A 62,498-nucleotide genomic window follows, 5' to 3' on the forward strand; every position below is an offset into this window, starting at 1 on the left:
CAATCTTAGATGTCTGTTAGTGTTCGGCTATATCCCATCATTTACAGAATAAATAAGGAAATATGGGAAAGTGTGGATGCATCTTTAACGAAATGTCTTAGTGTAGTTTGATCATTCAATGAACTTGATTTTTTAGAGATAGATTGTGTCACAGATTTTTGTTTCACTCTACCAGAGTGTGCATCTCCATTCCAATGATTACCATTTGAACGAGTAAAATATTCAAGTATACCTTTTTAAAATGCTAAAAAAGGTAGGTAATAAATCACACAGTAAAAATGTTTAATTCAAGTAGTTTTTGGTGTAAATAACATTATTAATAATAGGAGACCAATTGAACATTTGACAAGGGTGGAAGTTGGGATTGCCCCTTTACTGACCTTTGTTCATGCTAGATGCAGCAATGCCATGACCACATAAATTGTGCTACTTCCACTTGCTCTTTTGAGTTTCCAGATGCAAAGAGAAGAGGGCTATGTCTCTAGGAAATGGTACGTTTCCTGGGTTCAATCTCTTTAAATCTCTACCCATGTTGATGTGACCCGGAGAGCCATTCTGCCCCTCCGTCCTCTCCCCCAGTGCAGGCTGGGAGAAGGACCAAAAATGGTCATTTTACACCAATGTGATAGTCACTTCCTGCCAAGATACATAGGGACAGAGTTCAAAGTATTCGGTACACAAATATATTTTAGGCCTCCATTTTCAGAGCCCATTTAATGTCTCTGTAGCCAGGAGGATCACTGAGCTGGAGTTGAGTCTCAACTATAGCTTCTAAACATGCTGGACTGATATGACACAGCATTCTAAGAAACTTGCTAACTGGATGTAGATCGAAAAATTGTTTCCAAGGAGTTATAAAAATGTAACTCAAGTTCTGTCCTCCCTTTTGGTCTCATGGAATTGAAATTGAATCAAGCCAATTGTATTCCTCATTGTACAGTCGTGGCCAAACGTTTTGAGAATTACACAAATATCAATTTTCACATAGTCTGCTGCCTCAGTTTGTATGATGGCAATTTGCATATATTCCAGAATGTTATGAAGAGTGATCAGATGAATTTCAATTAATTGCAAAGTCCCTCTTTGCCTTGCTAATAAACAGAATCCCCCAAAAATATTTTCACTGCATTTCAGCCCTGCCACAAAAGGACCAGCTGACATCATGTCAGTGATTCTCTCGTTGTGAGTGTTGTGAGTGTTGACGAGGATAAGGCTGGAGATCACTCTGTCATGCTGATTGAGTTTGAATAACAGACTGGAAGCTTCAAAAGGAGGGTGGTGCTTGGAATCATTGTTCTTCCTCTGTCAACCATGGTTACCTGCCTAGAAGGCCAGCATCCCGGAGTTGCCTCTTCACTGTTGACGTTGAGACTGTTGTTTTGCTTGTACTTTTAATGAAGCTGCCAGTTGAAGACTTGTGAGGCGTCTGTTTCTCAAACTAGAAGCTCTAATGTACTTGTCCTCTTGCTCAGTTGTGCACCGGGGCCTCCCACTCCTCTTTCTATTCTGGTTAGAGCCCGTTTGTACTGTTCTATGAAGGAAGTAGTACACAGCATTGCTCCAGATACGCAACTAGTCTGTACGAGATCTTCAATTTCTTGCCAATTTATCGCATGGAATAGCCTTCATTTCTCAGAACAAGAATAGACTGATGAGTTTCAGAACACAATTATTTGTTTCTGGCCATTTCGAGCCTGTAATGGAACCCACAAATGCTGATGCTCCAGATACTCAACTAGTCTAAAGAAAGTAAGTTTTATTTCTTCTTTAATCAGGACAACAGTTTTCAGCTGTGCTAACATAATTGCAAAAGGGTTTTCTTTTTTTCTTTTTTAACTCTGTTTATTAAGTTTTACACACACACACACACACACACACACACACACACACACACACACACACACACACACACACACACACACACACACACACACACAGAGACAAGACAAAGCAATATAAATAATATACTCAACTAGAAAAAAAATACAAATAAAAATACAAAAAAAATAGCCTTAAAGATACCATACTTTAGACAAGTTAAACACAGCAGGCAGAAGGCTACAGAGGTTAAAGGGCAATCTATAGTACAGGGACAGAGCAAACACCTCACCATTGTTCCTGTAAACAGTCAAGGGATAAGGGTGGAGAAATGCAACCACTCACAGACAGTCATGGCCACAGACCGAACAATCCACTGGACCAAAAATAAAGTTTACAATGCTTTAAAATAAAAAAATAGAATGATTATTCATATAGGCGTGAACAAAATGTAAAAATAACTGGGAAAAACAAGCTCACACTTCAGTCTCGGCCCGCGGATCACAATCAATAAGCACATGGACCTTAATGCCCCCCCCCAGCAAAAACACAGAGAGAAGCTCCTCCAACCCCTATGTCACAGGGGGGTCAAATACAGACTTATTTTAGTTTTAATTGGAATGCCATCAGAGGATGGACTGTTTAAAGTAAGACCGGAATGGAGCCCAAGCCTCATTAAACAGTTTGAGGTTCCCACGTGAATTGAATTGAATTATTTCTAGTTTCAGAGAGCACAACACATCTCTCACCCAATATTTATATGATGGGGGAGCTGCCATCTTCCAGTTCTGTAGTATTAGCCGACTAGCTAAAAGAGTTGTATAAAGCAACAGTGTCCGACTGGATTCTTGATAGGGGGGTACCTATGGGCAGTACTCCAAAAAGGGCTGGAAGGGGAGACGGATCTATAACAGTGTCATATATATCAGAGAAACATTTAAATATTAATTCCCAGAAACCTGACAGTTTATGACAGCCCCAAAACATATGCAACAGTGTGACTGGTTCCACTTTACATCTGACACAGGTAGGATCAAAATCAGAGAATATTCTTCCAAGTTTGGCCCCCGACCAGTGGATACGGTGAACGACCTTGAATTGAATGAGGCTGTGTCTAGTGCTAAAAGAGGACGAGTGCCCCCTGTGCAGCACAGATTCCCAGGCGTCTTCCCCAAGTTCCTCCCCCAAATCCTTTTCCCATCGAGACTTTAAAGGCACCAAAGAAGGGTTCTGTAAGTCATGAATGATTGCATATACATCTGAAATTGCGCCCCTAGGAAGCTTGTTCAACCCCAAGATGCTCTCTATAGCTGTATTCGCAGGCCTATTGGGAAATCCAGGTGTGTTAGCTCTGACAAAGTTTCTAGTCTGGAGATAGCGGAAAAAGTGGGATTGGGGAGATTGAACTTTTCCTGCAGCTGAGAAAAAGAGGCAAATGTATCATCAAAGAATAATTGGGCGAGGGAGGAGAGGCCTAGTGAGTGCCAAATGCCAAAAGCCCCATCATTCAAAGATGGAGGAAATAAAATGTTCTGTTTGATTGGGCCTGATAGAGAAAAGCCTCGGAGGCTAAAGGCTAAACGGAACTGATTCCAAATTTTAAGAGACTGCTTTACAATTGGGTTGACACACCTTTTGCCTAGGGACACTGGGAGAGATGAGCACAACACAGAGGAAAGTGCTGCAGGTTTACACGATTCAGACTCCATCTGGACCCAGAGTGGTCTAGGGTCAGTAGGATCCGTCTGCAGCCAGTACAGAACGGCTCTGAAATTTGCAGCCCAGTAGTATGTCTGAAAATTTGGTAGAGCTAAACCCCCCAATGACCTAGGCTTCTGTAAATGTTTTCTACCAATCCATGGTACCTTGCCATCCCAAATCAAATGCATGAATGTTTGATCCAGTGAAATAAAAAAAGATTTTGGAATAAAAATGGGTAAACATTGAAATAAATCTAAAAATTTGGGCAACACATTAATTTTAATGACATTAATCCTTCCAATAAGAGAAAGGGGTAGCGAATTCCAAAAAGTAAAAGGCAAAAGGGTTTTCTGATGATCAATTAGCCTTTTAAAATGATAAACTTGGGTTAGCCAACACAACGTGCCATTGGAACACAGGAGTGATGGTTGCTGATAATGGGCCTCTGTACGTCTATGTACTGTAGATATTCCATAAAAATCTGCCATTTCCAGCTACAATAGTCATTTACAACATTAACAATGTCTACACTGTATGCGGACATCCCATCATATTGGTGTCTGACAGGTGTATAACATCGAGTACACAGCCACACAATCACCATAAACAAACATTGGCAGTAGAATGGCCTTACTGAAGAGCTCCCTGACTTTCAACGTGGCACCGTCAGAGGATGCCACCTTTCCAACAAGTCAGTTTGTCAAATTTATGTCCTGCTGGAGCTGCCCGGTCAACTGTTAAGTGCTGTTATTGTGAAGTAAAAACATCTAGAAGCAACAACGGCTCAGCCACAAAGTGTTAGGCCACACAAGTTCATAGAACAGGACCATTGAAAGCTGAAGCGCATAGTGCGTAAAAATTGTCTGTCCTTGGTTGCAACACTCACTACCGAGTTCCAAACTGCCTCTGAAAGCAACATCAGCCGAATAACTTTTCTTTGGGAGCTTCATGAAATGGTGTTCCATTGTCTAGCAGCCACACACAAGCCGAAGTTCATCATATGCAATGCGTCGGCTGGAGTAGTGGAAATGGGTTCTCTCTGGAGTGATGAATCACGCTTCACCATCTGGCAGTCCGACGGACAAATCTGTGTCTGGCAGATGCCAGGATAACGCTAACTGCCGCAGTGCATAGTGCCAACTGTAAAGTTTGGTGGAGGAGGAATAATGGTCTTGGGCTGTTTGTCGTGGTTCGGGCTTGGCCCCTTAGTTCCAGTGAAGGGAAATCTTAACGCCACAGCATATAATGACATTCTAGATGATTTTGTGCTTCCAATTTTGTGGCAACAGTTTGGGGAAGGCCATTTCCTGTTTAAGCATGACAATGCCCCCGTGCATGAAGAAATGTTTTGTTGAGATCAGTGTGGAAGAACTTGACTGGCCTGCACAGAGCCCTGACCTAAGCCCCATCGAACACCTCTGGGATGAATTGGAACGCCGACTGCGAGCCAGGCCTTTGCCCAACATCAATGCCCGGCCTCACTAATGCTCTTGTGGCTGAATGGAAGCAAGTCCCCGCAGCAATGTTCCAACATCTAGTGAAAAGCCTTCCAAGAAGAGTGGAGGCTGTTATAGCAGCAAAGTTGGGACCAACTCCATATTAATGCCCATGATTTTGGAATGAGATGTTCAACAAGCAGGTTTCCACATACTTTTGGTCATATAGTGTATCTGCATTACCAGTCATGTGAAATCCATAGATTAGGGCCTAATGAATTTATTTCAGTTGACTGATTTCCTTATATGAACTGTAACTAAGTAAAATCTGTTGCATGTTGCATTTATATTTTTGTTAAGTGTATGTTCAATGTTGTTGATCCATCCTCAGTTTACTTCTATCATAGCCATTAAGCTCTGTAACTGGCTTCCTGGTGAAATCGCTGAGTAGTTTCCTTTCCTCTCCAGCAACAGAGTTAGGAAGGACGCCTGTATCTTTGTAGTGACTGGGTGTATTAATACACCATCCAAAGTGTAATTAATAACTTCAACTTGCTCAAAGGGACATTCAATGTCTGATTTTTTTTTACTCATCTGACAACAGATGCACTTCTTTGCGAGGCATTGGAAAATCTCCAAGGTCTTTGAGGCTGAATTTGTGTTTGAAATTCACTTCTCGACTGAGGAACCTTACTGATAATTGTATGTGTGGGGTACAGAGATCAGGTAGTCATTCAAAAATCATGTTAAACACTATTATTGCACACAGAGTGAGTCTATGCAACTTATTATGTGACTTGTTAAGCACATTTTTACTCCTGAACTTATGTAGGCTTGCCGTAACAAAGGGGTTGAACACTTATTGACTCAAGACATTTCAGCTTTTCATTTAATTAATTATTTAAAAAAAATCTAAAAACATAATTCCACTTTGACATTATCGCGTGTTGTGTGTAGGCCAGTGACAAAACATATCAATTTACTAAGGGGTGTGAATACTTTCTAAAGGCATTGCATTTGAGTAAAAAGTATCTTTGGGAATGTAGTGGAGTAAAAGTAAAAGTTGTCAAAAATTTGTAATAGTAAAGTCAAGTACAGATACCCTTAAAAATACTTAAGTAGTACTTCAAAGTATTTTACTTTGTTACTTTACACCCCTGCATCCATGAAGTTTTACAAAATATTTATTCAAGAGGGAGACTCTCGCAGAGACTCTCCTAAACTTGCTTGGAACGCAGACTATTATTTTAAGATTTCTTCTTCATCCCAGCCTACTAATACAAAAACGAAGTACTTACATAAGCTGGGTAACTCTTCTGGAGAAAAAATATATAATTTGTGGCATTTTAATGCGTTTGAGCCAATCATTTGTGTTGTGGCAAGGAAGGGGTGGTATACAGAAGATATCCCTATTTGGTAAAAGACAAAGTCCATATTATGGCAATAACAGCTCAAATAACCAAAGACAAACGAAGTCCATCATTACTTTAAGACATGAAGGTCAGTCAATCCAGAAAATTTCAAGAACTTTTCAAGTTTCTTCAAATGCAGTCGCAAGAACCATCAAGTGCTATGATGAAACTGGCTCTCGTGAGGACCGCCACAGGAAAGGAAGACCCAGAGTTACCTCTGCTGCAGAGGATACATTCATTAGAGTTAACAGCACCTCAGATTACAGCCCAAATGAATGCTTCACAGAGTTCAAATAACAGACACATCTCAACATCAACTGTTCAGAGGAGACTGTGTGAATCAAGCCTTCGTGGTCGAATTTCTGCAAAGAAACCACTACTAAAGGACACCAATAATAATAAGAGACTTGCTTGGGCCAAGAAACACGAGCAATGGAGATTAGACCGGTGGAAATCTGTCCAAATTTGAGATTTTTGTTTCCAACTGCCGTGTCTTTGTGAGATGCCTAGTAGGTGAATGGATGATCTCCGAATGTGTGGTTCTCACTGTGAAGCATGGAGGAGGAGGTGTGGGAGTGTGGGGGTGCTTTGCTGGTGACACTGTCAGTGATTTATTTAGAATTCAAGGCACACTTAAAACCAGCATGGCTACCACAGCATTGTGCAGCAAATGAGCCATCACATCTGGTTTGCACTTAATGGGACTGTCATTTGTTTTTCAACAGGACAATGACCCAAAACGCATCTCCAGGCTGTGTAAGGGCTATTTGACAAAGGAGAGTGATGGAGTGCTGCTTCAGATGACCTGGCCTCCACAATCTCCTGACCTCAACCCAATTGAGATGGTTAGGGATGAGTTGGACTGCAGAGTGAAGGAAAAGCAGCCAACAAGTGCTCAGCATATGTGGGAACTCCTTCAAGACTGTTGGAAAAGCATTCCTCATGAAGCTGGTTGAGAGAATTCCAAGAGTGTGCAAAGCTGTCATCAAGGCAAAGGCTGGCTTTTTTGAAGAATCTAAAATCTACAATATATTTAGATTTGTTTAACACTTGTTTGATTACTGCATGATTCCATATCTATTATTTCATAGTTTTGATGTCTTCACTATTATTCTACAATGTAGAAAATAGTAAAAATAAAGAAAAAACCTTGAATGACTAGGTGCGTCCAAACTTTTGACTAGTACTGTATATTTATTTTTTAAAATCCCACCACTTGAATATTGATTAACAGCTATTAAAACTGAAGAGATTACCATACAAATCATGTATTAAACTAGTACATTAGACTAGTGTTTGTGAGTAATTGCGTTGACCTTTAAGATGTGAAGGTAGAATTTTAGGTGCATGATGATGTCAAGTTTTGAAAACGAGTTACAAAAAAAAGAACTAACGCCAGCTAGTTTTTCCTGCTTTGTTAAAAATAAATTACCATTGCTACCTACAGGTTATTCATAAGAAATAGAAAATCTATGTCATCTGCTGTCACTAGCACAAACCATGTATCATTTGTGTAATGTCTTAAAATGTATAAAGTTTTTACATACTGCGTGAATATGTTTTTAGGGTTGTTTTTACCACTTATGCTGTGCGTTGTATGTTGCTTTAAACCTTTTTTTTTTGACACACTTTTGTATCATTCCCACCATTGAAAATCAATCTGTGGGGTCCAAATTAGAAAAGGAAAACATTTCAGTGAAATGACTGAAAAGCTTCATTTTCAAGACAGTCAAATCTAGTCCAATAAGTGACTGTGAGAAAGTGAAAAGAGCGGTGCATATGATTATGGGCAAGGGCAGGACTGGGCAGGCTGCAGACGGACAGAGAAAATAACATTTACCTTGAACTCCGGCTGCTCTGTCTCTTGGGCGGGGTCAACAATTGTGCAAGGGTCTGACAGGGTCAGGGGGAGGGAGGAACCAGGGACCGAGGCTGCCCTGGGGTCGTGGGGGCTACCCGGGGGGTGTGGGGGGAGGGAGGGGATGGGGGGTATTGGCAGATTTAGGAGGCAGATGCTCAATATGCAGATGTCTAATCGAATTGTGGGATGTTAAATTGGTACCACGGATTTGCATCAATACAATAGGCCTCCCATCCCGCCTTGGGTTTAGGGGTCAACCGAGTTCCCTTGCATGGAATAAGCAGCATCTGAAAAGGTGTGAACTTCATAAAGCAAGCAGACTGCTGCTTGGTGGGAAGACATAGAATTAAATATATATGGGATATACTTCCTTTAAATGCAATATCTGTCGCTCTTATTTTAAATGTATCTCTATTCCTATAAACTTGTATGATATCAGATTAAGGGATATTGTATTCAGTGGTTAAAGGCCCAGAGCAGTCAAAAACTAGATTCTTCCATGTTTTATATATATATTTCCACACTATGAGGTTGGAATAATACTGTGTAATTGTGAAAATTATGATAAAGGCCTTTTAGTGTCAGTGCTGTTTGAAAAGACTACCTGAAATGTCAACCTGTTTTGGCGAGATAGAGTTTTGGCCTGTCTCGTGACATCACCAGGCAGTAAATTAGTAAATTAGACCAATAAGAAAGAGTTCCAAACCTCTCTGTCAATAATTGTATGTTTTCTCCACCCCACTCAGACCACTCCCAGACCACTCCTATCTAAATTCTTTCTTGAGAAATTGCTCTTTTGCTAAGAAGCTATTTTTGTTTCTTTTTGGCCATTTTAATTGAAAACAATCACAGTAAGGTACTCAGAAATAATTTGATATTGAGAGTTTTTCAAATCTGTCTGCATTGGACTTTTAAATTGAACTGGGGCTGGGCCATTCCACCAATTCGATGCCTTTTGAGAAGTGTAACTTCATGAAAAAAACACTGGATTTCACACATTTTTGTAATTCTGTCATAAAGAGCACGTGTTCAACTGATAAAAAAAAGTAATAGTAAGTGCCTATTAAGTGCCAAATATAGTAACAGGTTGACTGTAACATGGTTGACGATTTCATCTTAAATCAGCTACAAATCCCCTTTTGATTGGGGGAATGGAAGCTTGTTGTGTGCAACTGGGAGTAGCAATTGAACGCAAGCTTCACATTTATTTTTATTTTTTATTGTTAGAATATTTCTAGTCTGTCTATCTATGGGTAACAGGGTTGACATGTCATGCTCAGCCAGCTCAGTTTTCCACCACAAAACAGCAAACACAGTAGAACCAGATCACCTGCTTTTACACTATGATTTGACTATTAGATGTTCAATGTTTCTTTTGAATAATATATTAAAAGGAACAGTTTCACCTAAAAAGAGAGTTCAGTTCACTTAATAACAGGATTGACCTTAAAATGAGGGACAGATGTAAATGAATCACTAATTACACTAAATGACTTTGTCAAAGCAACAAAATAACTAGAGCTTTGCAATTAGGGTGAAAACTTGGACAAATGTGTGGTTTAAGTGACAGAGGGTGCACGGAGGGACATATCAAAATGCTGGATTTTGGCACTTTAGTGTGTCTTTATTCATATAGAAAATGTGATTTATTTAATTCCCCATGTGGTCTATATTAAAGGGCACTTAATGTAACATAACAGGCTTTTAAAATGCAATATTGGGGCACAATTTCTACTTGAAATATCAAAGGGATGCAAAAGGCACTATTGTCAATGGGAGAGCCAGGCAGAGCTGAGCTCTCGAAACTTGGAAAAGTAGGATAAAAGTATGCCAAACTAAGATTAGGGTTAGGGTTGAACATAAGGCTGGGCTAAGGTTAGGGTTATTGCTAGGGTTCGGGTTGAGCCAGGGTGTGGACCACAGGAGATTGGTTTAGCAGCTTAATTGGAGAGAACGGGCTCGTGGTAATGGCTGGAGTGGCATTAGTGGAATGGTATCAAATACATCCAACACATGGTTTCCATTCCATATGCGCCGTTCTGTTATTATGAGCTGTTCTCCCCTCATCAGCCACCTGTGGTGTGAACATGAAGCCATGGTTAGGGTTATGGCTGGGGTCAGGGTTGAGCCAAGGTATGGACATGGGACAAGAGGAAAGTGTGCAGAGACATGGCAGATGAATGTAAACATGGCTCAACTGTAATCTTAATCATTTTTTTTATATCCATTCCATCTCAATACAAGTTTTGTTAATTGGAATTCCATTGCTTTTCATAGGGAAACTTCAACATCAAATGCGGTATTCCTGTCCTGATATTGTGAAATATTCCCATTTCTAATAGTACAAGTGTAGAAGGGTAGCCTAAAATGCTTCATTTAATTAAGCCTACATTTTTTTCCAGTCTTCATGTGGAATCTCAGAGAGAAATACATGTAAACTGTAATACAACACTCTCGGTTGAAAGTAAACCTCCCCTAAATAAGATCATTCCATTATTGGTCGTTGTCTTTTCCAAAATTAACTTTACAATCATTTCCCTGGAAATAGTAGTCAGAGAGATACAGAAGAGGTTCATACACAGTCAACTAAGCAAAACAGAACCGACTGCTTAATGCACTGGTGCCTATGGGAGAACTACTCCCTTGAGCAGACCAGTACTGTGACAAAAAAAAATCACTGGTAAACGGATTGAGTCGCCTTCATTCATCCACCATATTTGAGTCCGCATCCTGCTTCTATGCAGGATGAGATAACAAAAATATAAGGCTCGCGATATTATGACACGTACTCTTTAGTTACACCAGCGAATGAAATCACGCGAGGTTTCTATTAATTTGACTAAATGCCACGTCTGAGAACGAATAGACACTTTTGAGATCTTCTGTTGGGAATATTTTATCTGATAAACCGTTATCACTGACCCGCAACATTGCAGACTGCCTATCCGTGCATAATTACAGCAGACAGGTGAGTTTAGGGCAATTCGTTTATACTGCAACATTGTCATTACCGCTAACAACTCCAATTACCTAAGTTATTTAGGTAACGTTTACCCATTGTTTGCTATTGTACAATGCTAGTTAAGTATCCCGCCAACTGATTTTGCATGCAAATCTAAACTGCGACATCTGCATTCGGTTAATCGCATTCATAGGCAGCTATTGTTGATGTGTCTAATTTAGCTGTTAGCCAAACAGTTAGTGGCTAACTTGCTAGGCGTTAGGTACAACAACAATTAACATACAGTATGTTTCAAGCCATCACTTTAATAACACGGCCTAGCTAAGTTAGTTACTCAGCTATGCTACTAACCCCATTTGGGACCCTACCCCTCTTCCTTAGTGTGACTCCTCATACGCCCCTTGTACGCCTATTGCCTTAGCAGAGGGCCATTATGCTGTTAGGTATAGCAGATGGGATGTTGATAATGTTAATTGTTGTCTAACTAGCTAGTTAGCCTAATATTTGTTCCATAACTAGCTAGCTAAAGCCATCCACTGTAACTACCCACAATCTAAAAACAATAAGATGTTGCTGTATGAAGCTAGTATTGCTGTTCTATAGCAGCCTGTTGTAACCATAGATCTTCCCTTTGGGTGTCTGTCCCAGGTGAGATGATGGCCCATGGACGTCTGCTAGCACTGTTCACAGGAGCGGTGCTATTGCTAGCCGCCCAGCTAACTGTTGCTCACAGTCACTCTCATGACCATGGGCATGCACATTCGCATGGGGGTGGTGGTTGCCATGGTCATTCCCATGGTGGTCAGAAGCTGCACCAGGGGGCGAGCAAGTGGAGTGCTGAGGCCAACCTGCCCCCAGCAGAGGAGTCGCACCACGGTCACGCGCATGACCATGACCATGGTCATGCTCACGGACATGACCACGCCCATGACCATGGTCATGACCACGCCCATGACCATGGTCATGCCCACGCCCATGACCATGGTCATGCTCACGGACATGACCACGCCCATGACCATGGTCATGCTCATGAGCACAAGGAGGAGAGTGGACACGGGCACACCCAAGGAGGGGAGAGGGTGAAGAGGCAGGTGGAGGGAGAGAAGAGGGACATAGTGGAGCTCTGGATGCAGGTATTGTCAGTGGAGACCTTGGAGCCATACATGAATGGACATGGAATGTGTTGTTCTGGATATTTGATACATTGTTTTTGTCCAGAACCTGTGCTACATTTAGATGTCCGTTAGTGGTCATAGCCTACCTTCAATCAAATCATATGCAAAATGTCATATCTTTGTCTGTCGCTATCCCTCCTGTTCGTTCCAACAACCTCATGACTTTCCCTGTGCAAACATAGGCTACCTATCTCTCCAGATTCAACGGATCACTGCTGTAGGTACAAAAGCAAACAAAATTACTGCTTTCACTTTTCATCAGACATTTCCCTTTTGCCAGGGAGTCTGTTACTAAGTTTGATGTTGAGTTCTATTGACTAGTTTGGCTTTAACAACTGGACTAGACAACCTCCGCAGTGTACTGCCATTAACTTTCTGTTGGTTTTTGACTGCAGAGCGAGATGTCTCTGTTATGAAGTTTACATTTTTATTTGCTATGTTCAACAGGATTAGGTTTCTTAGACACCGTTTTAACATTATTTATATGTGCTGGTCAGCACAACTCAGGAGGTCAACTATTTAGGTACTGTCAATTCAATTGGACTGAAACTGGAATGTATATATTCGGCATTCAATTATTGAAAGGCTTGGAATCCAAGCGCTTTTGTAGACAGGAAATAGCTTTTCCTTATTTGATGAAGTTCATTAGATTGGTTTGAGACCCTTGGAAACTCGGCACAGCCATCCTTATCAAGTGTGAGATTATTTTACCACACACAAACACCCTGTTAAAGTGGTCCTTTATGACCTGCTGTTTATGTTTCTCTCTTATTGTTAGGCCATCGGTGCCACTCTGCTGATCAGTGCTGCTCCCTTCCTCATCCTTTTCCTGATCCCGGTCCAGTCCAATACAGACCAGCACCAGAACCTCTTGAAGGTGCTGCTGAGCTTCGCCTCTGGTGGCCTGCTGGGAGACGCCTTTCTGCACCTCATCCCTCACGCCCTGGGTTAGTGAACCTTTCGCAAGTATCGCCACGGTACATTTCTTAATTAAGTGAAAATAATTGATTGCCTATCTATTCTATTGAATATGTGAATATATGATTCTGGGATTTCATCTTTACGCAATAATCAGTGAAGCAAATTTAAGCTCTAAGATGAGCAACATTTTTTTGATTTATTGGTTTGTAGTTAAAAGGATGTAGTCATGCCAGTCTGTTTCTTTGTCTGTTTTTTTCTTTCTCTCATTTTTATTCTCTCTTGCTTGTTTTCACAGAGCCTCACTCTAACCATGGAGACGAGGGACAAGGCCACTCTGACAGTGAAGAATCAGAGTATCATGGCCACTCACATGGTATAGCTCCATCGTGATCTCTACATTTACCATCACCATACTATCCAGCATATCCATTACATACCAGTGTTTAGCATGCTTCAGAATAACACTGACTCACTCTCTTCTACTCTTTATTATTTATTTATTTTATTGAGTCTGGACCCATTTTGGCAAACAGCATGTCCCTGACGGTGTTCCTTATCACACCTGTAGGTGCTGCCCATGGTCACATGATGTCAGTAGGGCTGTGGGTTCTCGGTGGAATCGTGGCCTTCCTGGTGGTGGAGAAATTTGTTCGCCTGCTGAAGGGTGGACACGGACACTCCCACTCTCAGGGTAGGTAATACATTTTGATTTGAGTTTGTAGCACGGGCAAAAACAGAACAACAATTTGAAATGATGCATGTGCCCCTGCTATTTCAAGGCTACATCCATTCAATAAGAGCTTTCTTTACCATAACTCACATGCCTTGAAATGATCCCTCTGTTATGCAATGCATTTTTTTGCCTATTGCCCACTTCTGCCTTTGTCTATATATATCTATGTAATGCATGTCAATTGTTATGGAATATTTACATTTGCGTCCTTTAGCAGATGCTCTTATCCAGAGTGACTTACAGGAGCAATAAGGGTTAAGTGCCTTAAGGGCATATTTACATAATTTTTCACCTCGTCGGCTCGGGGATTTGAACCAGCGACCTTTTTGTTACTGGTCCAACGCTCTTAACCAACGCTCCTAGATTAGGTTTTAGGAGCATAATTACACTACCACACTCCACCCCCGGGGGCAGCAGCTGGTTGGTTAACCTCTCTAGGGTATGTGGGATGCTTGCGTCCCACCTGGCCAACATTCAGTGAGATTGCGGAGTGCCAGATACAGAAATAATCATTATAAAAAATTCAGAAAAGATACAACTGTTTTACATTGGTTTAAAGATTAACTTCTTGTGAATCCAACGCGCATGAAACACAGCAGGGTCCACTCATTCCGACTGCACTTACTCCCTCATTTTTCAAAATACAAGCATAAAACTATTTCTAAAGACTGTTGACATCTAGTGGAAGGCATAGGAACAGCAATTTAAGTCCTAAGTCAATGGATACTGTAATGGCATTGAATAGAAAACTACAACAAACAAAAAAAATCCTACTTCCTGAATGGATTTTTCTCAGGTTTTCGCCTGCCAAATCAGTTATGTTATACTCAGACATTATTTTAACAGTTTTGGAAACTTTAGTGTTTTCTATCCAAATCTACTAATCATGCATATCCTTACTAATTAGAAGAATGCTAGATACCAGAAGACCGCCACGTTTCCCTCTTTTTCTGAGTCGTTTTTTTGGGTCGCTGCATGCGATCCATTCCGTTGTCCTGTTTGTAAGGCAGAACACAGGATCCGCGTCGCGAAAAACATATTCTTGGTCGTACTGATGGTGAGTTGACGCTGATCTTATATACAGTAGTTCTTCTCGACTGTATGTAATGAAACCTAAGATGACCTGGGGTACTAATGTAAGAAATAACACGTAAAAAAAAACAAAAAACTGCATAGTTTCCTAGGAACGCGAAGCGAGGCGGCCATCTCTGTCGGCGCCGGAAGTTCACATCACAAGCATTTCGCTACACTCGCATTAACATCTGCTAACCATGTGTATGTGACAAATAAAATTTGATTTGATTTTTAATTATGCATATCCTATCTTCTGGGCCTGAGTAGAAAGCTGTTTAATTTGGGCATGCTTGTAATTCCAAATGCTGCCCCCTACCATAGAGAAGTTAAGTGCTCTGTCAAGAAAATAAGTCTTGTGAAGCCTTGATAAGAAGGATCTGCAATCAGTGATTTTTTTTGTTGTTGTTATCTTTAGTTTTGGTTCAGGCCTTTTTGTACTGTTTTTGTATATATTTATTTTATCACCATGAACAAATGATAATCCACTTGGGCTGGCCGACTCCTGTGTCAGGACGGAGCTGGCCCTGAAAACAGGTAAAGTGTCTGTCTCCTGGGCACATGCATATAACATGGTCCTCTCACATAAATGTGCACATTAAATCAGGTTGCAGACCATTGAGCTAGGCCTAGGACACCTAGACCTAGTGAATGCAGCCAAATCATTAGGCTAGCGAGTTGGTTTCGTGACCCGACCTCTGGGTCCATTTTGAAATCTGGCCATTGATGAGATTTTCCTCTAGCCGAGAGCTGCTGTATGGTTGGGTGATTTGATGCTACTCTTCTACTTTTGGAATAAGGCAGGGTCAGTAAACCAAAGAGTTATGTGCAACATTTTTTATTTTCTTTCCTATTTTCTCGTCTCCTATTTTCAGCTGCTCCTAAGGCAAAGGAGAGTGACGGGGAGAAAAAGAAGAATGAGGGTGTGAAAGATTTAAAAGAAAACAAAGATGAGAAGACTCCAAAAGAAGTGGAGGAGAAAACTACAGGTAAGATAGTTGAATAATTGTCACTTAAGTTGTTAGTGGGCAGTTTGCCTTCACTGAAATGGCTATTTTCAAATCTCAAAACCACTTTTACTCCATGAGAATATTTACTTTATGACAATTCAGTTACCAGTGTCCCATCAAGCCAGTTTCTCTGTATGTAACTATTGCAATGTTGTGATCATTGTCCACTCTCCCTTCTCAATATTAAGCAGGGCAAACTCTTTTTGGTGATTTCTGGTACATCAAATTAAATCGATCACAGCATGTTTTTGGACTCATTCAGAAGTTTTTAACCTCATTTAAGTGCAATACCTTTGCAAATGTATGTAGAAAGGTCAATTTATATTCCTAAAACTTCAATTTAAAATGATGCTGTCGTGGCTTCCTGTTGACAAGACATTTTGATAAATATCCCAATGTCAAAACGGTTCACGTGTCCAAATCGATAAGTAATGATTCAACAGTTCCTGATATATTGAAAACATAAACAGTTTAAATAAAACATACTAAAAAAGAACATGTGCAAGAATAGTAATAAGATTACTTGTATTTTTTTTTAAACAAGCACCTTATAAACTACACACATCTGAGAATAATTTTTACATCACTGGTTAGAAGAGAATTTGTTGAGTCATCTAAATTCTAGAATGCCGGCTCAATTCTGGGAGTCTGCTGGAACGGGGCAGAAACAAATAATTTGCTTTCACTTCAACGAATCACAACCTTGCATAGGATATCAATAGTGCTGAGCAATTAACCAAAATGGCAATTATTTTGTTTCATTATTTTATTTTTTACTCCCTTTTTCTCCACAATTTTCGATCTTGTCTCATTGCTGCAACTCCCCAACGGCCTCGAGAGAGAGAATCATGCGTCCTCTGAAACATGACCCGCCAAACCGCGCTTCTTAACACCTGCCGGCTTAACCCAGAAGCCAGCCACACCAATGAGTCGGAGGAAACACTGGCGACCGGGGTCAGCCTTGCAGGCACCCGGCCCATCAAAAGGAGACGCTAGAGCGCGATGACCCTCGTTATTCTTTTTTTGGCCCCACCGGCCAAACTCTCCTCTAACCCAGACGACGCTGGGCCAATTGTGCGCTGGCCTAAGGGACTCCCGGCCACGGCTGGTTGTGGCACAGCCCGGGAATTAACCCGGATCTGTAGTGTTCTATATAATTATCATGTTTTCCGAGCTAAACTAACTACAATGACCACAATCCACTGCACGGCTAAATTAGTCCGGGCTGTGTTTCATTTACATAGAGAGCAGTTTCTTTGCGAGGTATCTCTACCTGAAAATACATCATCTAAGTGATTGATAGTTGTCATTCAGCAGTCAAAAGTATGCCTTATTTACTTTGAAGAACTACAAAATAGTGTTTTGTCAGACAGCACAGGCGGTAGCAGCTCTATAGAGGTGAGATGATGACTTGGAATAAAATAGTGATCAAATAAAACAAGTAATATAAGTAACTGAAATATTTGATTTGAAGTAAAGTGAATAAATGCGGGTTATGGGCAGTCACTACCATCATGGTACTTGTATTGTTTTCTGTGTTACAGCATGCAACCCACACAATGCATAGTGCATTTCATGTTTTTTTTTTTTTTTTAATAATCGAAACCGTAAATAGTGTTTATTTTTTATTTTTTTTAATATATATATTTTAAATTAAATTTTAAAAAATCAAACAGACCTCCTAAAAGCAGTACTAGCTCTAGATATCAACACGGACACGGACAATTGGTGTATTGGGGTAAGGCTATCATCAAAGGCCATTCTCCCCAATTTTGTGGTATCCAATTGGTAGTAGTTTGTCTTGTCTCATTGCTGCAACCCCCGTACGGACTCAGAGGCGAAGGTCGAGAGCCATGCGTCCTCCGAAACACAACCCAACCAAGCCGCATTGCTCCTTGACACAATGCCCATCCAACCCGGAAGCCAGCCGCACCAATGTGTCGGAGGAAACGCTGTACACCTGACGACCGTGTCAGCGTGCACTGCGCCTGGCCCGCCACAGGAGTCGCTAGTGCGCGATGAGACAAGGATAATCCGGACGACGCTGGGCCAATTATGCGCCACCCCATGGGCCCTCCTGGTCGCGGCCGGCTGCGACAGAGCCTGGACTCAAACCCAGAATCTCTAGTGGCACAGCTAGCACTGCGATGCAGTGCCTTAGAACACTGTGCCACTCGGGAGGCCCTGCCATCAACTTGTATTCAGAGAGCGCCCCAAATTGTCTGCCATTTGAGCTTAAAAATCCTGCGACGGACAGGCACGTGTAACAAAATCAACGGTACCAAACTAAATATATGAAACTTTTTTTTAAAGCAATCGATTTAATGCATTTGTGATGACTAAACTTTCATACAATAGTAAATGTAGCACACTCAGACATTTTTACAACAATTACATGTATTTTTTTTGTACTTCAACCATGGAGAGAGTTAACAAATGCTCCTTCGCACAATTTAACCAGGTGCTCTAGACTAGAGTCCATAGGGTCTGTGCAGCAGGATAAGTGTTTGACGTCCCTTTCAATATAGACATCAAGGTGTCGGGCTACCTGAACCTGGCTGCTGACTTCACACACAATTTCACTGATGGGCTGGCCATCGGGGCATCGTTCCTGGTGGGCCCAGCAGTAGGCACAGTCACCACTCTCACCATCCTGCTGCACGAGGTGCCCCACGAGATTGGCGACTTTGCCATCCTGGTCCAGTCTGGCTGCACCAAGAAGAAGGTAATGCACAAGCTTCAGCTTTTCACAATGATTGATGTTACACATACTGATGTCGGACAGGAAACGGAAATGTTCTTGACTATGTACTGAAACATGCTCGGTACAACATCTGTCATGACGACGACACAGCCTATTGACACATGGTGGCAGCAGTAGGATTCGTGTCTTTTATGTTCCAACAGCCTGTATGAGAGTCTGTAGGTAGAAATGTCCATTGACAACTTCCTCTTTCCCATCAGGCTATGTGTCTACAGCTGCTGACAGCCTTGGGGGCTCTTGCCGGCACAGCCTGCTCCCTATTGGCTGAGGGGGTGGGTGCGGCCGCCACAGCCTGGATCCTACCATTCACTGCGGGTGGCTTTGTGTACATTGCCACGGTGACGGTTCTGCCTGAGCTGCTGGTTGGCCGCTCCAGTCTGGGCCAATCAGTAATGGAGATCCTAGCGATGCTGGTTGGAATTTACATGATGGTGCTCATCGCAGAGTATGAGTGAGACAGCGAGTCATCAAAAAGTAAGGGCGGTAGAGGGAGGGAGGGATTTAGAGGAGGAGCAGAAACCGAATGTGAGAGATGGATTTATACGATTGGAGGGAAAGATACTGATGGAGTTTAAAGGAGAGGGTGAGAAGATAAGTGACAGACATGGCTTTCACAGGACTGGACTAGGTTCCAAAGGGGACTTGAATGGGGAGTAGCATTTCAACACAAACCATCTGCAGGATGATGAGCAATAAGACATGTACTGTACAAAGTCCTCATCAGCATGTCTAAGTCAGATAGGTCATCAAACCGAGACTTAGGCAAGCTACGCAGATGACTTGGGAGTTGTAGTTCATCGTCCATTTATAATTGCAGAGTTTATTCCCTTTTGGTCATAAAAAGGCTAACCAAAACAGTGTCCGTTTAAGTTGCCATGAACTATAGTTAAAATCAAGAATCGCAATCATACCAATATGTTTAATGCTTACTTTTGCCTTTAATTGTACTTGCAGAGATCACAGATTGAACACAATAGAACTAGACAGTAAAGTGGTTAGGGCATTTTCCTGGGTTTAAATTCAGGGTTTATTTGGATCAGAGTATGTTAGTCTACGACTGGAACATTCCAATGAAATGAAAAGGGCATAATATTATAACGTATAGTCCATAAACCAGGTCCCCAAACAGCAGCCATCTTAGATACTTGACATATGAGGCCAAGAGGCTCCTGAAATGTCATCAGCTTCCGGAATGTGACTTATTGGGAAACATGATTAAGCTGCTTTAGATGTCTACAGCACACGGCAGTTACTGACCAAGCCACTTGTTTGTAATTGTTTTCATAACTGTTGGATGCTTTCGAGTTGCATGAAAATCATGAGTTGTACCAGTATGTGACAATATCTATTAATTTAATTATTACTCAACGGGTAAATGATGTAAGCTGTGCTTAGAGGACCATTGGAGTATGATTAGCTTTATAGTGAATAAATTGCTTTAAATGTGCCCGTCACATGAATTACCTTCATAATGTGGAAACACAGTAAATTCATGTATTTAGGGTGGACGAGCCATTTGGAAACTGAACCGATTATCCAGTGACAGGAATTGGGGAAATAGATAGTCCATCAAAACAAAAAAATTCTTCCACCCTAATTCATCTTAATGTGTCTGGAAGGAATGTTTGACCTCCCTTTGAACAACTGAATGATGAATCCTCTTCTACTTTTGTTTAGTGTTAATAAGCCGTGGCAGCAGGTTTTGTGGAATTGTAACATTTATTCATTTTTATTCACGTGTACTATTTTTTTTTTTCCTTGAATGGGTGTCTGCTTTCCCTCCACTCTTGAATAATACAGTAGGCCTTATGTGTCATAAAGACAATCAATGCTGTAGCTGTAATGTGGTTAGAAAGAGCTCCTTCACCCTAAACCATTCTGTATGTGCACGACTGCATCTCTGGGCTGATTCCAAACCAACCCCATGCTGCTATCCCCATTTACCTTGTTGACTTCTTTGTTATGTATCTGAGATGGTTTGTATTGTCAATATTGTATAGTAAGCTGCTTTAACTAGGCATTTGTAATAAGTAGGTTGTTTCCATCCAATGTATTCCTTTACATTGCCAGTCTTATCAGATGCCTTGTTGTCAACATTGGCTTATAGTTGGGTGCAATGACTTGATTTGGAATCAGAGCTTTTAATCAGAGGGACCAAGTAAAAAGGATTAATGTTAGTGGTGGGTGGGAGATTTAGTAAGAGTATGGTGGAATTTGTGTTACTTTGTTTTCTTGACTTTTCATTAAACAATTAAGATTCCCTTACAATGTTGACACTATATTTTACTGGGTCCCTGTTTCTCATTAGATAATGCAAGAGAACATGAAAAATACAAGCAATCCAATACTTGATTATCTTATAATCCAACCTAGGCTAGATGTTGGGGGGGAAATGAACAACCGATCACAAACACAAGATGCAGGCTAAGTGTGACCGTATTCTTATATATAATATACATTCGCTAAGTGTACAAAACAGTAGGAACACATTCCTAATATTGAGTTGCACACCAGTTTGCACTCAGAACCACCTCAATTCTACAAGGTGTCGGAAGCTGTCTACAGGGATCCTGGCCCATGTTGACTCCAATGATTCCCACATTCGTGTCAAGTTGGCTGGATGTCCTTTGGGTGGTGGAAAATTCTTGATACACATGGGAAACTGTTGAATGTGAAAATCCCATCAGCGGTGCAGTTCTTGACACACTCAAACCGGTGCACCTGGCATCTAATACTATATATACCCCATTCAAAGGCACTTGACTTTTGTCTTGCCCATTCACCCTCTGAATGGCACACATACACAATCCATGTTTCATGGCTTAAAAAGCCTTCTTTAACCTGTCTTCTCCCCTTCATCTACACCGATTGAAGTGGATTTAACAAGTTACATCAATAAGGGAGCACCGCTTTCACCTGGATTCACCTGTCAGTCTATGTCATGGAAAGAGCAGGTGTTCCTAATGTTTTGTGCACTGTGTATGTAACTGCTTTGCTTGAAATATAGTAAAACTTTTACGTTTACCACAAAAATAATTTTAAAGAATTAAAGCAAGCCCGCATCTTTACTTGTAAAGTCATCCTCTAGTTTGATCTTGTTCTCGATACCATGTCTTATTTTGAGATGCTTTGACTGTCACGCGTATGCTAATATTGTTCAAATTCGCTAGCTAGCCAACAACTGTAACGATGTGTTTGAGACAAGTGCTCATTGTGCAAATGTATGTTTTCAATAAACATTGGAGACGAAATATAGTTACATGTCAACAATCTAAGCCAACCCAGTCTGTTTTGTTGCTACACAGCCAACCTGTCTATTGGAGAAGCAGTTTGTGCCCAGAGCCATATATACTGAACAGAAATATAAACGCAAAATGTAAAGTGTTGGTCCCATATTTCACGAGCTGAAATAAAAGATCCCAGAAATGTTACAAACTCAATAAAATATTATTTCTCTAAAATGTTGTGCATAAATGTGTTTACATCCCTGTTAGTGACCATTTCCCTTTTGCCAAGATAATCCATCCACATGACAGGTGTAGCATATCAAGACGCTGTTTAAACAGCATGATCATTACACAGGTGCACATTGTGCCACTCTAAAATGTGCAGTTTTGTCACACAACACAATGTCTCAAGTTTTGAGGGAGTGTGCAATTGGCGTACCGACTGCAGGAATGTCTACCAGAGCTGTTGCCAGAGAATTGAATGTTAATTTCTCTGCCATAAGCCGTTCCAACGTCGTTTTAGAGAATTTGGCAGGAAGTCCAACCGCAGACCACGTGTAACCACACCAGCCCAGGGCCTCCAGATCCGCCTTCTTCACCTGTGGGATCGTCTGAGACTAGCCACCCGGAAAGCTGATGAGACTGGGTTTGCACAACCAAAGAATTTCTGTACAAACTGTCAGAAACCGTCTCGGGGAAGTTCATCTGCATGCTCATCTTCCTCACAAGAGTCTTGACCTGACTTCTGATCGACGACGTAACTGACTTCCGTGGGCAAATGCTCACCTTCAATGGCCACTGGCACGCTTGAGAAGTGTGCTCTTCACAGATGAATCCCGGTTTCAAAGGTGTATGTTGTCTTGTGGGCGAGCGGTTTGCTGAACATGGTGGCGGTGGGGTTATGGTGTAGCCAGGCATAAGCTACGGACAATGAACATAATTGCATTTTATCAATGGCAATTTGAATGCAGAGAGATATGACGAGATCCTGAGGCCCATTGTCATGCCATTCATCTGCCGCCATAACCTCATGTTTCAGCATTATAATGCACAGCCCCATGTTGCAAGGATCTGTACACAATTGCTGGACGCTGAAAATGTCCCAGTTCTTCCATGGCCTGCATACTCACCAGACATGTCACCCATTGAGCATGTTTGGGATGCTCTGGATCAACGTTTATGACAGCATGATCCAGTTCCCGCAACTTTGCACAGCCATTGAAGAGGAGTGGGACAACATTCCACAGGCCACAATCAAAAGCATAATCAACTCTATGCGAAGTAGATGTGTTACACTGCATGATGCAAATGGTGGTCACACCAGATACTAACTGGTATGCTGATCCACACCCCTCCTTTTTAAGGCATCTTGTGACTAACAGATGCATATCTGTATTCCCAGTCGTGAAATCCATAGATTAGGGACTAATGAATTTATTTCAAATGACTGATTTCCTTATATGAACTGTAATATCTAGAAAATTGTTGCATATTGTGTTTATATTTGGGTTCTGTGTATTTAGAGTTGGGCCAACTTTTAGAATTTGGGATATTGTTCTAATTCAAGACATTCCGTGACATAACATTGTTTAAATATTCCCCATGTAATGTTTATGGGGACCATGGCTGCATGTGGTAGTGTCATGTAAATGCATCATAATGCTCATTACAGACATTCAGTTGTATAGTTAAAAAAAAAAAATATATATTCCCCATGTAATGTTAATTGGGAGCTAACATGGCTGCCATAGAATGTTGAAGTGGCATGTAAATGCATCGTAATGCAGAAACCTCTTCAAACGGTACTGTTTTTGGTACGGTAGCTACTCCGTCAGCCACAGGCAGAAGGGCTGTACAGGGAAAGGGAGGGTTGACGGCGAGGCAAAGTGGGGAGAGAGGAGAGGAAGAACTCGGGGCCTGACCACCACATCTTTTCATGCGAACTCGGGGCCTGACCACATCTTTTCCTGCGAAGAAACTGCACTGTCAAAAAACGTTAGTAATTAGGTATAATTATTGTTGATGCATAGTTTGTTTTAGCGTTAACGTTATATCTTACTGTTGGGGTAATGTATAGCTAGAATGTTGAATTGTTTACAAACCAACTAACTTATCACTTGCGAGTTTTCTCTGGTCGGTTGTTGCACTACGATAGATAGCTAGGTTGCTAACTGCACAACTGATACAAATCGTCCTTCTACTTTCGGTGGCTGCACTGTCTATAGGCCACAATTTGGTTGACTCCGCGTTTGTCACAATCTAGGTAGCTAGTCATTTTAGATATATAACGTCAGCTAGCTAGGCAGTTTACGACATGCTTCTTGGCCAAAATGCACACACATAAAAATAACCAAATGAGAATGGATGCTTATGCCTCATGTTATGAAAACCGTGCCTGATGCCAAATGTTGACGTTTGCGTCTGTTATTTAAGGAATTTCTTCCCCCCCCCATTTTTTTCAGTCCTGTTTTTGGTCATCCGAAAACGACTCTGGCCCGGGCCCCAGTCCGCGGTCTTGAGTTAGATAGCGGAGTGTGATTGAAGCACGTCGATCGGTGTCCCAGCACGTATTTTCCACCAAGGAGGTAATAATGGGTGACAGCAGAGGTAAGAGAATGCCACTGGTGTTTTCGAATGAATTTCGCTAGCTATCAAGCCACTTCAGCATTTTGTTTTTTATGTTCCAGCTACAGTGGTCAACTATAGTTGGTGCATTAGAGATGCTTTTTGACAATATTTGCAATGGCTCAAGGCATAACACTTTACTAAGCTACCAAACTGAATAGCCTAGTTGGCTATAGCTACAAGGATCCACTCACAAATTACACCAAAACACCACATCACCCCAGTTTTTAGCCTGATTACTACACACTTATTGGTATATACAGCTTGAAATGAATTGTGTAAATGTTCTTTACAAGCCAGAATGTTTAATACAATTATTTGAAATGACTACCAGTTAGTTTTCTGTGGTGTTGGACTTTCAGGTTGAAATTTGACACAAAATCTCAACAGAAAGTATTGTTTACTCAACTGTTTAGAGCGACACTACTGAAGTTGACATTTCTATCACCTGGCACATGCTCAAAACAATGTCAACACCTGCTGACACCAGTACATCACTGGGACCTATCCAGGACATCTACTCAAAATGGTGCCTGAGGAAAGCCTGCAGCGGTCATCACACCCCAAACACGAGCTGTTCCCTCCCCTACCGTCGGGCAGATGGTATCGGAGCATGAGGTCTGATATCAAAAGGCTCAGACAGTTTCCATCTACATCCATCATCAGACTACTGAACACTTGAACTGGACTGACCACATGCACTGACTCTCCGCACCCTGAGACACACACACACACACACACATCACAACTGCTGCTACCCGACTCTAATTATGATTGCTAGATACTGTATTATAATTATGCTAAAATGTTTATTCTACTCTACTGAGCCATTTACTTTTTTCATATTGTTATATTTTATTATTTCTTATTGTTATATTGTTAAGAAGTAAGCATTTAGTTGGACATGTATCCCATACATACGACTAATAAAACTTGACTTCGGTTAGTTTGCCTGCGTTGCGTGGATGTACTTCCGTCTTGTGCACGTGCCTTTCGGTCATGAGCAAACACGCGATGCATGCATACTGAAGTCAGCAGGTATTTACATGGTTCTGCGCATGTGCGATGATAGAAACTTCAGTACAGGTGCTCTTAAAAGTCAGCTAAGCAATACTTTCCTGTGGATAATTTGTTTCAAATTTTGACCAACATGGTGTTGGGCAACCGGTAAGTAAGTAAGTAGCCTTGGCTTGTGTGATCCGGAACAGCTCATTAGGGTAGGAACCTATCTCTTGTTTCTGTAGCGCAAGGCAGCTTGATGTACAAGTACATGCCCTGGACAAGACGTTAGTCTATCGCAGGGCCTTACACGGAATCCAAACCGGCGGCGCCATTGTGCATCAATTTATTTTGTCCCCCCACACCAAACATGATCACGACACTCAGGCTAAAATATTAAAACAAACTCTGAACCAATTACATTAATTTGGGGACAGGTCGAAAAGCATTAAACATGTATGGCAATTTAGCTAGCTTGCTGTTGCTAGCTAATTTATCCTGGGATATAAACATTGAGTTATTTTACCTGAAATGCACAAGGTCCTCTACTCCGACAATTAATCCACACATAAAAAGGTCAACCGAATCGTTTCTAGTCATCTCTCCTCCTTCCAGGCCTTTTCATCTTTGAACTTTTATGGTGATTGGCATCTAAACTTTCATAGTATTACTACGACGACCGGCAAAACAGTTCGTCTTTCAATCACCCATGTGGGTATAACCAATGAGGAGATGGGAGAGGCAGGACTTGCAGTGCGATCTGCTTCAAAAATAGGAATGACTTCTATTTTAGCATTTAGCAATGCAGATGCAAGCTGTGTGGTCAGCCTGTTACTCCAAATCTATCCCCTTATTGCTGAGTGCCAAGCGGAGACGCATCAGATCCCATTTTTACAGTCTTTGGTATTACTTGGCCAGAGATTGAACTCACAACCTTCCAATATCAGTGCGGACACTCTAACCACAAGGCCACTGAGTTGGTCATGGACAACGGGTAGAGTAAAATCAAATGTAATTTTATTAAACTTTCTGGCTTGTAAGGAACATTTACATGATTTTGCAGTCATTAGTTTCAGGCTGTATATTCTAAAGGTTGACCGATTAATCAGATTGGCCGATTAATTAGGGCAGAGTTCAAGTTTTTATAACAATCGGTAATTGGTATTTTTGGACACCGATCATGGCCGATTGTAATCCACGAGGAGACTGCGTGGCAGGCTGACAACCTGTTATGCGAGTGCAGCAAGGAGCCAAGGTAAGGTGCTAGCTAGCATTAAACTTATCTTATAAAAAACAATCAATCTTAACATAATCACTAGTTAACTTCACATGGTTGCTGATATTACTAGTTTATCTAGCTTGTCCTGCGTTGCATGTAATCGATGCGGTGCCCGTTAATTTATCATTGAATCATAGCCTACTTTGCCAAACGGGTGATTTAACAAGCGCATTCGTGAAAAAAGCACTGTCGTTGCCCCAATGTGTACCTAACCATAAACATCAATGCCTTTCTTAAAATCAATACACAAGTATATATTTTTAAACCTGCATATTTAGTTAATATTGCCTGCTAACATTAATTTCTTTTAACTAGGAAAATTGTGTCACTTCTCTTGCATTCTGTGCAACAGAGTCAGGGCATATGCAGCAGTATGGGCCGCCTGGCTCGTTGCGAATTGTGTGAAGACCATTTCTTACTGACAAAGACAGCCAACTTCTCCAAACGGGATGATTTAACAAAAGCGCATTTGCAAAAAAAAAACAATCGTTGCACGAATGTATCTAACCATGAACATCTGTGCCTTTCTTAAAATCAATTCACAGAAGTATATATTTCTAAACCTGCATATTTAGTTAAAAGAAATCCAGGTTAGCAGGCAATATTAAACTAGGGAAATTGTGTCACTTCTCTTGCGTTCATTGCCCGCAGAGTCGGGGTATATGCAACAGTTTAGGCCCCCTGGCTTGTTGCGAACTAATTTGCCAGAATTTTACTTAATTATGACAAATCAAATTTTATTTGTCACATACACATGGTTAGCAGATGTTAATGCGAGTGTAGCGAAATGCTTGTGCTTCTAATTCCGACAATGCAGTAATATCCAACGAGTAATCTAACCTAACAATTTCACAACTACCTTATACACACACAAGTGTAAAGGAATGAATATGTACATAAAATAATATATGAATGAGTGATGGTATAGAACAGCATAGGCAAGATGCAGTGGATGGTATAGAGTTAGTACAGTACATAAATATGAGATGAGTAATGTAGGGTATGTAAACATTATATGAAGTGGCATTGTTTAAAGTGACTAGTGATACATTTATTACATCAATATTTCCATTATTGAAGTGGCTGGAGTTGAGTCAGTATGTTGGCAGCAGCCACTCAATCTTAGTGATGGCTGTATAACAGTCTGATGGCCTTGAGATAGAAGCTGTTTTTCAGTCTCTCCGTCCCTGCTTTGATGCACCTGTACTGACCTCGCCTTCTGGATGATAGCGGGGTGAACAGGCAGTGGCTCAGGTGGTTGTTGTCCTTTGATCTCTTTGGCCTTCCTGTGACATCAGGTGGTGTAGGTGTCCTGGAGTGCAGGTAGTTTGCCCCCGGTGATGCGTAGCATTGAAGGTTGTGCAATGTAACAGGAATATTTACACTTCTGGATGCCACCCGTTAGATAAAATACGGAACGGTTCCGTATTTCACTGAAAGAATAAACGTTTTGTTTTCGAAATGATAGTTTCCGGATATGACCATATTAATGACTTAAGGCTTGTATTTCTGTGTGTTATTATGTTATAATTAAGTCTATGATTTGATATTTGATAGAGCAGTCTGACTGAGCAGTGGTAGGCAGCAAAAGGCTTGCTGTGCTTCAAGCATTGAGCTGTTTATGACTTCAAGCCTATCAACTCCTGAGATTAGGCTGGTGTAACCGATGTGAAATGGCTAGCTAGTTAGCGGGGTGCGCGCTAATAGCGTTTCAATCGGTGACATCACTCGCTCTGAGACATCACTCGCTCTGAGACCTTGGAGTAGTTGTTTCCCTTGCTCTGCAAGGGCCGCGGCTTTTGTGGAGCCATGGGTAACGATGCTTCGAGGGTGGCTGTTGTCGATGTGTTCCTTGTTCGAGCCCAGGCAGGGGCGAGGAGAGGGACGGAAGCTACATTGTTACACTGGCAATACTAAAGTGCCTATAAGAACATCCAATAGTCAAAGGTATATGAAATACAAATGGTATAGAGAGAAATAGTCCTATAATTTCTATAATAACTACAACCTAAAACATCTTACCTGGGAATATTGATAACTCATGTTAAAAGGAACCACCTGACTTTTTTCATGTTCTCATGTTCTGAGTGAGGAACTTAAACGTTAGCTTTTTTACATGGCACATATTGCACTTTTAGTTTCTTCTCCAACACTTTGTTTTTGCATTATTTAAACCAATTTGAGCATGTTTCATTATTTATTTGAGGCTAAATTGATTTTATTGATGTATTATATTAAGTTAAAATAAGTGTACATTCAGTATTGTTGTAATTGTCATTATTACAAATAAATAAATAAATAAAAATAGCCGATTTTAATCGGTATCGGCGTTGAAAAATCATAATCGGTCGACCTCTAGTATATTCCAATTAATTGCTTATTACAGCCTGATTAATCAGACTACCCTACTTTATTCAACCCCCATCAAATGTAAAATTCTTGCTGCTCACCTTTAAGGCCCTTAAGGATTCACCTAAGTTACAAACCTGTGCAGCGTGGGTGACCTATACATGTCAAGGAGACAGCTTGAATTTCCTTGTTTAAAACATAACTAAAGACCTACCCTTTCAAGCTAGCTTTTAATGTTTGATCGCCTAGTCTGCTTAAAGTCTATGTTTTGTATTAGTATGTAATGGTTTGATGTATGGTGATTTGATTTGAAGTTTTCTTTCCTCTACTTTTTGATGTATTGTGGCTGTTTTCTCTTCTGCCTGGCATTGCCTTCAGAAAGTATCCCCCCTTGACTTTTTCCACATTTTGTGTTACAGCCTGAATTTTAAAAATTGATTTAAATTTAGATTTTGTGTCACTGATCTACACACAATAACCTATAATGTCAGTGGAATTTTGTATTTAGAAATGTTTACAAGTTAATACAAAATGAAAATCTGAAATGTCTTGAGTCAAGTATTCAACCCTTTTGTTATGGCAAGCCTCAATAAGAGTAAAAATAAGTTGCATGGACTCACTCTGTGTGAAATAATAGTGTTTAAGATGATTTTTAAATGACTACCCCATTTCTGTACCCCACAAATACAATTGTCTGTTAGGTCACTCAGTCGAGTAGTGAATTTCAAGCACAGATTCAACCACAAAGACCAGGGAGGTTTTTCAAAACCTCACAAAGAAGGACTCCTATTGGTAGATGGGGTGTATTAAAAAAACAAACAGACATTGAAGGTCTCTTTTGATCCTGGTGCAGTTATTAATTTCACTTTGGATGGTGTATCATTACACACAGCCACTAGGTATATACAGGCTCCCTTCCTAACTCAGTTGCCAGAGAGGATTACAACCGCTCAGGGATTTCACCATGAGGCCAACAATGATTTTTAAATCAGTTACAAAGTTGAATGGCTATGATAGGAGAAAGGAGGTTTGATCAACAACATTGTAGTTACGCCACAATACTAACAAATGACAGTGAAAAAAGGGTAGCCTTTACAGAATAAAAATGTTCCAAAACATGCATCCTGTTTGCAACAAGGCACTAAAGTAACCCTGAAACAACAAAAAACAACCATTGTGTACAACTCTACATCTTTTCAAGCACGGTGGTGGCTGCAACATGGGGCGGCAGGTGGCCTAGTGGTTAGAGCGTTGGACTAGTAACCGAAAAGGTTGCAAGATAAAATCCCAGAGCTGACAAGGTAAAAATCTGTCGTTCTGCCCCTGAACAAGGCAGTTAACCCACTATTCCTAGGCCGTCATTGAAAATAAAAATTTGTTCTGAACTGACTTGCCTAGTAAAATAACATCAAAAATATTATGGGTGTGTTTTTCATCGGCAAGGACTAGGTCGTTTTTTAGAATAAATAATAAATCCTAGAGGAAAACCTGGTTCAGTCTGCTTTCCACCAGACACTGGGAGACAAATTCACCTTTCAGCAGGACAATTGCCTAAAACACGAGGTTAAATATATAGACTGGAGTTGCTTACCAAGACGACATTGAATGTTGCTGAGTGGCCAAGTTACAGTTTTGACTTAAATCGGCTTAAATCTATGACAAGACTTAAATGGTTGTCCAGCAATGATTAACAATCAACTTGACACAGCCTGATTTTTTTTTTTTTTTAAGAATAATGGCCGAATATTGTACAGTCCAGGTGTGCAAAGCTTTTAGACTTACCCAGAAAGACTCACAGCTGTAATTGCTGGCAAAGGTGATTCTAGCATGTATCGGCATAGAGTGTTGAATACTTATCTAATCAAGATGTAATATTTTATTTATTTATATTAATACATTTTTCTAAATTTTTCTTATACTTTGACATTAGAGTATTTTGTGTAGATTGTTTACAAAAAATGACAATTATAGATTTCAATCCCACTTTGTAACAACACAATGTGGAAAAAGTCAACGAGTGTGAATGCTTTCTGAAGGTATGCATTGAACTTTTGGAAATATACTTTACAAATTAATTATTATTGCTTATACATAATTATTCCAAGTGCTATATAAGGGGTCATTTACTGCATTTCTACATAGTTTAAAAACTAAATGCTATTTTAAACAACAAAAACAACCAGAATTGTCTCCAGCCATTATCACCTTGGCTGCTGTAACTTCATTCACCTTAGTAGATAGGGGACATTCTACAAACACTTGTCTTACAACAATTAGCAGCTACACACTAGCTCACGCTAGCTCAACCAGGTTAAGAAAACTCCAGCTTCGTCTTATGTCAAACAGCTGTTTTGAGAAAAAAGTTGCTCTGTTCACTGCGGAGCTGCATTGATGCGCTGTCCCAAAGCCAGCCAGCCGCGAAAAGCATCCTTAGGGGCAACCCCCGGTTCTGAGCCGTCTGCATGATCCTGAAGCCAGCTCTCTGATACCGCTATACTGCATTTGCCTTTTAATCGGGATTCGAATGATTTTAGTGGCCTATTTTTAAGTTGGTGTTGATCTAGGGTTGCAACTGCCATACTCTGCCATAGCCAATTGACACCCCTGGGCATGACCCTTGTAATGGGTAAGCACACACAAAACGAACTTCATTGTAGCTAGGGGAAATATCATTCATTTTTATCTTAAACTTGAGTTGTTTGTATGGTGTCATCACTTTCTGGTATATAATCCCTGTTGTTTCTCACCAGATTCCCGCAGCCCAGACAGCTCCTCTGTGTCCTCCCCTCCCTCGGGCCAGCGCTCGCCACCCCTGACCCCCACAGCTGCTGCCATGACTTCTCTGCCGCCCGTCACTTCGGCCGTCAACAGCCCCATCAGCAGCATGGGCTCGCCCTTCTCTGTCATCAGCTCCTCCCTGGGGTCGCCCTGCCTGCCCGGGACACCCTCGGTGGGCTATGGCCCCATCAGCAGCCCCCAGGTGAGACCCGAGTTCCAGACAGGTAGCTAACACTGATCTGTTCTACCACTCTTCTCCTGCCTCATCTTTCACCTTTCAGGGCCATTCAGAGATGAGAAGTTGACGCCATGGTCAATAAATTCTGCTTTACAGTAGTGGCCAGTGTGAACCAAGTGTGACACAATAGGCTGCAGTCAACATGCGTGTATCTGCCAGTATCATCAGACTCAAGTGATTGGTTGAGAAGATTATCACTTGTTGAGCTCACTCTTATTGTAAATAAACAATTGGCTGCTATTTTACGACCCCTAAAATGTGCAATATACTGTGATGTAGGTTATTGTTAAATAGTGATAGGTGAAAAATGAATAGTTAAATATAGGGATATAATTGTTGACGGTTAACATCATTTGGGCAATATCGCAATATTATTTTTGAGCTAGCTGTACCTGCATCAAAACTCTAGTATTTTTCCTTCAAAGCTTGTTTTCCATATAATTTTTAAATAGGGAGCCATGGTGAGCAATATGTTTGGAACATCGAATCGCAATAAAATCACAGTATCGAATCACAATACATATAGAATCGTGAGAATCGCAATACATATCGTATTGGCACCTAAGTCTCGTGATAATATCGTATTGTGAGGTCTCTGGCAATTCCCAGCCTTATAGGTCAAGTGAAATTGTGGATAACTACCAAAGGCAAACGTGAAACCATACATATCTAAATATTGTAAATCATTGATCCTTAAAAGTAGCACATTTTTTATCTGTGAAATCAACCACGAAACAGCATTATTTGGGTACTTTTTTAAACATGTTGCCCTTTTTCTTTGAATGCGTTCTGACTTTAAAAACCTCACTTAAATTAATTGAGTAATGATTAAATTATGACATTTTAGATCAAGGATGCCAGTGGATGAATCATTGGTTGCCCTCAAAACGAGACATCAAAAGATCCAACTCCCCCAGTCCCATTCCTGCATTTGACTAGAAAATAGGGAACACATTCTGCAATATTTCCATGAAAGATATACAGTACCAGTCAAGGTTGGACACACCTACTCATTCAAAGGGTTTTCTTTACTGTTACTATTTTCTACATTGTAGAATAATAGTGAAAATATCAAAACTACGAAATAACACGTCATGTGGTATCCGAAAATCATGTAGTAACCAAAAAAGTGTTAAACAAATCAACATGTGTTTTATATTCTTCAAATAGCCACGCTTTGCCTTGATGACAGCTTTGCACACTCTTGGCATTCTCTCAACCAGCTTCATGAGGGAGTCACCTGGAATGCATTTCAATTAACAGGTGTGTCTTGTTAATTTGTGAAATTTATTTCCTTCTTAATGTGTTTGAGCCAATCAGTTATGTTGTGACAAACTAGGGTTGGTATACAGAAGACAGCCCTAGTTTTGATGTCTTCGCTATTATTTTAAAATAGTAAAACAAAAGAAAAACCCTGGAATGAGTAGGTGTGTCCAAACTTTTGACTAGTACTGTACATAAAATCCATAAATTCACATGCACAAGGTACAGTTTTTAAATCTCCATTTAATTGATCTGCTTTTGCGGACATTTTATGTAGATTTTTCTTCTTCTTCCAGGCATAAAATGATTGGTCCAAGGGGCTCGTAGTGGCAGCATAGTAGTGAATATCCAAACAAATACCCGTACTGTCCGTCCCTGAGTGTGCCCACCCATCCCTCTTTCTTTCCTCCACTGCCCTCTACTTCAGCCCTTTTTACTTCACAGATCAATATGTATACCAGGAGTGCAGAAGTAAGAACCCCCTCCCCTATTACCACCTCTAACTTTCTCCGTATTGGTTGTTTCATTTCCTCTATCTCCTCTCACATCACATAGTCCTTTTCAGTGTTATTTCCCCCCCCCTTGCCTTTTCTCTTTCTCCTCCTTCCATTTCACGTTTTGCCTCTGATACCCCTCAAACGTCCCCACAAATTAATCCGGCCATGAGGATGCCTTGAGACTTAACCTGCTTGAACTGTTGAGGGCGAAAAGTGCTCTGTAACTTCTATTGGTTTGAGGGTGAGGGAGGCTCTTTTCTCCGACCAAGGATGCCTGGGCGTGCGAACAGGTAACTGAATGTGACTTTAATACTGATCAACCAGCCCACTCAAAAAGATAGCTGGCAATATGTATGTGATTGTTGGATGCATGAAAGTACTGATATTTTTTTGTCATGTTTCTTGAAATATGACAGCTCTGCAACTATGACTCCAAATAATCAAACTTAAGGAGTGATGTGCTGTCAGTTCATGACACATCCTCCCCTCTCACTCCTGCCCATATCCCCTTCCCGCCTTTCTCTCTGCCTCCAGATCAACTCCACAGTGTCCATGTCGGGGCTGCACGCGGTCAGCAGCTCGGATGACGTGAAGCCTCCGTTCGGGCTGGGAGGCCACAGCCCAGGGGGCCCCATGCTCTCCCAAAAGCGCCTGTGTGCCATCTGTGGTGACCGCTCCTCCGGTAAGTCTAGGCCCAATCCCAAACTGGCCCCTAGACCCTATGCTCTTGTGGAGATCAGAGATTCATTAAATGGCGTATGCAATATGGTCAAAACCCCACCCCGTCTGTAAGAAGGCAAGTTTAACTATATACTCTTCCATCTATAGGACAGACTGGGGGTTGATTTATGCTTTGTTTATTAAAGGATAGTTCTGTCAAATTCTACAGGCGTTGAATGAAATTTAGTTAGGTGGTGTGGATGTTTCTCATGAATTTGGGATTGACACCTATAGATTTCCGCTGTGCATAGTGGGATCTACACAACATGGCATTGGCTACATGGACCTATAGCCTTTATGGTATGGAAACGTCATATAACCCTAGATTTGGGGATACCTTTCTGTAGTGTAGAAAATTGTTTTAAAGAAAGCTGCATAAAATGTTTAAAACACAGTAAGGAATTGTTTTTCATCTCTCCCTTGTCTGTACCAGTTCAGTTTCTCCTAAAAGGGACCGAAACACATATTTTCATTACCATCGCACCTGAAGAACTATGCGCTCTAGGCTTAGTGCCTGAAGGATTGAAAGGGGTTCGTTACTGATGTAACCTTCCCTTCTTCTCCTATCCCCCTATTCCCTCTCTATTGTTGTCAATTTGCATTCCTCTTTCTTGTCATTCTCTCTCTCTATAGGTAAGCACTACGGAGTGCACAGCTGCGAGGGCTGCAAGGGTTTCTTCAAGCGCACGGTGCGCAAGGACCTGAGCTACACCTGCCGGGACAACAAGGACTGCCTGGTGGACAAGCGCCAGCGCAACCGCTGCCAGTACTGCCGCTACCAGAAGTGCCTGGCCTGTGGCATGAAGAGGGAAGGTAAGGGGGAGCCTAGCAGTCTGCTGTCCTCAACTAGCATTCAATATGGCTCATTAAAAGGGCAATGCTATCCCCAGGTAAGGCTTGAAATGGAGGGAGAGGCCGAGAGGGATGCAATTGGAGATATGATGAGCGAGACCGTGACAAGACAGAAAGAGTGAGGGAGAGCTAGGATCCTTATTGAAATTGGGTCTGACTTTTGCTACAGTAAGAATGTAGAAGTAAGAGGGATGGGGCCCCTTGTGTCCCCTAACCCAAAGACCCCCACTCACCAACCGTTCTGTTGCCCTGCTGAAATAACACTGTTTGACATTGTTGCCGAAATGATTGTATAGCCTACTTGCTATAAAACTATTTCCAATTACTGTTTTTAAACCACTGAAATAATCTATGTATAATAAAGATGTCTAAGAGCATTTAAGATTTTTGGGATATTGTAATATGAATTTCTAAGGGGAGAGTATTGCTTGTACTCAAAGGGGATGGAAAGAACGAGAAAGAGGTAGAGAGAGGGGGATGGAGAGCCTTGTAAACACTAACCCCTGCCCCCCTCTCTCTCCCCTCTTGTTTCCTCTCGTTTTCTCTCTCCCATCTTCTGTAGTGGTCCAAGATGAACGACAGAGATGTAAGGAGAATGGCATTTAATTAGTTGGTGGGGAATAGTGCAGAGTACTTGTTATCTGGTTTTATGTCAATGCTCAGAAATGGACCATCATACCCCACGGAAGACAGCACTCTCTTGCCTACAACACTTTGAAACAATCATCCTTTTTCTAATGTTTGTGCATTTTTTGAATGTTTTATTTGGTCAAGAGGCAAAACAACAATATTTTGTTGTTTTGTTGTGATGGTCCATTTTTGGGTAAGGTATGTTGCAGAATGTATTGGTATGAAACTCTAATTACCAGGCGCAATGTAAGTCATTGAGGAAATGCTTCCTTTGAAATCAATGAAAGCTGCTTCGCGACCCTTGTTGCGCTCGCGTTGCGTCAAGTCCAATGGCAGCGCCCAAGCTCAAGAATCGCAGAGGTTCAATTCTTGACGCCGCGTTCATTCCGTCTTGAACATTGGAATAATGAGAAATAAAGTTGATTTTGGTTGCATATAGCCTCCGCTATACACCACCGGTTATTTTACTTAGATTTCTGAAGTCAAGAAGCTACTACTTCTAGCTAGCTAGCTACGTTGACTAGCTAGGTTCACAATGTAAACAAAGGAAACTTGTGTAATGAGAGGATCATTTAGTACAACCACTACCAACAATTTAATGAGTACTTTAATGAAAACTGGACCAAAGCTATTGTACTTACGCATAATTGATGAATATGGTAAGGTACAGTAGGAGAAACTCGAGGAAAGATGTTCTTCCCCTCTCCGCTCTCAAAACAACATGCTCTGTGTAGCAGGTAGAACATCACATTGACACAACGCTAATAGCAATGTAACGCTTATTGTGGAGTTAGTGTTGCTGTTCTCAGTATCGCTGACATTGTGTAAAATAGTATTACTGTGGTGTCAGGGGCTGATTCCAGATATTTCCCTGAATTCGCAGATAGTGGTGCACAGATGATTGGTATTGTGCCATTTTATGTGGTTTGGGGTGAACCTTATTGCCATAGGAATAAACCTTATTGTGGGGTGATTCTAATAGGAAAATTCTCTTGATGGCTGATGGGAATCAGATATCAGCCTCGGGGCCACAGGAAAGCAGCTTGCGAGCCTGATGTGGCCCCTAGGCCTTGAGTTTGAGACCCCTGGTGTGAAAGGTAAAAACATCTTTGTCGTTTGAACTAACTGGGAAATGTACATATCTGTGTATCTCCTTTTTCTCTACCTGTGTCATTCTTTGCTTTCCTCATTTCACACTTCTCTCTTTCTCAACTTTCTTCTTTCTCTTTTCTTTTCCCTCCTTTCTCTCTCACCTTTCTCTTTTTTTCTTCACTTTTGCTTCCCATTTGCTCTCTCCATCTCACTTCCCTGTCCTGCTCTTTCTTTTCCCCCTCCATCCTTCTCCCTCTGCTGCTCCCTACTTTCCCCTCCCCCCCCCTCCTTTGCCTCTTTCCTTCTCGCTCCCCGACTCTCTCGTCCCCTCCTTCTCTCTCTCCTTCCCTCTGCCCTGCCTGTGCCCCTGCAGCCGTGCAGGAAGAGCGCCAGAGGAACAAGGAGCGGGAGAGCGAGGTGGAGTCGACCAGTGCCATCAACGAGGAGATGCCCGTGGAAAAGATCTTAGAGGCTGAGATGGCTGTGGAACAGAAGACCGAGCTGCATGCCGATGGGAGCTCCGGGGACAGCTCGGTAAATGTGTGTGTGTGACCCACTGTCTGACCCCGCGACGCACACATACCAACTTCTCTTACTCCACTGTCTGTTATTATTTCTAGAGATTTGATTGTGCGACCGAGCCAACAATTTATTGTGATACAATATATTCTGAGATAACAGACCCGCTTAGTTTAAATGTGATCCTAAGGTCTCCAGTCTCTATTTTGTGCCCTATGTTGAAGCCAGTCTCTTTCCCTCTGTTTCTCTTTCCAGCCCAACGACCCGGTCACCAACATCTGCCAGGCTGCAGACAAGCAGCTGTTTACCCTGGTGGAGTGGGCCAAGAGGGTCCCCCACTTCTCTGAGCTGGCCCTGGACGACCAGGTCATCCTGCTACGTGCCGGTACGCTCAAAAAGCCTTCGCCTTTTCATGTTCATCGGCACCAAATGGAAGAAAGCTAACTGAAACAGGGAGGGACTACCTGGACATGTCCAATAAAACATTCATTTTTTTTAGTTGGAAAAAGTTTTTTGTCTTACACCCTAATGAACACAGCCCTGCTCAGCTTGGACCTCATTAGATCCAAGCTGTTCACAGCCCTACATGGATAGGCTGATGACCCTGTCTCTCTCCAGGTTGGAACGAGCTGCTGATCGCTTCCTTCTCTCACCGCTCCATCAGTGTGAAGGACGGCATCCTATTGGCCACCGGCCTACACGTGCACAGGAACAGCGCCCACAGTGCCGGCGTGGGAGCCATCTTCGACAGGTAACACCCGCATGTGCGATGGACCTCGGTGAAGCACATAGAAGCAACCTTTTACATGTTAATTTTCACCGAAAAGCTTATACACTGCAGGGAGAAAGATTGAAAAAAAGGTGCCCCTGAATGATTTAAGCATTTTGCATTGTTTTTTCCATAAACAGTCAACACTTAATGTCTAGTGTTTTTGTAATGGCAGTTTATTTAATTTAATCATACACGCCGTCATGTAAACACTTTACCATACATGTGTTTGTAGAACATAATTTTCAGTCATGGTCATGTTATTACAGTTATTATTCATTAAATGGCCATTTCTCTTTGGAGTCCAGATTTAGTTTTTTGAAATGAGCTGAATCATTTTCCAGACTAAAGGGAGAATGGAGCACTTTCGGGTAGAGTTTGTGCATATATTATGATTACATTTTGTGACGTTTTTGTTCATTTTGGACTACGGTGAGGATTTTTTGGGGGGCTGTTCGAGCACCCAGCATTTTTTCTGGAGGCAAGCTGAAGTTTGGAGACAAAGTCTACGCCCTTTCATTGGTAATTGGTCAACAGTAGAGATTCTTCAGTAAAGTCTTTGTTGTCATTCAACAAGAGACGCCTTGTTTTCATGTAAATTTTTCCATTAATAATGCACCAAACATCTTAGCTAGATGTAAAATTGCGCGACTAACATCTATTCGGGCAAAAACGTCTAAATTAATGACAGATTTCTTGTGATATCTTCGATTAATTTGGACTATTTTGAGGAAGTATACTAGCTATGGCGTCTCAAAATGGACAAACTGTACTATTGCATGCTTTTTTCTCGTTTTTCAAGCAAAGGTATTTTAAGGGAGTATGCGAGCACACTCGTTCGGTTCGGCTAGCTGAGAATAATGCAGCGTGCCAGAACGCTGGGGGCTAATGCTTAATGTACTGTAGATGTCACTGTTGACTTCACTAGGATTACCCCCCCCCCCCCCCAACACAGCCACACACACACGGGGCACACTCATCTATTCCATTTTACATTGGCAGATGTCAGTATTTTATTCAGTAGTGTAAAATAGCCTTTAATCAAGCGGCATGGCACCTGTCTCGAGTAAAATCCTGCGCTCATCGCAGCTCTCAAGGAACAAGTGTGCCCACCCCAACTCAATAGGGTCGCCACATCACATGGTGTGAATTCATTGTTTATTACACAGTAATTACATTGTTATTAATAGTTCATAAACTGCATGACTCCCAATTCCCACAGGAACTGAAGCATCTCTTGGATTAACTGGTTGCAGGCTTTTGTTTCAGATGCATCGTAATCTAGACATCTTTGAGTAAATGTGGTCCGCTGAATGTTTTTTTTTTTCGTGTGTGAAATCTCTCAGTTCTCATTTTGTATCCTCACATGTTTGTTTTTTTTTCCTACAAAAAAAAACATTTTTCTTTCATTCATTTATGATTTATGCCAAATCGATTTGATTAAGATGATTAAATCATATTACTGCATTGATCCTTTGAATATTTATTACGCTCCTCTAATGGCTTATGCTTCTCTGCTCTACTGCCATTGGCCCGTGCCAATACCCATAACCCTTTTGTGCTGATTTGGTTAAACCATTTACATGAAGGATTTTTTTTAAATGATCCGTACTTACCCAGGAAGTTTTATATGCTAATTATCGAGAGTACAATGAAGTATGCCTAAAACGCTACGGTAGTGAAGATAAGCAGAGGTCTTGGGTAATACTGTATAGAACTAGTTAAATAACGGTTCATTAAAAAAATTAAAAACATTAAATAAAAAAATAACTATTTGCCCTATTTCAATCAGACCCAATATGAAAGTTTTCTCCTCTAAATCTTTTCTGTGCTCAAACGTCTCGGATCTATTTATTGCTGTGTTACATTGGCATATTTTTGTCATTCCTCAAGCTTTATTTCCCGTAGTTTTAATGCTATCTAAAACATTTTCATCAGGCCAAGTCTCCATCAACAAGAGCCTGTAGCTTGTTACTCCCAGAAGTGGAACTGGGCACCAAAATGCAATGTAGAGTCTAACCTACCTGTTCCTCTGGGCCCAAACCAACGCAGGGGGGGACAATGTAATAACAATGTAACTGTGTAATAACATTGTAATAACACATTGTAATTGAATACACAGGGAGAGTGCGCACAATGCAGAGGTTGGAGCCATATTTGACAGGTAATGACATCACTACACGCCTACCTTCCCCTATCAACAACGAACACAAAACAAAACAAACAACGCCACAAAATAAACGCTTTTCTTGGCCCAGTTGTTGAGTGAGAGAATCTGGCAAAGAAAGTGCTGTAATTAGACCAGGTAAAAGAGCGGGTCGTGTGTATCTTGTCCGCTCGTGTTTCAGTGAGTGTTGTGTTCTGTTTCTCCTCTTTTCTGTCGTAGTGCAGGCTCGACTGGTCGCTGGCGCAGCGTCGACAAAACACCAGCTGCTAATTTCCTTCCCTTCATCTTCTTTCTGTCCTTATTGAATTATTGCATTACCCGACATTTTGTGCGATGTGCAGTAGTTTGTAAATAAGAAAAGTGTGGTTTGGGCTTGGATGGAATTTATCGATTGTGTGGTTGTAGTGTAACGTTTAAATGCATAGTGTAAAGAGGATGTAGAACTTGTATCCCAGCCCCCCTGCCCTTCTGTTAATTTCTTTATTTAACTGCTGCATCGTTGAGTGGAACTGTGGTGAACCCTAGAGAAGATGCTAACTCATCTCCTCCCGCTCTCTCGTCCCTCTGTCACACCTCCCCCTCCTCGACCCTGGTTGTAGAGTTCTCACGGAGCTGGTCAGTAAGATGAGAGACATGCAGATGGACAAGACCGAGCTCGGCTGCCTCCGAGCCATCATCCTCTTCAACCCAGGTAAATGATTTCCGCTCAAATAACGATCTGAGACAAGATAAAGATTTTAAGCCGTTTCAGACCAGATATAGTATGATGTCAGGAATAATCAGGTTAATTATTGTCATGTGCTATAGTGCCTGTGTTTGTTCCTGCATTCAGATGCCAAGGGCCTGTCCAGCCCCAGTGAAGTGGAGTTGCTGAGGGAGAAGGTGTATGCATCGCTGGAGTCCTATTGTAAACAGAGATACCCCGACCAGCAGGGCAGGTACAAGAGAAACACAGACATACAATAGCATCTATCCGCACAATACTCCCACGTCACCGCCATGATTGACCTCACTCGTTCTCCCCATCGCCCCAGGTTCGCTAAGCTCCTCCTCCGGCTGCCAGCGCTGCGCTCCATTGGCCTGAAGTGCCTGGAGCACCTGTTTTTCTTCAAGCTGATTGGCGACACCCCTATCGACACGTTCCTCATGGAGATGCTAGAGGCGCCCCACCAGCTGACCTAAGAAACAGGTTCTGCCCTGGTCCATTTTGCACCAGGGGTTCTAGTTCTGGCACCCTGGTTCTAGGGCTTCACCATGTCTGCTGGCTTTTATGTCCCGCTCACACCAACCCCACCACCCCTTCTTCACCCATAACCCCCCCCATATGCTGTCAAACACACACATAATCAAATACTTTTTCACAGTAGGGGTTAAGACGCATTGAAATATCTCCTTTTTAACTGCATATATAAGTTTTATCATGAGTTAGCCTTCAGCTTTGAGTGTCAACGCTTCTGCGAATCAAGGTAGACCTCTCAGCTTCTTGTGGGGTTCGTAGGTTATTCAGATACATTGCTGTGCGCATAGATATGACGAGTGGCTTACTCCGTCTTAGGCTTTACTCTTGGGTTTAACCCAAACACGTCATGCGTAATATTTCAATCAACTGTCACCCAACTTCTATTGGTCGGAGCCAATAGAGGCAGACACACCCCTCTGAGTTCACCAATCCGAATGGGATTTGAATACTATGCTTTATTCATGCTTAAATGCTCTGAATTCATTCTGAAGTACTGTACTCTTAAAATGAGACCTTTTAAGGCATTAAAATCCAAGGAGGGGGCACTTTGGTTGGCCCTTAAAGCTCACACCAGGCTTTCAAAGAGAGAAACTGACTTGTAAGATGTGTTCTTTATTGCATTTTGTTGTTTGTTTCTTTAAGTCCAAACAAGGGCCATTGGGCACAGGAAGTGCAACCTTGTTCAAGAGCACTGCGTTCATTGGTGCTGTTGTAGATGTTTCTTTTGTTTGACACCCTCTACTTTGCTAATGGTCATTTTTGCACTCTGTGAAACATTACTGTGTAAGTAAACTATTTGTTGCAGAAACCTATCTTACCCCACTTTAAGAAACTGGGGCAACCACAAAGAATCTCTCCAGCTCTCATCATATGTCTTCTGAAGAGCCACGGTGTTAATGGCCGTGCTTCGTTCTGTGAAATGGCCATCCGGTCTAAGAAAGCCTTGATATCATTCGATATCTTGTTCCAGTGGTCTACTGTACCCCTACAATTCCCCTTCTGAATCCTCCGTTTGTGTCATTCAAGTGCTTGCAGCCTCTCTCCGTTAACTTTTTAACAATATGTAAATACGATGACACATCTACTCCTTCACTAGAGCACGACTGGGCAATCCCAATATGTGCATACAGTAGGGAAAACACAGGGGTGAGCAAGCATGTTAGCACACAACAAAAAGTATTCCCCGATAGCAATCTGAACAGATATTGTACACTTTCAATATGTACTGTAAAAAAAATATGTATATAATCGTAAAGGGTTTTACCCATAGACTGGATCTTAAGCTTGAAAAACCCACCTCGTTGTGACTGACTATTAGGTCTAGTTGTTGTGCTAGTAGTTTCGTCACTCTTGACGCGAATGGTATTCTATAGGGCTGCTGTGTCACGGACAGGGCGATAGACTCCACGCCCTTAGCCTGCCCAGCCTGTGACAATACTTTGTGTTTTATTGTGGAGCTGATTGGTTGGCTTCAGCCGATGACCCTGCCAGCCATCTACCGCGACTCTATTGTGTGGTCTGCTTACACAAACCTAAACAATAGGGGCCGATTCAGCTCCCTCATAACAGAACTAGCTGTCAACGCATTACAAACTTTGAACTGAAATATTAAAAGAGCATCATTACACACAACGTGAGCAATATTGGCAGATGCATAACGATTGAGACCATATTGTGTGCATAGAAGGATTTAGATGTGTGGGTCGTTTTATGAAGTATTTGGAGATTGGTATTATTTACCATTCAGGACAGAAATTAGGATGTAGAATAGACAATGCTGTATCGCTTACTGGACAGAAGTTCAACTGTCCTAAAGTTGGGTGCTACACGACTCATGTGGTCTTACAATTATAGATGTGCTTGTTTACACCAGTGGAGGCTGGTGGTAGGCACTATAGGAGGATGGGCTCATTGTAATGGCTGGAATGGAATTTATATTTGAGTCGTTTTAGAAGACGCACTTAAACAGGTCGACTTAGAGGAGCAATTAGGGTTAAGTGCCTTGCTCAAGGGCACATCGACAGATTTTTTTTCACCTAGTCGGCTCAGGGATTAGAACCAGCGACCTTTCGGGTTACTGTCTTAACCGCTAAGCTACCTGCCGCCCATTCAATAGAATGCTGTCAAACACGTTGTTTCCATGTGTTTGGTACCATTCCATTCCCTCCATTACAATGAGCCCGTCCTCCTATAGCTCCTCCCACCAATGCAAACACAGTACACAAACAAAACGCCAAGAGTGTGCAAGTACACACCCTCCACCTGTTTCCCCCTCTTGAAACCGAGGTCTACTTATAATAGGATTCCCACTCGGCCGTACTCTTTTCAGACGATCTCCTACATTGACTTGCAGTCAGGCCTTTCTGGCGGGAGAGGAACACCTCCCCCATGTAATGTGGATATGGAGGATGATACCTGTCTAACAGGGTGTCCTACTCCAAGCCTGTGAACAGGCCGTGGGGGCACTGTAGACCATTTACATGCCCGTCGGGTTTATGTACGTCTATACATGTGAACATGAATCAGTCGCTGCAGAATAAAAATGAACGAGTAGAACTCGAGATCAGTCTTAAGGAATTTAGTCCCACAGGGTAGAGTATCTTATCTGTGTATCCCCAGTGTGAACCACAATCTTGTCACGGTGTTGGCAACAACCCCTTGTGTAATTCCCTTGTTTTTTTTGTTTGTTGGAGCTTCCTCAGTTGAATGTGAACGCATTTCAATCTCCCATTTCTTAACAGTAGAAAAGCCTGACCTTGAGGGACCCCACTTCAAGCCAAAATGAGTCTTTGACTCCAACATTCTAACAGTCTAATAAATTAATTTCATATATGATATTGGAAAAATAATATTTTGCTTGTGTTTTTGAAGGTCTTAGATAACAGAATGCCCAAAAAAGTATTGTTTCAAAGAACAAAATAGCATTTTCATTAGTTTGTTACTGTAGGCTATTTTGTTTTCTCATGTAGAGCTCGTGGAACAGAGGTAATTATTGGAAAAGTGATATTTAGAAATCAGTCTTACCTGTATGTGACTCTGTAGGAGGATTTGAAAAAGTCACTTGGTCACTCAGAAAAAATATATATCCTCTTTAAAACTGCTTATAACACAAAATGCTAACATGCGTGTGTTAAATAGATGTATTTAGGAAAAGTCAGACTGAGGGAGGCAAGACTTTAAAAATGGCAGAGATATTTCAATTTCATATTTAGTCAAAATGATTCACTTGCCTCTTCTAGTGCTGTAACAGTGCATTTTAAAGTGAATCCCTTGTTTATGTTGTCTTGTCCTATAAAATTCAGTTTAGCTTTGAGCAGAGATACAGTATACGTATAACAGCCCTATAAGAATTCTACAGGTTCTATAAGCTAAGCATTTTCAGGTTGTTCGGGCAGATAGTTTATCAGAATAATATTTGTTTGTTTTTTAACTGCCTGTACACTATGTTTATGTGCCTGTGTTGATTATGTCACTATGTCCACTGTGTACAATGAGGTCTTGGTCTGGTTATACCAGCAAGCTCGGGTGTGCTGCAGCATGGAGAGAGGTTTACAACAACACAGAAAGATGCACAGAAGAGCAGGGCGCAAGCGAAGTGGGGGCGTACATCTGCATACACGTTGCCCGGGCCCTTCTCTTCCCTTGCCAACCGAGTGCAGTGTCCCTTTGGTATTACTTGATGGCAGTGCTGCGGCGGTCTTCGCCCTTGGAGACAGACCGCCGGCGTGCAGCCCAAAGATGCGTGTCCCTCGTGACCGCGTGCACTCAAGGCAGACGCCTGGACCTTTTGATTACGTTGATTTATATTCAACTTAGTTTTAAAAACACTTGCTTAAAAAAAAACACAAAAAAAACGCTTAAACTTTTGCATCCTGTGAAGCTGTCATGTGTTTGTATCTCGCGGGATGCAATACTTATTTAATAGACACCCTGGTGCAAAGGTCAACTCTATGATGATCAAAACACCCCATGCGATTGGTTGGTGCCACCCCTGTGATGATGTAACACTGCCGAACAGGTGTGAAGGGCAGCGTCGATGCTGTGCCACGCTGAGGTCCCGTGGATGACTGTTGAGTGTTCAGAGTGTTGTGCTTTGTCACTAAAGAACTCCCCTTTATAAGCAAGGTGCCACAGCAAGGGGGAGGGCACTAGTCGGGGTGGTCCCTATGGTGATTTATACTGTGCATTGGTGCTTTTTTTGTGGCCAAGAGGGCAGAGTTACAAGCTAGAAACGTGCACTGATAATTTGACTATTTGGATCACGGTTTTGTCTTCCGTGTCCAGCGCAAACAGGAGTGTGTTTACGTAGAAAAATATGCATTGGACACTGCCAGCAAAACTTGGCTTAAGCTGAGAAAAAAAATTGGAGCCAATGCATAGATCCCAAAGGTGCGCGCTGAAGTCTCGCCTCTGGATAGTGTCCCATTACGCGGATGAACTTGAGGGGAGGGCCAGCTCAACATGCTCAGAGGAGGAGAATGCGTTCAAAGTGGTTTAAGTGCTTAGGGTGGTAGACTCACTTGATCAGATGATGTTTTGTTGATCAAGAAAAGCTGTTTTCGTTAGATCTGGAGATTTCCTGTCGTTGATTCCCGCCCAAATACACTGCTTCTCTGTTGTGCTTGACTCTTTCCTTTGACTGCGCGATTCATCTGTATTCAGGACTATTAAACACACGCAGGAACTGTTATATCACATGGGATTTTCAATTTCCTTTTTCTCATGTCTAGTTTTTTTGTCATTATTTTATCTCTGACTCCAACATACATGTGGAAATGATTGACTGTTTTGGGGAAGGAAAGGCTTTTTTTTTGTCATTTAATTTGGAATCTGTTTCTGTTGTATCATGTCCGAGTAAAGGTTTTAATACTGTACCATTTTTGTCTTTGGTGGATTTTGTCTGTCCATGCTTCTCAGTGTGCGTTTCAAAACAATGTGGAACATTTGACTTGTTGGAAGCTTGACAACCATGGGCTATTGGATTCAACATTTTGATTTACAGTTGAAGTCGGAAGTTTACATACACTTAGGTTGGAGTCATTAAAACTTGTTTTTCAACCACTCCACACATTTCTTGTTAACAAACTATAGCTTTGGCAAGTCGGTTAGGATATCTACTTTGTGCATGACACAAGTAATTTTTCCAACAATTGTTTACAGACAGATTATTTCACTTAGAATTCACTAGATCACAATTCCAGTGGGTCAGAAGTTTACATACACTAAGTTGACTGTGCTTTTAAACAGCTTGGAAAATTGCTGAAAATTATGTAATGGCTTTAGAAGCTTCTGATAGGCTAATTGACATCATTTGAGTCAATTGGAGGTGTACCTATGGATGTACAGTGGGGCAAAAAAATATTGAGTCAGCCACCAATTGTGCAAGTTCTCCTACTTAAAAAGATGAGAGGCCTGTAATTTTCATCATAGGTACACTTCAACTATGACAGACAAAATGAGAAAAGAAAATCCAGAACATCACATTGTAGGATTTTTAATGAATTTATTTGCAAATTATATATTATATAATTATATTATATCACCCAACTGTGAAGCACAGGGGTTGGCAGCATCATGTTTTGGAGGTGATTTGCTGCAGGAGGGACTGGTGCACTTCACAAAATCGATAGCATCATGAGGTAGGAAAATGATGTGGATATATTGAAGCAACAAATGAAGACATCAGTCAGGAAGTTAAAGCTTGGTCACAAATGGGTCTTCCAAATGGACAATAACCCCAAACATACTTCCAAAGTTGTGGCAAAATGGCTTAAGGACAACAAAGTCAAGGTGTTGGATTGGCCATCACAAAGCCCTGACCTCAATCCTATGGAAAATTTGTGGGCAGAACAAGCGTGTATGAGAAAGGAGGCCTACAAACCTGACTCAGTTACACCAGCTCTGTCAGGAGGAATGGGTCAAAATTCAACCAACTTATTGTGGGAAGCTTGTGGAAGGCTACCTGAAACGTTTGACACAAGTTAAACAATTTAAAGGCAATGCTACCAAATACTAATTGAGTAAACTTCTGACCCACTGGGAATGTGATGAAAGAAATAATTCTCTCTACAATTATTCTGTTTCACATTCTTTAAAAAAAGTGGTGATCCTAACTGACCTGAAACAGGGACTTTGTACTCCGATTAAATGTCAGGAATTGTGAAAAATTAAGTTTAAATGTATTTGGCTAAGGTGTATGTACATTTTTGACTTCAACTGTAGATCAATTATACATTCTGATGTTCTGATTTGATATGAATCAGTTTAAGCCTTTTCAACAGGCTTCTTAGAGAAAGTAATTGGTTGTCTAATAAACGGAATCTCTTGATTGGCCTCCCCCGTGTCAAGAAATGGGATGGTATGGTCCTCAGTCCAGCAGGACCCCCGGGCCTCGAGTGCCCAGTGGCGCTGTAGTTTAGCGATGAATCCACCAGAGGGAGTGCCGACCTGTGTCCTTTCTACCCCTGCCTGCTGTAACAAACTGCCCAGCCGCGGAAAGTGTGTCGGTCCTTCTCCCATCGCTGTTTGGTAATGACCGCTTCTCTGTACAAGTTTTATTTTCTGTTCTCTCCCCACGCCCCTGGCTCCTCCCTCAATTTGAACTCATTGGTTTGATTTTCTTCTCGGTCAACATTGTGCCTTTCCCTCAATTACAAAAGCCTTTGAGAGGATTTGCACAATAACCCGAGGATTTGGGCCCACAGACATAACATTTTAGAATCGGTAAAATGCCGAACTTAAATCACAGACCACGTCAATAGCCTAAATAGCAGACTTAAACTAGTCCTCGGCCTATACAGCCTGCCAACTTCTACAACTCATATTCAGTAATCGTCCCCAGTTATTGAGGCTCCAGCCTCTCTTCAGATGTATCTACCGTATTATAATTGAATTCCCCATTTAAAAAATCAATTATAGTTTCAAACATGTCTTGTTCAAAGTCACGTTTTGCAGGCTTGGTCAGTGTAACAACCAGTAGCCTGATGAAAAATGGCGGTAGGTTAGTTTTAACGTCTTAGGCAATGGAGTCAAGTCTAGTGTGGACACCAGGAATAGTAGCTTCGGCATTCGCAACAGCAAATGGGGATCCCAATGAAATACCCCCCAAAAGTACTTTGTCATACAGCAGCTATGACTGAAATTGTAAAAATTCCTTCTGCTCTGTACTTACGTAATTTTCGCGTTATTTCTGCACACTGCCGAGTCAAACGTTACGTTACACAAGCAATACAGATTTACAGCTTTATTGTGAGTCATTGGATTTTGATTGAAGTGGAACCTGTCCTCAGTCAGTAGTACTCAGTACGGACAACAAAGATGCACAGCAACGCCGAGGATGTTGCGTCTGTTGTTCCAATTGTGTCCAGCAGAGGGAGCACGTACCTTGACAGAGATATGATGAGCTTGATGTCAAGCAGTGGTTCAAATGTATTGTAGGCCTATGTGTGAACCTCCATATATCTTTGACTCATGTTTAGTCACATTTGACATGCATTGGCTGAAATGATTGCCTATGGGACCCCTAATCCTTGATTAGGAGTCCCATAAGGCGGCGCACAATTGGCCCAGCGTCGTCCGGGTTTGGCCGGTGTAGGCTGTCATTGTAAATAAGAATTTGTTCCTAACTGACTTGCCTAGTTAAATAAAGGTTACATTTAAAATATATACAAATAAAATTTTAAAAAATTGGCTTCTCCCTCTACTTTACATCTACCTTGCTCTCAGCTGTACACTGTGGGTGCCTCTTTTGCAACGCCTCCTTCACCTCTCTCAGGGTCTTTTTAACACTTTTCCTTTCCAACTCCCAGTCCCTCCCCAATCCTGTTCCTCTCCTCCCACCCATCTCCCTCGTCTCCTCCTTGTCCAATTCCCCTATGTGTTAGTGGGTGGCATAATGGGGCCTTTATGCTGGGACAAAAAATTCCACGTCCTTTTTAAACTCTCATGCCTCAAATGTTTGATTTCTCTAAATGAATATTATTGCTGAGTATTAAATCAAATGCTTTTGTTTGGTGGGCAATGTGTGGTTAAAGAACTCCCACACCTTGCTGCTTGCAGACAGAACTTTATTGAACTTGTGAACTGATCACTTCGACTCAGCAAATATTCACATTATGGAAAGGCTTCCGATTTCTGTACTGTTTGATTGCTTTAATCACGGTGCAATTAAGAAGCACTATACTCACATTTAAGATATGAAATATGTGTTATACACACGATCACTGAAGAACTTGGTTTGAAGGTCATGCTCTGATCTATTTTAATCAGCGTGTCTGTGTCTTTTTAAATCTTATTTGTTGTTGTCTGTTACCCCCCCATGTTCCTTTCCATCTAGTCGAAATAATCTGATTTTAAGACATTGGGTCCGTTCCTCTCCTGTCAGTATTAACCCCTCCTTCATTCTATCCAGTTATCGGTCACATAACCTACATGTTTTTATCCTTCTTTCGGTCCCATCCTGTTTCTTTCTAAGGTCAAAAGTGAAAGATGCAGGTAGACCTGGAGAAGGTACAGTGCCTTCAGAAAGTATTCATACCCCTTTACTTATTCCACACTTTGTTGTGTTACACTCTGAATTCAGAATGGATTAAAAAATTATGTTTTTCCTCACACATCTACAGACAACACCCAACAATGATAAAGTTGAAACTTGTTTTTAGAAATGTTTGCAAATGTTTTGAAAATGAAATACAGAAATATCTCATTTGCATAAGTATTCACACACCTGAGTCAATACATGATACAGTGGGGCAAAAACGTATTTAGTCAGACACCAATTGTGCAAGTTCTCCCACTTAAAAAGATGAAAGAGGCCTGTAATTTTCATCATAGGTAAACTTCAACTATGACAGACAAAATGAGGAAAATAAATCCAGAAAATCACATTGTTGGATTTGTAATGATTGTATTTGCAAATTGTGGTGGAGAATAAGTATTTGGTCACCTACAAACAAGCAAGATTTCTGGCTCTCACAGACCTGTAACTTCTTCTTTAAGAGGCTCCTCTGTCCTCCACTCGTTACCTGTATTAATGGCACCTGTTTGAACTTGTTATCAGTATAAAAGACACCTGTCCACATCCTCAAACAGTCACACTCCAAACTATGGCAAAGACCAAAGAGCTGTCAAAGGACACCAGAAACAAAACCATAGACCTGCACCAGGCTGGGAAGACTGAATCTGCAATAGGTAAGCAGCTTGGTTTGAAGAAATAAACTGTGGGAGTAATTATTAGGAAATGGAAGACATACAAGACCACTGATAATCTCCCTCGATCTGGGGCTCCACGCAAGATCTCACCCCGTGGGGTCAAAATGATCACAAGAACGGTGAGCAAAAATCCCAGAATCACACGGGGGGACCTAGTGAATGACCTGCAGAGAGCTGGGACCAAAGTAACAAAGCCTACCATCAGTAAGGGCATTGAAGATGAAATGTGGCTGGGTCTTTCAGCATGACAATGATCCCAAACACACCGCCCGGGCAACAAAGGAGTGGCTTCGTAAGAAGCATTTCAAGGTCCTGGAGTGGCCGAGCCAGTCTCCAGATCTCAACCCCATAGAAAATATTTGGAGGGTGTTGAAAGCCTGTGTTGTCCAGCAACAGCCCCAAAACATCACTGCTCTAGAGGAGATCTGCATAGAGGAATGGGCCAAAATACCAGCAACAGTGTGTGAAAACCTTGTGAAGACTTACAGAAAACGTTTGACCTCTGTCATTGCCAACAAAGGGTATATAACAAAGTATTGAGATAAACTTTTGTTATTGACCAAATACTTATTTTCCACCATAATTTGCAAATAAATTCATAAAAAATCCTACAGTGTGATTTTCTGGATTTTTTCTCTCATTTTGTCTGTCATAGTTGAAGTGTACTTATGATGAAAATTACAGGCCTCTCTCATCTTTTTAAGTGGGAGAACTTGCACAATTGTTGGCTGACTAAATACTTTTTTGCCCCACTGTATAATCACTTTCGGCAATGATTACAGCTGTGAGTCGTTCTAGGTAAGTCTTTTTAAGAGCTTTGCACACTTGGATTGTGTGGAGAAAGTCGAGGGGTGTGAATACTTTCTGAAGGTACCGTATGTGTTATGCTTTATAAGGTGATGATGAGGCCAAGTATGGATTGTGTTTTAGGGTGCTTGATGGCATGTCTCTGTTACTCTGTCACAGTTCACAGAGTCTGTTACAGAACACCCTGTCACTTCTCCATGTTTGTGAGATTTGTGCAATTACACATATTTACGTTATCCCTAAATCCCAAAACAAAATTAGCTTCAAATAAAATTTAGTAAAGGGAAATTGTTTGCTAATTTCAAAGCAAGCTCTGTGATCTGAAATCATAGTCCTTTAAAATATATATATATTTTGTCACAAGTTATGACTTTGTTATTATGGAGTATTTTATTGTTAATACTCCATTATTGCTGTGGAGTATGACCACAGTAGGCATTTGTTATTACAGTTGCACAGAAAGGCATGCAATCTTTATTGAAAGAAATACACATGTAAAGGTTGTAGTTGTTTTGATGTTGTTTGATCACTTAGTTCGATGCAGAAGTTAAATGTAAATGCACAATTGAAGCAGTAAAGTAGGTTTTATAGTAGCTTTTGGCTTCACGTAAGGAGTATCCTTTAGTGACTTGGATTTATACTGAACAGAAAATATAAACACAACATGTAAAGTGTTGGTCCCATGTTTCATGAGCTGAAAAAAAATACTCCATGTTCTATAGGCACAAAAAGTGTAGTTCTCTCAAATGTTGTGCGCAAATTTGATTACATCCCTGTTAGTCAGCGTTTCTCCTTTGCCAAGATAATCCATCCACCTGACAGGTGTGGCATTTCAAGAAGCTGATTAAACAGCATGATCATTACACAGTTGCACCTTGTGCTGGGGACAATAAATGGACACTTTAAAATGTGCAATTTCATCACACAACAGAAATTCCACAGATGTCTCAAGTTTAGAGGGAGCGTGCAGTTGGCATGCTGACTGCAGGAATGTCCACCAGAGCTGTTGCCAGAGAATTGAATGTTCATTTCTCTATCATAAGCTGCCTCCAACGTCGTTTTAGAGAATTTGGCAGTACGTCCAACCGGCCTCACAACCACAGACCACATCAGAGTCATCATCTGGGGGTGGGTCTGAACCCCTGACCAGTCATGTAATGTTCTATGGACATAGGGCCTTATGAATTTATTTAAATGTCCTTACATGAACTGTAACTAAAATATTTTGAAATTGTTGCATGTTGCGTTTGTTTTTGTTCAGTATACTTGGAAAGAGTAGGAACACTTTCCACACAGTGATAGGGACTGACCAATGTTTCCCTTGCCCCTTTACCATTTAATTAATGATATGCCAAAGCATGGGGAATGGCAGGTAGCCAGCGCCTGAAAGGTCACTGGTTTGAATCCCTTAGCCCACTAGGTGAAACATCTGTTGATGTGCCCTTGAGCAAGGCACTTAACCCTAATTGCTCCTGTATAATTCTAGATCTGAGAGAATACTGTTCTGCTCCAAAAAGAAAAGTACACACATCACAAAGCCAGCCGTAGTTAGAGGCTATACCATACAATGTGATGGTTGTTGCCGAAATGAGCCCATGGAGTGCTGATATATATTTTTAAAGTAATACCAGAAAACGTCATAGAGACCGACATTGATTTTGTCTTGATGAACATTCAACTATGCAAAATAACAATGAGATACTGGTGGAGACTCAAATCTACACTGAACATAAATATAAACACAACATGTGAACTGTTGGTCCCATGTTTCTTCAGCTCAAATAAAAGATCCCAGAACTGTTCCATGAGCACAAAACGTTTATTTCTCTTAAATGTTGTACACAAATGTGTTTACATCCCTGTTAGTGAGGATTTCTCCTTTGCCAAGATAATCCATCCACCTGACAGGTGTGGCATATCAAGAAGTTGATTAAACAGCATGATCATTTCACAGGTGCACCTTGTGCTGGGGGACAATAAAAGGCCACTCTAAAATGTGCAATTTCATCACACAACACAATGCCACAGATGTCTCAAGTTTTGAGGGAGCGTGCAAATGGCATGCTGACTGCAGGAATGTCCACCAGAGCTGTTGGCAGGGAATGAAACGTTAATTTGGCCTATAAAATATGATTGTTGCGTTTATATATTTCTTCAGTATAGATAGATATAATTTTTTGTTGGCATGTAGGCCTATCATGTATTGCACTGTAACTGCAAAGAACACTAGGGTATCAGTACATCGATCCTTGCCAGGAGTGAATGTGAGAGGGGTGAAATGTGTCACAGAGAGGAAATGGAGAAAGGAAGGGAAGAGTACAAACAGGAAGGAAGGAAGAAAGGGGGGGGGGAGATTATTATTCTGTATCATCATAGTTCTGTATTCTTCTAACTGGCTCTCTGTGTGTTAGCCTAGGCCGGATGCCACCAAACAAAAATCAAACAGAGACCAAGCAAGGAACTGCTTTGATGGCTTTCCAAAGGCAAACTTAAGGAGGAATTGCTGACCTCAAATGTTCCTTTAATTTTGGGATTGTTTTTATTGGGCTCTTTCCCTGACCTGATTAACTATACCCAATCTCTATTTCTTGTTACTGTGGGTTTCACCACTTCGGATCACTGAGGAGATATTTTGTAGGCCAATCATTTGCCTGCTGTTTGGTAACTTTAATGAGAAAGCACTCATAAGATAGGTATAGTTTACATTCTATTAGTGAATGAGTGATGATTATGAATGTCTTATTAATTAAAGTGGCTTCATTGTGTTACCCATTTATTTCAGTACACTTCATTTCATTTTTTTATTTTTTATATTTGGTCTTTCTAGGTTGTAAGATCGGATTGCTGTGTGCAGGACTGTAGATAGCTTTACTTTGACGCAAGCTGGAACCGGGAGGCAGGACTTGTCAGGGCCAGACTGGCAGCAGCTGGATTAGCTCCAAAGGTAAAATGGGTTTTGTTAGTGGTCCAGTCAGAAGGAGTACTCTTTGTGTCAGGATTGGTCAAATTCAATTGATTTTGTAGTGAAAGAATGTGCATGACATCAAGTCAATGATATCCCCTGAAATGTAGTTGTCCAAGATCAATCTCAGGTTCTTTGCATTGGAGAGTTATTTGAATGGATAGGCCTTTGTGGTATGAAACGCTCAGTTGAGGCTATGAAAGTATGTGTAGCAGCTGTAGTATTGCTAGGGGTTTAGCTGAGCACCAGAGCGAGCATTGAGCGGGGACATCACCCTGTCTGAGACTTGAAGTAGTGTCGCTCTTGCTCAACCAAAACCATGGCTTTGGTAGAATGATTGGTTAGGCCGCTGCTTCGTGAGTGTGAAATATTGTTGTGCAGAAGGTCCCTCGTTCGTGCCCAGGTGGGGCCAGGGATGGGATATAATCTGTTACTGTGGTGCCGTGACTAGTATCACACAGTCAGGCTCTGCCTGGTTGCTGATTGGTTATTATTTTGTAAGAAACATTGATAACGTGACCATAGGAATGTGAACAGAGAACAACAAGGAACCAAGCACTGAGCCCTGAGGGACTCCAATCGTCAACATGCATTGATTTTAAGGAAACATTCCTGTCCTTGGCCACCTATTAAGAGCTAGATAAGTCCCAGTCCAAAAACAACCCATAGCCTCCAGGGACTTCATGTAGGTCAGTGTTTCTCAAACTTGGTGCACATTTTGTTTTTTGCCCTAGCACTACACAGCTGATTCAAATAATCAACTAATCATCCAACTTTAATTATTTTAATCAGCTGTGTATTACTAGGGTAAAGAACTAAACGTGCACGCCTTTGGGTCCTGAGGACCATCGGTTGGGAAACACTTATGTAGATAGAAAGAAATCTATAGGTAATTTATAAGAAATATGGTAGTTGCTCCACCTTGCCCTAGTATTGCTTACACCTAACCAATCCTAACCAAGGACTGGGGGTTGGTTCTAGAGCATGATCACTGGGCCCGTCTCTGCGGCTTCCTGTTATAATGAATAAAATAATGATATCTGATGGTTTCATTTGTCTAATGCTACCAACAGGCCTTGCAGGATGAAAACTGAATGGGGAGGTGGAATCTCATTTAGATTTGAATGGAGTGTTGAAACCAATGAACTTTGGCTGCTTGTGGTGCTCAGTACATTTGCTTTTCTTCTGTGGGAATTGCACCGGTCTCTTCATATTTGATCGTGTTTTATATACTATTTAATTCGTTGTTCACAGTTGCTTTGTTGTCCCTATTTGCCAATATTTTCGAATTCTTGTTTGACTGTATAGCCTCAAATCATGTGTGAAGGGGAAATTGAAGACTACTTAACATTTGTCCCCCCCCCCCTCACTCCGTCACTTTGGGAAACACTGTTAAGTTATTAATAAGTTGTAGACTGTGGGTGGAAAGACCCTTAAAGTTAATTTATCAGGCTGTTTAATATGTGGCATATTGTGCCTACAATATATGTCGTTCACCTGAATAATCATTAACATGTACAGTGTACAGCTGGTCTTGGGTAAGGCTGTATGGGATGAGGGCTCCATAGTTCTCGTCACTCTCCTCCTCTACACTCCCCTTCCTCCAAGGTTCTACTGTACCACTGGGCCCGTCTCTGCTGCGTCCTGTCTCCTTCTGTTTTCCCTGCCTTTCCCCTGCCACCCTACCCCCTTCCACAACACCCCAGTGGTACATTCCCTCTCCTCCCCTATCGCATGCCATATTGACCAGTCCCGTTGGGAAGTACCTCATTCACCTCAGTGAGAACAGAACCACAGAGGTCCACTCTTGAGTATGGTGGACCTTTAGAGTGTCTCAGGTAGACTTAACACAGGCCTAGTACCTGTTCCTGTAAACTGTGGCCCTCAGTTGTTTCCTTGATTATTGTCCCAACATACACAAATAAAATGTTTTTTTTTTGGCACACGCTTCGTAAACATCAGGTATAGACTAACAGTGAAATGCTTACTTACAGGTCCTTCCCAACAATGTAGAGAGAAAAAAAAAGTAGAGAAATAATAGGAAAGTAAACACGTAATACAATTAATAATAAATACACAATAAGTACGATAACGTGACTAGATACGCGGGGTACCATGTGCTGAGTCGATGTGCAGGGGCATAAGGTAATTGAGGTACAAATGTACAAGTGTACAAATGTACACATACAGTGCCTTCAGGTGGTATTCATACCCCTTGAATTATTCCACATGTTGTAATTACAGGCTGAATTCAAAATGAATTAAATACATTTTTTTATCTCTCACCCATCTACACACAATATACATTGTATTTTATTGAAAATAAAATACAAACATATCTCAGTTACATAAGTATTCGCACCCCTGAGTCAATACCTTTTATTACAGTTTTGAGTCGTCTTGGGTATGTCTGTATCAGCTATGCACATCTTGATTTGGGCATCTTCTCCCATTCTTCCTTGCGGAATCACTCAAGCTCTGTTAAATTAGATGGGGAGCGAAGGTGAACAGTAATCTTCAAGTCTTTCCACAGATTTTCTATGGGATTTAACTCTGGGCTTTGGCTGACCCGCTCAAGGAATTTCACATTCTTGTTCTGAAGCCATTCCAGCATTTATTTGGCTGTATGATTGGGGTCATTGTCCTGCTGGAACTAAATCTTCGCCCCAGTCTTTAGGTTATTTGCACTCTCTTAGCAGGTTCTCATCAAGGATTTGCCTGTATTTCGCTCCCTTCATTGTTCCCTCTATCCTTACCAGTCTCCCAGTCCCTGCCGCTGAAAAGCATCCCCGTAGCATGATGCTGCCACCACCAGTAGGGATGATGCTAGACTGGTGTTTCATCAGACCACAGAGTCCTTTACCTTTTAACTTATGCTCTCAGTCTTTCATGTGTCTTTTTTTGCAAACTCCAGAACGTGCTGTCATGTGCCCTTTTCTCAGAAGTGGCTTCCATCTGGCCACTCTCCCATAAAGCACAGATTAGTGAAGTGCTGTAGAGACTGCTGTCCATCTGGCAGGTTCTCCCATCACAGCCAAGAAACTGTAGTTTGGTCAGAGTGGTCATTGTTTTTTTGGTAACCTCCTTGGATCAAGGTCCTTCTTGGCCCGGTTGCTCATTTTAGCCGGGTGGCCAGCCCTAGGAAGAGTCTTGGTGGTTCCAAACTTCTTAAATTTAAGAATTATAGAGGTCATTGTGTTCTTGGGGATTTTCAATGCTGCAGAAATCTTTTGGTACCCTTCCCCAGATTTGTGCCTCCACAAAATCTCAGAGTTCAACAGATACAGTGCCTTGCGAAAGTATTCGGCCCCCTTGAACTTTGCGACCTTTTGCCACATTTCAGGCTTCAAACATAAAGATATAAAACTGTATTTTTTGTGAAGAATCAACAACAAGTGGGACACAATCATGAAGTGGAACGACATTTATTGGATATTTCAAACTTTTTTAACAAATCAAAAACTGAAAAATTGGGAGTGCAAAATTATTCAGCCCCCTTAAGTTAATACTTTGTAGCTCCACCTTTTGCTGCGATTACAGCTGTAAGTTGCTTGGGGTATGTCTCTATCAGTTTTGCACATCGAGAGACTGAAATTTTTTCCCATTCCTCCTTGCAAAACTGCTCGAGCTCAGTGAGGTTGTTGATGATTCTTCACAAAAAATACAGTTTTATATCTCTATGTTTGAAGCCTGAAATGTGGCAAAAGATCACAAAGTTCAAGGGGGCCGAATACTTTCGCAAGGCACTGTAATTCCTTAGAACTCATGGCTTGGTTTTTTCCCAATGATGGAGACCATTGTACTTTTGAGAAACTTTCAACACTCTAGAAATGTTTTTTATACCCTTTTCCAGATATATGCCTCCTCATAAATCTCAGAGATCTACAGACAGTTCCTTGGACTTCATGGTGTAGTTTCTGCTCTGACATGCGCCCACAACTGTGGGACCTTATAAAGACAGGTGTGTTTCTTTTTAAATCATGTCCAATCAATTGAATGAGACACAGGTGCACTCGTCAAGCTGTATTGACATCTCAAGGAAATCGGATGCACCTGAGCTCAATTTAGAGTGGCATAACAAAGGGGTGTGAATACTTATGTAAATTTGATATGTCTGTGTTTCATTTTAAAACATTTCTTAAAACATGTTTTCACTTTGTAATTATGGGGTATTTTGTGTCACCATATTCTTATCAGCAGACTCAGTAGCCTCGGTTTTTCGGATGACTGCATTGCCTGGTTCACCAATTACTTTGCAGACAGAGTTCAGTGTGTCAAATCGGAGGGCATGCTGTCCGGTCCTCTGGCAGTCTCTATGGGGGTGCCACAGGGTTCAATTCTCGGGCCGACTCTTTTCTCTGTATATATCAATGATGTTGCTCTTGCTGCGGGCGATTCCCTGATCCACCTCTACGCAGACAACACCATTCTATATACTTCCGGCCCGTCCTTGGACACTGTGCTATCTAACCTCCAAATGAGCTTCAATGCGATACAACACTCCTTCCGTGGCCTCCAACTGCTCTTAAACGCTAGTAAAACCAAATGCATGCTTTTCAACCGATCGCTGCCTGCACCCGCATGCCTGACTAGCATCACCACCCTGGATGGTTCCGACCTTGAATATGTGGACATCTATAAGTACCTAGGTGTCTGGCTAGACTGTAAACTCTCCTTCCAGACTCATATCAAACATCTCCAATCGAAAATCAAATCAAGAGTCGGCTTTCTATTCCGCAACAAAGTCTCCTTCACTCACGCCGCCAAACTTACCCTAGTAAAACTGACTATCCTACCGATCCTCGACTTCGGCGATGTCATCTACAAAATTGCTTCCAACACTCTACTCAGCAAACTGGATGCAGTTTATCACAGTGCCATCCGTTTTGTCACTAAAGCACCTTATACCACCCACCACTGCGACTTGTATGCTCTAGTCGGCTGGCCCTCGCTACATATTCGTCGCCAGACCCACTGGCTCCAGGTCATCTACAAGTCCATGCTAGGTAAAGCTCCGCCTTATCTCAGTTCACTGGTCACGATGGCAACGCCCATCCATAGCACGCTCCAGCAGGTGTATCTCACTGATCATCCCTAAAGCCAACACCTCATTTGGCCACCTTTCGTTCCAGTACTCTGCTGCCTGTGACAAGAACGAATTTCAAAAATCGCTGAAGTTGGTGACTTTTATCTCCATCATCAACTTCAAACATCTGCTATCTGAGCAGTTAACCGATCGCTGCAGCTGTACATAGTCTATTGGTAAATAGCCCACCCATTTTCACCTACCTCATCCCCATACTGTTTTTATTCATTTACTTTTCTGCTCTTTTGCACACCAATATCTCTACCTGTACATGACCATCTGATCATTTATCACTCCAGTGTTAATCTGCAAAATTGTAATTATTCGCCTACCTCCTCATGCCTTTTGCACACAATGTATATAGACTCCCCTTTTTTTCTACTGTGTTATTGACTTGTTAATTGTTTACTCCATGTGTAACTCTGTGTTGTCTGTTCACACTGCTATGCTTTATCTTGGCCAGGTCGCAGTTGCAAACGAGAACTTGTTCTCAACTAGCCTACCTGGTTAAATAATGTTGAAATAAAAATAAAAATAAAAGTAGATGGGCGAGGAAAATAATTAATTTAATCCGTTTTGAATTCAGCCTTTAACACAACAAAATATGGAATAAGTCAAGGGGTATGAATACTTGATGAATGCACTCTAACTAGGAATAGAGTGACTACGCAACATGATAGGTAGTGATCAGTAGCAGCAGCGTATGTGATTAGTCAACAACTGTTGTGCAGAAAGGGCCAATGCTGATATTCCAGGTAGCTATTTGGTGACTGGGGATAGGGCCTAATTCTGAGTCATTTATGTTAATGCCTGGGTGTGGCGTTTGATAGCTATGTTGTTACTTTGCTTTTGTCATTTGTGTCATTTGTGTTGTCATTTGTGTAGACTTACATTTTGTAACACGGGGGACCCTTTCATGTTCCCAACATGAATGTAGCATTTTAGAATTAAATGACGCTGTACTGAAAAACGATCCTTGTTGTAGGGGTTTCCATTGTGAAGGATGAAAGATGAGAGGCAGCAAGTATGTGAACTATTCCATTTGTGTAATAGGTCCGGGTGTAACTGGTGCAGTGGAGTCAGGCGTAGGACAATAGAGATGAGTAATACATGTACATTTACTCAAGACTTTCAAATACAAGTCGATAATACCGAGCCCACAATACAACAAACAAACATGCACAAAAACTATGGGGAAAACGGAGGGTTAAATAATGAACATATAATTGGGGAATTGAACCAGGTGTGTAAAAAAAGATCAAACAAATGGAAAATGAAAAGTGGATGGGCGATGGCTGGAAGGCCGGTGACGTCGATCGGCCGAGCACTCCCAAACAAGGAGAGGGACCGACTTCAGCGGAATTTGTTGCTGGTGGTGAGAGTACTTAACAGCAGCCAGGCCGGAACTTCAGCGGTCAGCTGGCTTCTGTGGATAGAGGGATGGTTAGGTGGGTCATGTTGACGTTAGCATGACGCTGTGCGTTACCTGCTCCTGCTGCCCGTGCGAATAGACTCTGTAGAGCAGGGGTCACCAAACTGAGTTCCTTTAGACACAAGTAAATGAATACATGTCTGAATCATTATGTGTACAAGAGAAATCTGGTCAGATGTATAATATAGTCATCACAGATTTATAATAAATAAACAAATAGATCTTAGTGGTTGTCATGTGTGATCTTTGTTAGATACACAAAGACATAAAGATATACTCAGGCGAGATGGCACTTGATTGCAAAACACTTGATCCTACACTACATGATCAAATGTATGTGGACACCTGCTTATTGAACATCTCATTTCGAAGCATGGGCATTAATATGGAGTTGGTCCCCCTTTTGCTTCGATAACAGCCTCCACTCTTCTGGGAAGGCTTTCCACTAGATATTGGAACATTGCTGCGGAGACATGCTTCCATTAAGCCGCAAGAGCATTAGTGACGTCTGGCACTGATGTTGGGTGATTAGGCCTGGTTCGCAGTCCGCGTTCCGTTCATCCCAAAGGTGTTCGATGGTCTGGGCTCTGTGCAGGCCAATCAAGTTCTTCCACACCGATCTCGACAAACCATTTCTGTATGGACCTTGCTATGTGCACGGGGGCATTGTCATGCTGAAACAGGAAAGGGCCTTCGCCAAACTGTTGCCACGAAGTTGGAAGCACAGAATTGTCTAGAATGTCATTGTATGCTGTAGGGTTAAGATTACCCTTCATTGGAACAAAGGGGCCTAGCCCCAGACCAACAGCCCCAGACCATTATCCCTCATCCACCAAACTTTACAGTTGACACTATGCATTGGGGCAGGTAGCATTTTCCTGACATCTGCCAAA

At 41.6% G+C, this 62,498-nt stretch overlaps 2 protein-coding genes across 10 annotated transcripts; both read left to right on the forward strand.

Annotated features, from left to right (window-relative positions):
• The first annotated feature begins 11,033 nt into the window (after positions 1-11,033).
• slc39a7 (solute carrier family 39 member 7) lies at positions 11,034-21,132 on the forward strand. Its single transcript, XM_064983685.1, has 8 exons — positions 11,034-11,196; positions 11,839-12,323; positions 13,144-13,312; positions 13,582-13,659; positions 13,855-13,977; positions 15,966-16,079; positions 18,629-18,825; positions 19,065-21,132. The coding sequence occupies exons 2-8, from the start codon at positions 11,844-11,846 to the stop codon at positions 19,317-19,319; spliced, it is 1,416 nt and encodes a 471-aa protein (XP_064839757.1). The 5' UTR covers positions 11,034-11,196; positions 11,839-11,843; the 3' UTR covers positions 19,320-21,132.
• A 2,677-nt stretch (positions 21,133-23,809) lies between these two features.
• Positions 23,810-46,982, forward strand: LOC135552205 (retinoic acid receptor RXR-beta-A). Of its 9 annotated transcripts, none has more exons than XM_064983687.1 (13): positions 23,811-24,098; positions 24,554-24,698; positions 32,094-32,323; positions 34,654-34,801; positions 35,473-35,652; positions 36,254-36,277; positions 37,787-37,953; positions 38,188-38,317; positions 38,551-38,683; positions 40,824-40,865; positions 41,468-41,559; positions 41,701-41,806; positions 41,903-46,982. In XM_064983687.1, the coding sequence occupies exons 2-13, from the start codon at positions 24,683-24,685 to the stop codon at positions 42,048-42,050; spliced, it is 1,416 nt and encodes a 471-aa protein (XP_064839759.1). In that variant the 5' UTR covers positions 23,811-24,098; positions 24,554-24,682; the 3' UTR covers positions 42,051-46,982. The 9 variants fall into 9 exon arrangements, with proteins under 9 accessions (XP_064839765.1, XP_064839759.1, XP_064839758.1 ...); XM_064983686.1 differs by having other exon boundaries at positions 23,811-24,086; XM_064983688.1 differs by having other exon boundaries at positions 23,813-24,086; positions 37,787-37,947.
• Positions 46,983-62,498: the final 15,516 nt, after the last annotated feature.

Source organism: Oncorhynchus masou, chromosome 13 (genome assembly GCF_036934945.1).
Source record: "Oncorhynchus masou masou isolate Uvic2021 chromosome 13, UVic_Omas_1.1, whole genome shotgun sequence".
Lineage (NCBI taxonomy): Eukaryota > Metazoa > Chordata > Actinopteri > Salmoniformes > Salmonidae > Oncorhynchus > Oncorhynchus masou.

Coding starts and splice junctions, on each gene's coding strand:
- slc39a7 (XM_064983685.1), top strand. CDS start 11,844: ATGATGGCCCATGGACGTCTGCTAGCACTGTTCACAGGAGCGGTGCTA. Junction 12,324..13,143: donor TAGTGGAGCTCTGGATGCAG/GTATTGTCAGTG, acceptor TCTTATTGTTAG/GCCATCGGTGCCACTCTGCT. Junction 13,978..15,965: donor CGGACACTCCCACTCTCAGG/GTAGGTAATACA, acceptor TCCTATTTTCAG/CTGCTCCTAAGGCAAAGGAG.
- LOC135552205 (XM_064983687.1), top strand. Junction 35,653..36,253: donor CTGTGGCATGAAGAGGGAAG/GTAAGGGGGAGC, acceptor CATCTTCTGTAG/TGGTCCAAGATGAACGACAG. Junction 40,866..41,467: donor GTTGGAGCCATATTTGACAG/GTAATGACATCA, acceptor CCCTGGTTGTAG/AGTTCTCACGGAGCTGGTCA.